The sequence below is a fragment of the Lactuca virosa genome, chromosome 4 (assembly GCF_052849685.1).
Source record: "Lactuca virosa cultivar CGN04683 chromosome 4, Lactuca_virosa_CGN04683_v6, whole genome shotgun sequence".
In the NCBI taxonomy this organism is placed as follows: Eukaryota; Viridiplantae; Streptophyta; class Magnoliopsida; order Asterales; family Asteraceae; genus Lactuca; species Lactuca virosa.
The window spans coordinates 44,348,001-44,420,089 of NC_136429.1; the positions used below are offsets into that span (position 1 = coordinate 44,348,001).

General features: G+C 36.6%; 2 protein-coding genes and 2 long non-coding RNA genes across 7 annotated transcripts; 2 read left to right on the forward strand and 2 right to left on the reverse strand.

Moving 5' to 3' along the window:
• Positions 1-3,467: 3,467 nt before the first annotated feature.
• Positions 3,468-4,781, reverse strand: LOC145103952 (uncharacterized). Of its 2 annotated transcripts, none has more exons than XM_079041232.1 (3): positions 4,278-4,781; positions 3,952-4,107; positions 3,468-3,884 (listed from the first exon to the last, which is right to left on the reverse strand). In XM_079041232.1, the coding sequence occupies exons 1-3, from the start codon at positions 4,317-4,319 to the stop codon at positions 3,660-3,662; spliced, it is 423 nt and encodes a 140-aa protein (XP_078897358.1). In that variant the 5' UTR covers positions 4,320-4,781; the 3' UTR covers positions 3,468-3,659. The 2 variants fall into 2 exon arrangements, with proteins under 2 accessions (XP_078897358.1, XP_078897357.1); XM_079041231.1 differs by having other exon boundaries at positions 4,180-4,294.
• Positions 4,782-7,721: 2,940 nt separating this feature from the next.
• LOC145103953 (uncharacterized) lies at positions 7,722-10,301 on the forward strand. Of its 2 annotated transcripts, none has more exons than XR_013706951.1 (7): positions 7,722-8,224; positions 8,309-8,536; positions 8,873-9,097; positions 9,197-9,325; positions 9,727-9,780; positions 9,918-9,992; positions 10,080-10,301. It is a non-coding gene; the product is annotated as an uncharacterized LOC145103953 (long non-coding RNA). The 2 variants fall into 2 exon arrangements; XR_013706953.1 differs by having other exon boundaries at positions 9,727-9,775.
• A 1,571-nt stretch (positions 10,302-11,872) lies between these two features.
• On the forward strand, positions 11,873-29,618 carry LOC145109706 (uncharacterized). 2 transcript variants are annotated; one of them, XR_013709160.1, is made up of 5 exons: positions 11,873-12,332; positions 12,843-12,883; positions 13,167-13,256; positions 14,021-14,086; positions 29,467-29,618. It is a non-coding gene; the product is annotated as an uncharacterized LOC145109706 (long non-coding RNA). The 2 variants fall into 2 exon arrangements; XR_013709159.1 differs by lacking the exon at positions 29,467-29,618 and adding an exon at positions 14,611-14,759.
• A 4,509-nt stretch (positions 29,619-34,127) lies between these two features.
• IAR1 (ZIP metal ion transporter family) lies at positions 34,128-36,896 on the reverse strand. The gene is made up of 11 exons (XM_079041234.1): positions 36,232-36,896; positions 35,965-36,048; positions 35,824-35,873; positions 35,681-35,732; positions 35,467-35,592; positions 35,160-35,380; positions 34,946-35,080; positions 34,733-34,840; positions 34,553-34,654; positions 34,425-34,469; positions 34,128-34,320 (listed from the first exon to the last, which is right to left on the reverse strand). The coding sequence occupies exons 1-11, from the start codon at positions 36,572-36,574 to the stop codon at positions 34,171-34,173; spliced, it is 1,416 nt and encodes a 471-aa protein (XP_078897360.1). The 5' UTR covers positions 36,575-36,896; the 3' UTR covers positions 34,128-34,170.
• Positions 36,897-72,089: the final 35,193 nt, after the last annotated feature.

Below are 72,089 nucleotides of genomic sequence, written 5' to 3' on the forward strand. Positions count from 1 at the left end.
TGTTGGATTAGTGTCTAAGTCCATAACTATTTTGGTATGTACTTGACCCGATTATGAGCATGGTCCTTTTGGGTTGCCTTCACCATAGCAATATGTAGGATGAATTAAGGAGAGAAATGTTTAATTATGATTTATTAATATATTATGAGAATAATATATTAAACGAGAAATCATATTGTTTAATTAATATTAGTCAAGAATTAATAAAGAATTAATTATGTGGCTAAAAGAGATTAATTAAACTTAGGGGACTGGAATTGTAATTATAGGATAATTGCAATTGGGCTATGGATCACCTTGGAATAATAGGTTGGACGAATTCTATGGGGAAGCCCATTAGAAATCGTCCAAGGCATGTTCCAGAAGGGGTCCATGGGCTGCTTAGGGTTTAAGCAGTTAAATTAGGGTTTCCTTGTTGGATAACCCTAATAGCCTAAGTATATAAGGAACCCTTGGGCACCAAAAACGTGGCTAACACTTGGATTAGGGTTTCCAGCCGTTTTTGGTGCCTCCTCTCTCTTCTCTCCTTCATCCAATTGCTTAGTGGTGTTTATGACTCCATTAGAGGTGCAACACTTGAGGCACTAAGCTTTCTTTAGCCAAGGATTGATTGTTATTGCTATATAACAATCAAATGTAAGATCTAAACCCTAATTTCAGTTATAGTTTATTAGATCTGGGGTTTATGGCTTTGGATTATCAATTGCATGTTCATTAGACAAACTAGATCCAAAGCTATTAGGGTTTGCATGTACACCATAAGATTGATGTATTGCTCAAAACCCATCAGTGGTATCAGAGCCAGGTTTGTTTGTTAGTGAATTTGATGCTTACTTGATCGAAAATTGGCTAAAAAACGATTTTTTTTGAATTTTGGGGCTGGACTCGCCGAGTCCATGACTGAACTCGCCGAGTAAAAAAAATTATTGGTCTACCAAGAGCCATGAACAAATACTCAAAATGATCCTCCTCACATGTTAGGATGCGAATCATGGTCCCCAAGATTATGTTTCTTCAAGTTGTGAAAATAAATTGGAAGCTTTGAAAAAATTTCTTCTCAAGATTGTACATCGAGTTAAAATATCGAACTATATCATTTCCCTTGTAAACTTTGCCATGACTGTTACCCTTTGCTCTCTACAGTATAGTTTGGTAGTTCCCAACACTTTCTAATTCGTTTATTTATGATTAGAGTGTACTTGTGTTGATGAACACCTATGTACGTCATTAAATTTCCTAACTTGAAAAAGCCTAATTTTTTTAATCAGAGTCGCACATAAACCCCAACTAAAATCTTTTTGTTTTAAACAAACATCCTCATCTTGTGATCTTTTGTTGATTTTTTTTTGTTTTCATTTTAAACTCTTATTCACCACATTTTAATCCAAGGATAAGTTAAAGATCCTCTTTGATGTTAAAGGTTTGATATGTCTGATTTTTTAGGCATCAGTGAGGTTGTGTAGGAGCATTAATCAACTCAGGATAATGCAGTATGGCAGGCATACTTAGGAACAACGTTTGAGTTTTGTATTGGTTTGTAAATTCATCCTCTAACCAATATTTTTCACATTCAGTAGGTCATTCACTGTCATACATTTCTTCATAAAAGTCTACTGGTACTCCGTAATTAAATAAATTATTTTCCTAAAAAATAGTAACAACCATCGTTTTATTTTTTTCATCACATGTACCTTCATCATCTTCAACACCATCATCAACATTTTTTTCTAGTAAATCATTTTCTATAGCTTTTAATGAACTATTATATATACGTTGTTTTCTAGAAACTGAAGGACTGATATGCTAACTCACTACATTATTGCTTTCTTCCATTGGAAAGGTTTCCACAGAATCCCTTTCCACTTTTGGGATTTTTTTTCGAATATTTGATCGCTACCGATGCACTACTCTTTATTCTTAAACTTCACCAACCAACATCATATACAAATGTACAACATTATTGATATTACAAATTACAATTTTGAAATGTCTTACATCATTATCATCAACTACATTTATAACATACACATACTCCAGATGTTGGAAAGACAACATAATATTACTCTTATCCATATAATATGTTTTCACTTTAACCAAATTTATTGGTTCGTAATAGTTAATATATGTCGGAACACACACACACACACACACACACACACATATATATATATATATATATATATATATATATATATATATATATATATATATATATATATATATATATATATATATATATATATATAAGTTTGTAACAAATGGCATAGCATATGTGTTTTCTTTATCTATTGTTTGCCAAGACCCTATACAAACAATTTCAAAAAATTCGTTCATATTTCTGAAATGAAAAATGAATTTTATCCTATTTTCTTTCAAACGAAATTGATTTTTTAATAAATTCTACGATTTTATATGAGAAAAAAAAGTCATAATTTATGCACGAATTTTGATTTCTCATTACCTGTTTGTACGCTTTACTAAGTTTGCAGTACGAATATTGAGGCCGCAGTAAAACATCTATCGAACTTGTTCGTCTTTTGCGGAGTCGTTCTTAATTTATGTTTTTGCAGACCGGATATTTATAGAGTGAGTTCGTAGAGTAGCTTATGCGGACCGGAAAACTAAAATGAAAAGTTTGACCCTTTAAATAGATATCACTTCTTAGAAGCCGCTCTTATGGGGGACTTGATGATCATTTTTGGAGATGATTGGTTATTTTTGTTATTATTATTATTATTTTTTTTGGCATTTGAGGTTGTAATTTATTTATTTTTAGAAATTTCTCTTAAAAGTAACCATTCAATAACCAAAATGGATACAAAAAATTAAACTAGCAATCAAAATTATAAACTATATCTTGGGACCAAAATAAAAAAAAGGATGCCCAATGGAGGACATCTTCAACCCTACACTAAAAAACTATTTTTACACTATAATGCTCTAACCCTACGGTATACCTAACATTATATTAAAGTAGTGTAACACTATATACAATGTTGGATTTTAATGCAACACTAAATATAATGCTCCAACCCTATAGTATACCTAACATTATATATAATGTAGTGTAACACTATATACAATGTTGGATTTTAATGCAACACTAAATATAACGTTGATTAAAGAACAATATATCTAAAATATTCTTTTTAGTGTTAAATATAATATAATGGGTTGGAAGATTTTAGTATTTACAATATCTTTTACACTATAATTATAAATTATAGAAGTGTAAAAAAATAATGATTATAGAAGTGTAAAAAAAATAATGTCAAGGGTCGGTCGTCTAAGAAACCAAAATTGTAGTTTGCTCTTTTCTTCATCCTTACCAAACAAAAGAAAGTGTTAATGATGAATTAAATGAATTTGGTATTGATCAATATCCAATTATTACTTTTTGAATTTAAACAAACCGTTTGGTGATCCATCAATCTTATGAAATTAGTGGTCAAAAGTCGGATAACACATGGACAACAAAACAGTAGCTCATATCGTATTATACATACATAAATAGTAAATAGTTTCACCAAAGTACATCATCTAATCCACTATTATCATCACCTTAAACCTAAAAGTTAACTTGTCATAAAACACCATGATGATCAGAATGCATAAAAACCTGCAACTTAAGCATCAATTCCAGATTTTGATCTCCTATTTCAAGACTCAAACCTGTGAACTTGATGAAACTTATTGAAAACAGTCGTATTCATCTTCTGATGCAAATGAGGATAAAGAGCCACAGTCGGCGTTTGCAGCAATGGTGCGATGGTATCTGTGTGGTCGTGATGCCTTTTCCGAACTGTTCTAATGGTGGCCGCCGGTGATTCTGTAACTTCCGGTCTCTTCCGATCAGAAAACCGATCATCCTGCATTCTTTCATCCTATAACACCAGAAGTTATTAGAACAGTTGGCGATTATCAAGATTCAAGAAACTTGAAAAGACTTACATTGATGAGGTGGGAAGAGTGAGGGATAGGACACTGAACCGGTCTATCTTCATGGGAAGGTTCGGATGGGTGTTGAACCGGCCAAAACTCAAACTCCGGTTCCAAATCAAAACCGGAGTCGTCTTTCAATTGAACCACCACCCCTTCTTTCATCTCCTGTAAATCGATAAATATCAAGAAATGTAATGAAATAAACAAACAGATTGGAAAAGAAAAAAAAAGGCTTACAAGATCATCTAAGAACGAAGAACCCATATCAAGAATTGACATTTTATAACAAATCATAAAGTGTGAAATCGAAAGAAGAGGGGAATGGGACTACTTACAAGGTCATCAGTTAAAGAAAAACCCATATAGAGAACTGACATTTTAGATCATCTCATCACACACAGGTCCAAAAGCATGACAAACACTACAAGAAAATGATAATCACAAGACAGAAGTGTTTGTGTGTGAAAAAAGATGAAATAGGGAAGAGGAAACTGGTAAAGTTAACAGTGAAAGAGAAAAAGAGATTCCCTCATCATCATTTTAGTGTACCCTGTAGGCTGCTGACCACTCTTTCTTTCTTTCTTTATTTGGGTCACTTTCACTGTATCGCATACACGCACTGTGTGCGTGTGCGCCATGTAAGAAGACAACAACAGAGAGAGAGAGAGAAAGGGAAAGAGAGAGATAGAGAGGGAGAGAGATCTTCTTTTTTTAAAGCTTTGCTTTAACAAAACAGTGGATTTTAGTTTGAAAACCGACACCAAATTTCTACTTTTTTCCATCCCGAAACTTCACCAAATCAATAAAGTCGAGACAAAATCGTTGTAATCCTTGGCTTTTGCGATTAGGGTTCTTAGATTTCCCGATTACATAAAAATGAAATAGGAGTTCACCTGTGGGAGGACGCGCTGCCCGAGAAAGGGAGAGACAGGCCTGCTGCTGCTGCTGCTGCTTTAACTTTAGGCGATGTTGTGACATTTTTGAGGGCGGAAAAGGTGGACCAAAACCTTGTTAGATTTGGGGATGGATGAAAAGAGTATGATTCAAGGTTGAGATGATGCAATCGGAAGTCGATTGGGAAAAAAGGGGGAAACATGATTTACAACAAATCGTTCCCTTTGATCGATCTCGATTGTATCGCAGACAATTGACTATTCACTGTCAGCTTACGTAATTTTAGCTTGTTTCTGCAGTTTATTGGGTACATCGGCAATTATTTTCATCATCATATTATACTGATTTATCATTTTTATGTTGAAACGATGAAGGGGAAATCCAAAAGAAAAATAAACGCATGAGAAATATGAACATCCATGTTCAAATTTAAAGAGATAGTTGTTAACAAAAATAATTTGAGTATTTTGTGTTTTGGAGAAATCATAATTTTGTTTGAAATGAGTCGCTATGGACACTAAAAAAACAGTAAATTGGGGTGATTTTAACTCTATATTCTTTTTTCATTCCAACCATATGTTAAATCCAATTAAACATATATATAATATCTTATTAATAAAATAATATTATTTTTATTTTTATTTAATAAATAATTCTTATTTTCATTTTATGAAAACTCACTCCATTTCTCTATTTCTTAAAAACCACCTTCATCCATGGTTTCTTGAAAATGTTTCGTTTTTATTCAAATTTATCATAATTTCTAAGTAACATATCTCATGAAAAGTAAATATAATAAAAGGATTTAAGTCTTAAAATGTGACATTTATTGAAAAATTATTAGACGATTCTAATGTTGGAATTAGTTTCTTGTTGAAACTAATAGGATCGAATGTATCCTTATTATGAGGATAAAATTAATGCACAAAACAAATGAATTTTCTTGTTGCGAGATAGAGGTAGAGGAACAAAAGGGTATCAATCCAAAACTTAATGTTTTATGTTAAACAAAACAAACATTATAATCTAGTACAATATACCACTTGAAAAAAAAAATAGAAACTGTTACAATCCTCATGCTTACAAGATGAGAATCACCCCCATCTTATATAACATAAAACATCCAATATTTAAATACAAAAAAATGGGATTTTCTCCTCCTTCTCCTCTTCCTTTATTTGTCTTTTAGTTGTTTTTTATTTTTCTTTTATTTTTTGTTTTTTATTATTTTTTGTTTTTTTTAATAATTTTAATAAATACATATTATTATTATTATTATTATTATTATTATTATTATTAAAAATACATATTTTGTTCGATCGGACTATTTTTGCGTTATTTTTTTCTTTCAGACTAGAATATTTTTGTTCGTTCGGACTATTCATATGTTATTTTTTTATTCAGACTATCAACGTGTTATTTTTTCGTTATGACTTGCTATGAGATATTTTTCCGTTCACGCTATTCATATGTCATTTTTTTATTCGGACTATCCTTGTGTTATTGTTACAGTCATCATGCTTACAAGATGAGAATCACCACATCATAGGCCATTCAGAATACTTAGCACGAGATGGCTCGTGGTATACGTGGACCACGACCACGACCGTGCATACCATCCCGGCCGGTCGTGGTCGATCGTGGTCGTGGTGTTCCCTTGTGTGTTCCACGAAATCAAACGGAAAAGTCTATTGGTTGATGTTTGCAACGGCTAGTTTCTTTTGCAACGGAATTTTTTGTTTTTTTTTCTTTTTTACCTTTCAAACATATTAAACTTCTTCTATAAATACTACACTTATATTAAACATACTCACACAGTTTCTTCTTTCTTTTCTCACAAAATCACACTTCTTTTACATTCTTCCAAAACCAATGGCTCCTAAAATGATGAATTGGTCAGAAAATGAAGAAGAGAACTTAGCACGAGCATGGGTAGCGGCTTTAGAAGACCCAGTAACGCCTCCTAATTTTTGGATAAAGGTTGGAAACATTTTCCATGATTTAATGGGTTGCCAAAATCGTAGTGTTGATAAAATATGTTTGAAGTATCGCGATATGAGAGTTAAATGCCATGAATTCAATGGTATTTATAACTTTGTTATAAACAACGTACACGAAAACGACCCGTTTGCTGTGGCCATGAACCAATATGAAGACACGAAACACACACCGTTTAAACACGTCAAAGCTTGGCGAAAATTAAGAGAGTGCCAAAATTTAGTGAGTAAAAATAAGGTTTAAAAAGTAGTTTTAAGTTGTTTGTGGTTGTATTTTTAAGGTTTTTTATGTTTTTTTATGTTGTTTGTTTTAAATTAATGTAATCTTGTTTCATTGAATAAAAAACTAGTTTAATAAAAAAAAATATTTTATTGTGTTTTTGAATTAAATTTAATTAAAAAAATATGTGTTTTTTGTATTTTAATGTATTTTTGAATTAAATTTAAATAAGTTAGTGATAGGAGAATGTGGTGCTAATGTGACACCCATCAGATATGTGGTATGTGATGGGTATAAATGATGATTTTATAATAACATTAAACATTCAATATTTAAATACAAAAAATGGGGTTTTCTACTCCTCCTCGTCCTCTTCATTTATTTGTCTTTTAGTTGTTTTTTATTTTTCTTTTGTTTTTTATTTTTATTTTATTTTTTGTTTTTTAATAATTATTATATATATATTAAAGTTATGAAAAATAGTAATAATAAACTGTATTAGGAGTTGGCAGAATTGGTCCCTGTTTATTATCTGACAGAAATGGTCTGCTTCTTTTATTGAATTACAGTTTGGTCCCTTAATAATGTAATTAATATATATATATATATATATATATATATATATATATATATATATATATATATATATATAAAAGTTTAGTGGGTTATCGATCCACCACTCCTTTTTAGTTCCAGATCCTTCCACCGCTTTGACCGCTTCAACCTTCTACATACCTTCCACCGCCCATCCACCACTTTGACCACCTTCAACCTTCTACATACCTCATCCTTTTCCTTTCCACCTCCTTCTGTATTTCTATTAGGGCTCCACTCTATCTGCTCGACCTCCGCCATCAGCATGCAACTTTGTCGTCTCCGACTTCATCGATCTGCTGAAAAAATTAATCAATGACGAGATGAAAGATCTAGATAAAGATGATAGAGAAGAAACACGAAGGAAATTGGTGGCGATGACGTTTGTCATAGTCAGAGAAAAACGATGATGGAGGGGAGCTGGTGACGCTGGCGCCAAAGTTGAGTCAACAGGTACCTGCGTTCCACTCATATTCACCTTCGATCAGAAACGTACGGTCGTCTTCCATCATATTCTCCTTCAAAACCGTTTTTCCCACAGATTAGGGTTCGGTTTTGGTTTTAACAAACATCTCAGGTACCGCTACCCCGTTTTCCCTTTTTCAATTTCGATTCGTTTTTTGTGTTTCTTATACTTCTGCCTCCTCAATCTCCCAATCAGTTGTTTACACATTTCATTACACCCACCAAACCTCACCGCCGATGCCCTCCAAACAACCTGCTCTGTCGCCTTCTTGCATAACCCAATTCGAAACAGAGGAGATATTGAAGATGGGTTCCAATCAACCGCCGGCAACTGCTGTACTTCACCCGTATGTTCTTCTCGGGAAGCACATCAATGTCGTGGATCGACAAATCCACTCACGTCTACCTCGCCCGTTAAGCGAAGGTAACACATACAGTTCAAATTATACAATTATGTTGTTAAATAACTTCAATTTCCTTCAAATTAGGGTTTAAAATCGACGAATTTGACTTTTTGTTCCCGTTGTTTCTGTTGCATGTGATGGTTTCAGATAAGATATTGTTACATTTAGTTATTTTTAAATCAAATTTATTCTGTTTTTAACTAGATGTGGTAAATAATTAAAATTTCTGTTTTACATTTTAATTTATTACTTTTTTACCATCCAATATAAAAAGTAAATTGATTACAGGCTATGGTGGTGTTTGTTTGTTCATACAACTGAAAAGAAGTGATAATTCGTTGTTTGCATGTTTACAGAGATTTTTGTGTAGTTCTTTGACCAGTGGTGGTGAACATGCTTCGGTTGGATATGAAGCAGGTTCTATTTACTAATCTTGATTGTCAATTTCTAATTTCCTTAAAATGCTATGTGAAATTTGAAGTAACAAATGGGTTTGACCTATGAGAAACCTTCTTTGATCTACCTTCAATCATGAACAAACTGACTGGGCACACAAAAGATGTCATGGGTTTGATCAACTGGTACTGGCTCTTTAGTCTTTCCTTTAATATCTTTTGATTGAAAGGGGCTATTAGTCATGTGTTGATGTCTTTTTTTCATCTATAATCTCATTTTTCCAGGTTTTGACTTTTCATTGAACGACCAGTACGTCGCATCGTCTTCACTGGATAAAATTGTGAGGGTTTAATGGGCTTTGCATTCGAGTAATATATGGAGTTACTTCTCAGCTTTGTATTCGTTTTCATCCTGTAAGTTCACATCAAATATAACTTTCTCTTGCTTATATTTATGTTCTTATTCCTTTATTTGTAACCAACATAATAAACTTAGGAGATGTTTCTCTTTTTTCCCTGAATGAGTAATGATGTATGTATGGATAAAGTGATGTATACACACCGTAGACTGAATAAAATGTCTGAACGAGACTAAATTTCACAGTATTCACATCAGAGGAGTTAGGAAAAAAAAGCCCAAATAGCCATCTATGAATGAAAATCAGTAATTCTTTTTTCCCTAATAAATACAGGTGAATAATAACTTCGTTTTACTTGGCAATGTTTAAAAATAAGTCTCGGCAATTAATTCATATCCTTCACTGCTTCTTTATTTCTTTAAATTAATTAATTATTTCTTTTTTTTACTGTTTCAGATATTCAATTTTAGCAGGGGAAGATTAATAAGTAAAACAGTTGTGGAAAGTGAGGTTACCACTTTGTATTCAATATTCAATTTTTTTTACTTTTTTATTATTTCAGATATTCAACTTTTTTTACTCTTTGTCGCTCACACTAATGTTAAACTTCTAATTTTGTTTATTGGTTAATTTTACATGTCTCATAGGCTGGTCCAGCCACAATTGCAGACGCCATGATCCGAGGTCTCCCCATCATTCTAAACGATTACATTGCCGACCAGGTAATTTTCTTATTAAAGTTGATTTTAGATTGCAAGGGTAAAAATGTCATTTTTGTCTCAACACCTTAGAAATCTGATATTGTGCAGGAAGTTGGAAATGTACCCTATGTAGTGGAAAATGGATATGAGAAATTTTGAAAGTCACCAAAGGAGATTGCAGAAATTGTTGGTGAATGGTTTGGTCCTAAAGCACATGAACTCAAGACTATGATAGGGCTTGATCTGAATTTAAACTATCACAGATCAGTCACAAACATTGAATATTAAAACACAACATAAATTCAATCTGGGCACATATCTGTTTCTTTCTGAGAATTTTTTTTAAGAAGACTAAAAAAGGATAGAAGAACAAGAGGATAACACGAGCAATGGTACACAAAAATTAGCCGGAAAAAGAAATTTATAGATAAAAGCAGATGAAAAGTCAACATACCCAGTGTGTAAATGAGGCTAATTTTCGGTGTCGTTTTCGTGTTATGCTCTGATTTTTTCTATATTTTCAAATGATTCCTTATTAAATCATTATACTTAAATTCTGAATATATGTTTTTGTTTGTCTGTGTAGCTTTAAGAATCCAACATATGTGTTTTAAAAAGAGAATAGATCTCAGTTTACTTCTATTTTATTTCATTTTTAGGCATCATACTTTTATAGTCAACCAACTATAGCATCCTACTTCCATCACGAACGACTGATAAACGATGACACCATCTTTTACATAATGTCTCCAGTCGGTTTTCTTTGATATTAGCGGCGAATCCGACCCCCGCAAAGCGGGGGTTCCTATCTAGTTTTAATAAATACATATTACTATTATTATTAACATTAAAAATACATATTTTTGTTCGATTGAACTATTTTTGTGTTGTTTTTTTTTTCTTTCAGACTATAATATTTTCGTTCGAACTATTCATATGTTATTTTTTCATTCAGATTATCAATGTGTTATTTTTTGTTACGACTCTCCATGGGTTATTTTTCCATTCAGACTATTCATATGTCATTTTTTCATTCAGACTATCTTTGTGTTATATTTCTCGTTCCAACTACCTTTGAGTTATTTTTTGTTCCAACTACCCTTGCGTTGTTTTTTTCGGTCGGATTATCCTCATGTTATTTTTTTCGTTTGGAATATCGTTGTGTTATTTTTTTCATTCCGACTATCTCTATGTTTTTTTTGTTTCGACTTTCCTTGTGTTATTTTTTCGTTTGGACTACTCTTGTGTTATTTTTTTTTTCATTTAGACTATCCATGTGTTATTTTTTCGTTCAGATTATCTAGTCTTATTATTTTGTTGCGATTTTAATAGCCATTAAATAAAACTCACACAAACATACATATAATTGTTTGTAATTTTTTTCAAAAAAATAACACACTGTTAGTTTGAACGAAATAAATAATACATGGTTAGTCCAAACGAAAAAACTAATACAGAGATAGTCGGACCGAAAAAAATAACACATGAACAAACGGGACAAGAAAAAAACACAGAGATAGTCCGAACAACTATATATAAAAAATGTTTTCTAAATTACATATAGTAAAAACAAAAGACAAAACTGCAAGATTGGTCATGTGGTATTAAAAAAAACTTTGGATGGGGTCCAAAAACATTCTCACTTGCATGGAATATCCAAAATCGAAATATTTTCGTGATTTTGGTCCAAAAAAACTTGAAAAGACGATTATGCCATTTTATTTTCTTTTTTGTATTTTTTATAATTATTTTAATACTATTTTAATTAAAAAATAAAGAAAAAAGAAAAAAATTATCTCCCACCCCACCCACCGTTCTCCCCCATATATATATATATATATATATATATATATATATATATATATATATATATATATATATATATATCACATCACTGGTATAAATCGATTTAATTGCTAAGAATCAATTGAATATTTGTCATCATTTGAGTTGTCTTCTTTCATGAACCAATTTCATGTGAGAATCGATTTATTCCTGAAAATCGATGGTTCATTACAATCGATTGCTTGCTAAGTAAACATAATCAATTGTAATTGATATTGGTTGTTGAAAATCGAATTCTGCTGAAAACGATACTTGCTATGTAGAAAAGAAAACCATCTGAGAAGCATCTTCATCTTCAAGGAATTGGAACTGACAGGGATGGAACCTCAGAAAAAATCGAATCTTATCAAGAACCCCACTGTTGATGTTCGTCTGGTCAGAAAAGAAGAGTTCAGCCCGATGGTCGTCTTACAATCACTTATGGGTTTTTTTATCTTCATCCCGATTGGTCTCTTGGAATTTTGATTGAAATTTGATGGGTTCTAGGTCTTGATTCATGTATAAGAGAGAAACAAGGTATGATTTTCATTTGCGATGCACTTCTAGGTGTTAAAATCCTTTTCAACAACGCATCTTCTTCTTCATCTGAATCTGCAAATGGATCGATTTTAAAATTTTCCCAATAAATTCATTTCAATTTTTTGGCATCAGCTATGTAAGAGCTATAAATGCCCAAATTTTTATCTGAAAATTCTTTGTGTTGATGAATGAGGATTTTTTTATCGATTCTTGTGAGTTTTGAAATGGAAAGTAATGCAGATTAGTCGAATGGAGTTTTCGAATGTATTGTTTTTCATTTGTGTTATTGTTTATGGTTATGAAATGAGTGTTGATGTATTTGTTTTTGTAATTTCTGGTTATCCAATGAAGATGAAGATTGTTATATTTCTTTAGTTTGCATAAGAGATAAAGTGGATGATGGTTTTTTTTTGTTTTTTTATCGAGTTGCAGGTATGTGTATCTAAATGTGAAGTGTTTTTTTTGTTTTTGTTTTTGTTTTTGTTTTTTTTTTTGATATTTGATCAGTGGTTGTGAAGAACATGATTATGTGTAACGCCCCATTTCTGGTATGTAATTTAAATATAGTATTTTCCTTTCTTAAGAGGTACTCGACGAGTCAGTAGCCCGACTCGTCGAGTAGAGACGAGATTTGCACGCGTTTTTAGCGGGCGACTCGACGAGTCCATATTCCGGACTCGGCGAGTCCGCCAGTCTGGATGAAACCCTAAATCCCAGGGATTGTACCCTATTTAAACGTCATTATAGCTTCCCATCCCAGCCTCCAGCACCTTTAGAGCATTTCTCTGTAAACTCTAGTCCCCATTGTTGAGCTTGAGTGTTTTGTGATAGCTTGGGAGTTGTAGAAGAGAAGGAAGGAAAAGAAGATCTATAGAAGAGAAAGGAGATCCAGAATCTAGCTTCCATCTGTTTCATATTCTGGTAATAAAGTTATTACCTTGCTTATTCTTCCATTAAACCCTCTTTTATGCTTGTTTATGTCTCTTTTGGAGCTTTATATGATTCAAACTCGAGATTTGAACTCTCCTTAGGATGGAGACCATAGATCTGGATGTTATTGAGCTCTAGGAATTCAATATAGCTACCTTTATGCAAATATAGCCTTATTCCAAACCCTAAGTGCTTAGTGTTGGGTGATTTTGGTGTCTTAGCCCCATTCTCGTGTGCATGCACGTAAAGTTGGAAACTTTACGTGCAAAACCAGTCCTAGAAGCCCAGATATATGAAATGGATGCATTGAGACCGACTAGAATCGACTGTATAGAAGTGGCATGCAGGAGACTCGGCGAGTCCACGCCGTGACTCGGCGAGTCCAAGGCAATCTTCTTGCCTCAAGAACAGACTCGACGAGTTGTTCATACAACTCGGCGGGTCACAGTCAGGACGTGTTCTTATAATGAAGGAGACTCGACGAGTTGTTCATACAACTCGGCGAGTCGGATGAAGTTAGACTCGATGTTAGTATCGAAGAAGAACTCGTCGAGTCTTTGCCAAACTCGACGAGTAGAAGCGGGTAGAGGATTAGAAAGGATGATAGGGACTCGGCGAGTTGGCGGCCCAACTCGGCGAGTCCGGTCAACTGAAAGTTGACTTTGACCAGGAAGTTGATTTTGACCAGGGGTAAAATAGTCATTTTACCCTGAGATTAGTATCAGTATTTGATTTAGTGTTTATGGGATTTCTAGCCGAGGAGTTCCGGAGCAGCAGTCAGACAGTTTCAGATTTAGCATCTCAACAGCCAGCGTTACGAGGTAAGTTTCCTTCCAGTAGGAACGGGTCTACGGCCACAATGCCGGTCCGTTTAGTTAGCAGTAGTTCCAGACTTCGGTCCGATGCAGTAGTTCAGTGTGCTTGATGTCTTTGTGATTCAAGCATGTTTTGTGTTATGTGTCCCGGACTTCGGTCTGATGCAGTATGCAGTATATGTGTTTATGCTAGTGGTTATGATTATGTTATGCTATGTTCAGTCAGTTCCGGACTTCGGTCCGATGCAGAGGGCAAGGCCCTGGTTAGTTCCGGACTTCGGTCCGATGCAGTTTCCGGACTTCGGTCCGATGCAGAGGGCAAGGCCCTGGTTAGTTCCAGACTTCGGTCCGATGCAGTTTCCGGACTTCGGTCCGATGCAGAGGGCAAGGCCCTAGTTAGTTCCGGACTTCGGTCCGATGCAGTTTCCGGACTTCGGTCCGATGCAGTGGGCAAGGCCCAGTAGTTGCTTTATATGCTATTGTATGGTATGTGGTAGTTTGGGGGAGCTTACTAAGCTTTGTGCTTACAGTTTCAGTTTTTGGTTTCAAATACTTCCGCTGGTAAGGAGAAGAGCTCGGGATGATGGCATGGCACACACCACAGCTTCAGTTTATCCTGGGAGTTTTATTCGGATATTTTTGATATGTTTTGACATCAATGGATTTAATACATTTGCTTTTACATTTTGAGACATGCGATTCGTGGTTTTATTTTATGATGATTGATTTCAGGGTTCTAGTAATGTTCAAAATAAAATTTTTTTGGGTTGTATTTTTGGGATGTTACAAGTTGGTATCAGAGCCTTGGTTTGAGGGATTCAGGCACACCCTCGGGTGTGACTGGACTCAAACTAAGGAAATGGTAAAAAGATTTTCAAAAGAAGAATGTTTTCGAAGGAATTTTTGAAAAAGAAAACTTAAAAAGAAAAGAGTTTTTGAAAAAGAGAAAAAGGGTGTGGTGCATGCGATCAGCCGAGCTCAAGTAAGTACTCCCAAATTACCCATACAAGTTTATGTTATGATTATCAGTTTTAGTTTCAGTAGAACAGTATGCTAGAATAGGACTAAGGATCTAGGAGGATGCCTTATGTGCCTGTTATATGTGTCTCAGCTTTATGAGAATTGTATGCTAGTATTGAGTAGCCCGTAGTAGGATAGCCTGTTTAGGTTATGCCTGATAGTATGAGCTTAGCATTGTATGCTAGTACAGTTTCTTGTTATGAGGATAGAATTGCTTGAGTAGTTTCCTGTGTATGAATGCTGCTTGCTTTGTGCTTTGTGGGACTCTAAGTGATGGGAGTTAGCCATTAGGTGAATACGTCACGTCACATGTGATCAGGGTTGAATAATCTCAGAGTGTTAGATTTGGCCCTATTGCGCAACTCTTGTTTGAGTCTAACCGTTGTAGGGACGAGTCTTTTACTCGAAGGATTATCTGAGCCTCGTCACATGTGATTGTATTCAGGTGATGGCTAAGTGGCATTACAAGGAGGCCTTCAGCAGTTGAGGACTGGGTTGGGTGGAGTCAGAGATTTCCCTAGGGCAAGCCTAGGATGAGAGTAGCAGAGATTAGTAGCAGTAGAAGTGACTTGGTGGAGTGAAGGCAGTTCTTGAGGAGAGTACGGATAGATGTGGAAGGTAGTATGGGCCCGTACTACTGAAAGCAGAGGATCCGTATTTGAACCAAGGAAGGCCGAGATGAGACCAGGGAACTTGTAAGTAGTAGCGATCCCTCGAGATATATCAGTGTTTCTGACGTTTATCATGATGTGATTTCAGAATGGTGGTTTTACGCCCTAGGCCAGCAGTCGGCAGTTCAGGAGCCGGCGAGGGATCAGGATCAGGCTCGGGGGCCGAGCATCTAGATGAGCAGACCAGGGAGTTCCTCTCTTCAGAGGTTACTCGCACCATACTTGAGCAGACTCATATGATCTTCGGTTCGATCAAGGAGGGTATTTTAGAGCTGATGGACGAGAGGTTGAGCACATTCCGTGCTGAGGTGGCGGCCATGATGGGGTCGCGCACACTCACCTTCAGGGAGTTTCGAGCTTGTGGAGCTCCAGACTACCATGGGGCACGGGACCCCATTGCGAGTACCAGGTGGTTGGCGGATGTCGCCAATGCGTTCCGCACCAGCAGATGTCCCGAGGGGGACAAGGTCAGACTAGCATCCTGTCTTCTGAAGGACAGGGCACGAGATTGGTGGGAGGGGATTGAGCATGTTGTCGGAGATGACGCAGCTCTTGATGCGATGACCTGGGCTGATTTTACTACCAGGTTCAGAGCCAATTTTGCACCGGTTATTGAGGTGCAGCAGTTAGCTAGGGAGTTTCAGGATCTTACCCAGACTACAGAGACAGTGACGGAGATTACCGCCAAGTTCAGGGAGAGGGCTCTTCTCGTTCCTCAGTACGAAGCTGATGAGGAAATGAAGAAGGCCCGTTATCATGAGATGTTGCGGAGTGATATCCGCCAGTTTGTGAGCCGGTGCAGCTGTAAAACGCTGGATGATATGATTGCGAGGGCTCGAGAGAGAGGGATAGATTTGGAGATGGAGAAGAAGAGGAAGCCAGAGGCGACATCTGGCACAGGGAGTTCGGGCAAATAGCCCAAGGTATCGGATCATAGATCCAGAGGACAGCAGAGCCACAGTAGGTGTGGAAAGTGTGGGAGATTGCACGATGGGGCATGCAAGCCAGGGATCTCCGGCTGCTACAAGTGCGGTCGGACCGGGCACATGAGTAGGGATTGTACAGCCACCACCACCACCTCAGCAGTTGATCTGATTTGCTTCCATTGCAATCAGAGGGGACATAAAAAGTCCCAGTGTCCGAGTTTGGCAGCAGCAGGGAAGGTGGCGGCACCTGCCCCTGCTACTTTGAGGATCACAGACGGCCGTCAGGGTCGGGGTGAGGCGCCAGTGGCGAAGAGTAGAGCTTTCCAGATGACAGCAGAGGAGGCGCGAGCGACTCCTGATGTGGTGACGGGTATGTATTTTTCCTCTTGTCTCTTATTTGATATTGTTTGTTTCTCATAGTTATATGTTTTCGTATAGGGTCGTTCTTAGTGAACGACATTTCAGCTACAATATTGTTTGATTCGGGGGCCACCCGATCATTTGTTTCACTTGCGCTTAGCAAGAGGTTTAGTAGAGCTCTGGGGGAGCTGGATTGTCCACTCGAGGTTGAGATAGCGGATGACAGGACCGTCAGGGTCGCGAGAGTTCATAGGGGTGTTCGCTGCAGTTATTTGATGAGCAGTTTTCAGTGGGCTTGGTTCCTATTCCCCTGAGAGGGAATAAGGTTATAGTGGTTATGGATTGGCTGAGCCCCAATGGGGCAGTGATTGATTGTGAGCTGCAGTTAGTAAGGGTTCGCACTCCCAGTGGGGGAGAATTAGTGATTCAGGGCGAGAGACCACAACGCGGACTAGTCCTTTGTTCAGCAGCGAGAGCGAGGCGCTACGTTCAGCAAGGTTGTGCGGGGTACATCGCCTGTGTTATAGATGCCCGGGAGAAGGGTAAGGCGACAGTTGATGAAGTACCAGTAGTGCGAGAGTATCCGGACGTATTCCCAGAGGACTTACCTGGGATACCTCCGGAAAGACAGGTTGAGTTTCGGATTGACCTGGTTCCGGGTGCGGCTCCGATAGCCAAAGCACCGTATCGGTTGGCTCCTCCAGAGATGCAGGAGTTGTCTACGCAGCTGCAGGAGCTTCTAGACAAGGGTTTCATCAGGCCGAGTAGTTCACCATGGGGAGCCCCGATCCTGTTCGTGAGGAAGAAGGATGGGTCGCACCGTATGTGCATAGATTACCGGGAGCTGAACAAGGTAACGGTGAAGAACCGTTACCCACTCCCGAGGATAGACGATTTGTTCGACCAGCTTCAGGGAGCATCTTGGTTCTCCAAGATTGATCTTCGGTCAGGATATCACCAGATGCGGGTCATGGATGAGGATGTGCAGAAGACCGCTTTTAGGACCCGCTATGGTCATTATGAGTTTGTGGTGATGTCGTTTGGGATCACCAATGCTCCAGCCGCGTTCATGGATCTCATGAACCGCGTATGTGTTGGATTAATGTCTAAGTCCATAACTATATTTGGTATGTACTTGACCCGACCCGGCATGGTCCATTTGGGTTGCACTTCACCGTCACAATTTATATGGATAGTCTTTTGAGAATAGTATATTTATGATTTATATTAATATATTATAAGTTCTAATATATTAATATGGAATCATATTATTTAATTAGTATTGATCAAGAATTAATTTAGAATTAATTAAGTGATCAAAAAGAACTAATTAAATATGGACTCTTATATATATGGAATGGGCCAAGTTCATTTAGGTTGGGCTAAGCTTTCATGGATGGTCCATGGAGCTTTTAACCCATGAATCCTATGTAAATGAAAGGTCATGGGTATTACGGTTTATATGAATGTAACTCTAATCCTCCATAATATATAAAGGAGTCCTTGGCTCACAAAATTGACATAAGTGTGTGTGAAAATAAGAGTGGGCCGATTTTAGTGTGCATACATATTCTCTCAAGTTCTTCCAAGGTGTTTTGGTGATTTGTGATTCCATTTGAGGCTTCCACACTATTGGGGCTAAGCTCTTAAAGCTTGAAGACATCAAGCTACATCAAAAGGTATGTCATCTAACTAGAACTTTGTAGTATAGGTGCTTCATAATATGCTAGTTAGGATGAAACCTTGGAATAATTAATATTTGCATGTATAATAGAGAAAACATAGATCCAAGGTTTATAGGGTTGCATGTACACCATAGGAGTGTTAGAATGCTCAAAACCCAACAGTGGTATCAAAGCCATGTGTTGTTTTCTGTTATATTGATGAAAATGTTTAATTTTCAAAGTTGGAAAAAAAAGAAAAAAAAAACATGACGTTTGTCAAATTTTAAGATAATTACTTGTTTTTGTGAAAAACTAATTATTTGTAAAATTTGAATCATTTGCTATATGAGTTGAATTATGTCAAATTTAGTAAAAGATAAAATGATATGATTATTTTATTAGTTTTAAAAGTTTGATCTAAAGAGTTTTTTGAAACCTCCATAAGTTATGGATATGAAAAGGTTTTTAAAAAAAATGATTCAAAGTTTTTTATAGAGTTACAAAACTTGGTCTTAATGTTTTAAAGAATTTCATAACTTGTTCTTAAGCTATGGAACATGAAAAGTTTCATCATAAAACAAGTATTTAACTCCATAAGTTATGGAATCCAAAAGTTTTCAAGAGTTACAAAACTTGCCCTCAAGTTTTGGAATTTGGAAAAAGTTTTTTTTATGATAAAAAAAAAGAATTGAATTCTAAAACTCTTGGGTTCATAACTTAAACAATTAATTAAATGGTTTTAATTTTGTATTTAATAATTGGAATTATGATGTTTTATTGAATAATTCAATTAACTCTTATGGACTTTATTAATAGATAATTAAAGTGTTTAATTAAAAGAGAATTAATAATTCCATAATGACATGGTTTAAATTTAATTAAATTAAGAGTATAGTTTAATTAATAGATTAAACCACCAAGTATTTTAAATGTGTAAAATACACCCTTATACTATTATAATATTAAAAGTTTAATATATTATATGTATAAGAGCAAGTCGTCTTACCATTAGTAGGCCTCATTCACGAAGGCGGTCTATAAAGGGGGTATAAGGTTACTGCCTATAAAATGACAGTTTAATGGGTGTCCACTCTCACCCACCGCTTCCTTGACTGGTGGAGGGTCGTTAGCCGAATAGGTAGGACAAGGACTATAATTCTCCCTTCATTAAAAGTATTAATGATAAATACTAAGTAACTAAACTTTTTATAAATTCCCAATCTTAGTTACTTAGGAAAATGTGAATAAGGTGCTAATCCATGAAATTACACTTTGCACTTTGTTTAAGCTGTTAGTGGAGCGTGTGTGGTTAACCGGCACACTAACCTGGACTTAACAAGGTAGGCAAAGGGTAACTTAATGTTTATCATAGTATCGTTGGAGCGTGTGTGGTTAACCGGCACATCGATTGAGGGGTAAATATTAAGGGTACCAAGTATATTTGCATGGTTACTTCACACCTTGTTTTGTGATCCTCGGCATCCCAGTCACAAAACCTGAAGGGCACACTCGAGATTGAAACATTCCATTGAAAAGTTCAATGAATCTCAAAAGAATCTAGGAGTTTCAAAACCAATTAAAACCTAATAATACATTTCGTTTATCTTGGTGGAAATTGGTGAATCGTCATTCACCTACCTTCAAATATTTTATAGCTTGGATTACGGCATCCCTCTTCCAAGTTATAAAATAGTTTGTTGGGTCCTAGCCTTAATATATCATATTGGGTGTTATATTAAGGACTTAAATCAACTTTACGTGAATTTCTCCCATTGTTGATGTCTGGTTTAGACAACAATGATCTTCCCAAACCAAGCTTTCCTAATGAATATGACTTCCCGAGTTTGGCTCATGGAAGTCATACTTCTCTTCCTCCACCTCCTCCAATTATTCTCCCTAACCCACAAGTTCAAGGTCACTCAAGCCCTAATGGCAAGCAAGGTCTATGTGTGATCACATCTTAGAGATGAAGTCACATATTGACAAGCCGGGAGAGTTGGGTGTCAAAGTCTTGAGAAAGTTGGATGTTCAATCACTTTCTAAGTCACATAGTGAGTTCCTTTGGGACTACTATGAAACAGACTATGACATGAACCTTAATGATCATATCTATTTGCTTGGTGCTGCTGAATCAGCAATGATTTGGAACGATAGTAAAGCAAATTTGATTAGAAGATCAACTTCCCAAAAACTTTATGGACAGTGACAATGGTGACACTGGAAATCCAGAAAAAGCATTCTCTTCCCAATGGAAAGGGATTGGCCATAGTCAACCCGGTTGACCAAATGGTAAAGAGAAAGGCTAAGTCTGAGATAGTCCCATTACCAAAGGGTCCATATGTTTATTTTGCCAAAGGAAGGGGCGTTGATTGCAAAGCTGCCAAATTTACCTAAGGATGTTAAAGTCAATAAGTTTGACTCTACATCAGGTAGAGCCCATTATCTAACTCTGTTAAGTTCTATTCTGAGATCCTCATTACATGATGTGACTGGGTCACATGTTGATGTTTTAAGAATCAAAGAATAAAGAGAAATCTTAAAGGAAATATATTATAATTCTGATCGCGAAGGTGGATTTCGATCGCATCAGAATTTTGAGCAGTTGCTTAAGAAGTTATGATATATTGCTAAGGAATAGATAACAACAATTTTCCATGTGGATTGTAAGGATAAGTTTTTCCGCAAAGTTTTAAAATAAAAAAAAATTGTTTATTTTTATTTATTTGAAGTATCCTTACAATGACATTTGTGGAAAATTGTTGCTTATATGATTCCACTGACAGCAATATTGGAAAATGGATTTGATTCTTTCATTTGTGGTAGTGTCTAAATTTACCAAATCAGGAAAGTTCCTCATCACCCAAGTTTCAATTGGACCGAAACTTGGAATCATGCAAGTTGAATAGTATGATGAATGAGATCTTTCAAGCATTGGAAAATCAAGACTAATTACTTGTTCACATGGATGTGTGAGTCAAGTGAAGGACTAAAGGGACCGAGTACACATTCTTGTGCACTGGTCATGTCCACCACAAAGCTCGTTAAGACTATTTGATTTACTAAAGTTTAGTAAATATGCTTATACTTACAAGTTTAAGTATAATTCTGAAACATTGGAAAAGTCTCAATGTATGGCAGAACAAATGGGAAGAATCAAATTAGGCAGAAAGATAAAAGTTTCTCAAATCTGAAAAGATGGGAGAGTACTTTAGTATCATGTTTGTGATCATCTTAATGATTTAGAAATCATATCACAATTAGTCCTCTAAAGGTCATCTTAGTGCATTATTATGACTAAGAAGAGGAGTCATGAATTGTTGAAATGGTTAGATCAGGAAGATGAGTCATACTTCGTTCCAAAACAATTCTTAGAGTCATACTCCAAGATTGTAACTTGAGTGACATATCTTAAAGAAAGGTTTAAAACACTTTTCAAATGTAAGAGTAAAAGTGTCCTACTCTTGTACATTTGAAATTGGTAAGTTGTGATGTTTTGGATAAAACAAAGACCAACTAAGGCCAATTGTGTGAAGTGTTTGTCTTGAAAAAGAATCTGCACTATCTCTTGAATATTTGGCAAGATAGTCTTATATGTCAAGAGGATAGTGGGAGTCTTAAAGATCCTAAAAAGAATTTCAAGAACTAATCAAGAATAAAACCTGAGGTTCTTCACTAGCACACGACTTGAGGTTTATAACCTATCGTGTTGACATATTTTGTGCCCATTCCAGTTAAAGTTGGCTTTGCATAGGAGTTCTGAAAGTTCTCAATTGGTTGCATAACAACTTGGAAGCAATGGCAGGCCCTGTACTGCCAGGTGGCAAGAAGTTAAGATTGCATAAGTTCAGTCCATATGAGTTTGGATTTTTCATTATCCTTGTCTTGTGACTATGGTTTTGACGATTCACATGGATAAGAACACATACACCATAAAATCTAAGGGTCATAAGGTTTCTCTCCGATTCATGAAAATGATGGTGAGGAAACACTTCCAGCAAGTAGATTTGAAGCAGATGGCAAAAGGTCTAAACAATTGAGACTATGATTACGGCATCCCTTTTCATAGTTCTGAAATTGTTTAGACACACATGCATGCTATCTAAGGAAAGGTGTATGATTTTGATAAAGTTTTATCAAAGCATCTCGTATCAGAAATCTGAAATTTGGTAAGAAAGTCAATAAAGTATTGATTTCTAGAAGTCCAGCTGATTTCTGAGTACATCTCAAAGCTAGTGGGAGCATAAGTGTTATGCTAATAATCATCATGTTAGTGGGAGCATGATAATTATTGTTAGTGTTGCAAGTTAGCAATGTTAATTATAGAAAACAAAAGTTTCAATTCGTGAGGCTGCAGGGATTGAAAAAGTTGTTTTGCTATAATTAAGGGAGAGGATATACTTTATTTCAGTTCTAAAGGCTTAGATTGAGACCTTAATCATCTTTAGTCAAGAATATATATATGAATTTCATGTTGGATTGGTTCAACTTAAGGAGATTCTATATATTGCGTTCTCAAAATTCGATTATGATTAAGGCATCCCTCTTCATAGTCAAATTTTGAAAACATGGCAAATAAAAATATTATAGCAAAAGACTGGTCTAGAATCATGTCTTTATGTGAGACATCATGAATCGTGTACCATTTGCTTTGGGTACAGGATCGATTGCATGTGCTATACTATTTGTCATTTCTAAATTTTTCCAAATGCCCAGAGGCATTAAGAAGGGAAAAGGTCTAGAATTGGATATGAGTAAAATGATTAAGCAATTGTCGAGGACAATCTGAGGTTACCAAAGATTGGTTGCTCAGGGACAGTTGGAAGTATAGTGCTAATTTTGGAAGGACCATATTGACATATTCTGAAAAGAGGCATCTCTTATTCAGAAGTGATAGTCAAAATGAGAATATGGAGTTGTCTCCATATGTGGAAGTTATCTGTGTAAGATTAGAAAACTTAATGCAAGAAGCATGTCCAAAGCAATGTACTTTGAATATGAGACTTAGTTTCCATGGAGTTGATCTCCATTGGAATACCTTATAATGACTGTTGACAAGTCTTTGTGACTTTGTACATATTCATTACAGGAGGGTCAGTGCATATAAGTTTAAAATCTAAACAGATTTCGATAAATGATAGGAATTTGAAATTCTCACATTTTTCGATAAGGATTTGGGAGTGTGAAATTAGAATCATTGAAATTATGTTCAATTGATTTATTTCACAAAGTAAGGATCATAGACAAACATAGAGTGCATACTTGGTGTATGGCAAAGCTATTGTTTAAGAAAAACATAGTGTAGATGCTTGGAGCATGGGACAACTAGTGTTTTTAATTCAAGTATAAAGTTGATAAAACCGAAACAATGAATAATGAGTAATCAGTATGGTGATAAATAAAAATGTTTATTTATATTCATAGGGTTTGATACCATATTTGATTCATTTATTCTTGTGTTTCAGTTTGCATGTTTTGACTTCCAGAATAACTAAGTCGCTCTTCCTGAATGATTAAGTTATTCAAACCATCCACAGTCGGTCATATGTTGGAAGTAGATATGAATCAAGATTGTCATGGGTTGGTTTGTAGAGGTGCAAGTTGGTGGACAAAGTGGTGCTACAACACTCATGAGTGGTCATAAGTTCTGAGTATTGGATTCAACCCACGCTCATTTGAATCACTTCATGGATTTAATCACGAGTGATCATGAGACGATAATATCTTATATTCTTAAAACCTAGAGATATGAGTTGTTACTATGAGTTGGTTATACATTGATTGCACGAAAACGCATTTGGTAACTTGATGTTATAAAACGTGCATTTGTGTATGATTCAACAAGTAGTAGAACAAGCCATATGAGTCGAAGTTTATCCATTCCTTTTACCTTCGGGATAAAAGCGATATACGTGGGCCCCTCGATGATTTAGCGATGACACATGTGAGTGCTTGGCCAAGCCAGGAATGATTTGATTTGTTCAATCAGTCAGTCATCATAAATCGAAAGTCGGGAAACAACAAATGGACAGAGAGAATGATTATAATCCATGTCTCAGTCCATATGATATCTAGAATGGAGGAATATATGATCCCTTATCTAATGGACAAGTCATTGACAAGGTCAGAGTTCGACAGCGGCTTTAAGAGCTACGATTGCCAGTTAGGTTTTGAAGTCATACTCAATAATAGTTTTAGACTTATCCAAGTGGGAGACTGTTGGATTAATGTCTAAGTCCATAACTATATTTGGTATGTACTTGACCCGACCCGGCATGGTCCATTTGGGTTGCACTTCACCGACACAATTTATATGGATAGTCTTTTGAGAATAGTATATTTATGATTTATATTAATATATTATAAGTTCTAATATATTAATATGGAATCATATTATTTAATTAGTATTGATCAAGAATTAATTTAGAATTAATTAAGTGATCAAAAAGAACTAATTAAATATGGACTCTTATATATATGGAATGGGCCAAGTTCATTTAGGTTGGGCTAAGCTTTCATGGATGGTCCATGGAGCTTTTAACCCATGGATCCTATGTAAATGAAAGGTCATGGGTATTAGGGTTTACATGAATGTAACCCTAATCCTCCATAATATATAAAGGAGTCCTTGGCTCACAAAATTGACACAAGTGTGTGTGAAAATAAGAATGGGCCGATTTTAGTGTGCATACATATTCTCTCAAGTTCTTCCAAGGTGTTTTGGTGATTTGTGATTCCATTTGAGGCTTCAACACTATTGGGGCTAAGCTCTTAAAGCTTGAAGACTTCAAGCTACATCAAAAGGTATGTCATCTAACTAGAACTTTGTAGTATAGGTGCTTCATAATATGCTAGTTAGGATGAAACCTTGGAATAATTAATATTTGCATGTATATGAGAGAAAACATAGACCCAAGGTTTATAGGGTTGCATGTACACCATAGGAGTGTTAGAATGCTCAAAACCCAACAGTATGCAGGCCGATGCTTGGTCGGTCTGTGATAGTGTTTATTGACGACATCTTGGTTTACTCCAAGACTCAGGAGCAGCACGAGGAGCACCTGAGAGAGGTGCTAGAGACACTGAGGAGGGAGAGACTTTTCGCAAAGTTCTCCAAGTGTGAGTTCTTGTTGCGCGAGGTGCAGTTTCTGGGACACCTCATCAACCAGAAGGGTATATTAGTCGATCCGGCCAATATAGAGGTTGTGATGCAGTGGGAGGTCCCGAAGTCTCCATCTGAGATTCGGAGCTTCCTAGGTTTGGCAGGGTACTATAGGAGATTCATCCAGGATTTCTCCAAGATAGCAGTTCCACTCACCCGACTGACCAAGAAGTCGGTGATGTTTCGTTGGGGGCCTGAGCAGCAGGCAACATTTGAGACCCTCAGACAGAGATTGTGCGAGGCGTCGATTCTTACCCTGCCAGAGGGAGTAATCCTTTATCATCCGGGCAAGGCCAACGTAGTGGCCGACGCCCTGAGCCGCAAGGCGGTAGCTGCCCCGATCAGGGATATTTGTCTGAGGATGACAGTGATTACCCCATAGTTGGAGCAGATTAGAGAGGCACAAGTTGAGGGCCTGAAGGAGGAGAGACAGAAGTGTGAGAGGATTGTTGGCCGAATATCTTCCTTTGACTATGATAGTCGAGGATTTCTTACCCTTCATGGGAGAGTTTGGGTACAGTACTGGGGAGGAGTACGGCAGGTGCTGATGGATGAGGCCCACAAGTCTCGGTTCTCCATCCACCCAGGGGTGACGAAGATGTACAGAGATCTTCGACCCGATTATTGGTGGCCCTGCATGAAGCGGGACGTAGCTTGGTATGTGGAGAGATGCCTGACCTGCAGGAAGGTCAAGGCGGAACATCAGAGGCCCCACGGCAAGATGCAGCCGTTAGACATTCCCGTGTGGAAATGGGAGGATATCACTATGGATTTCATCACTAAGCTTCCCAGGACCGCAAGTGGAGTTGATTCGATTTGGGTCATAGTGGATCGGCTGACCAAGAGAGCGCATTTCATACCGATTCAGGAGAGCATATCGGCCGAAAAGCTAGCCGGTATTTATGTGCGCGAGGTAGTGGCACGACATGGAGTGCCTGTATCAGCAGTATCAGATCGAGACGTCCGGTTTTTGGAAGCGGTTTCATGACGAGATGGGGACTCGTCTTCACTTCAGCACTGCTTTCCACCCTCAGACGGACGGGCAGAGCGAGAGAACGATTCAGACTCTCGAGGACATGCTTCGAGCATGTGTTCTAGATTTTGGTGGCAGTTGGGATACGTATCTTCCATTAGCGGAATTTTCGTATAACAACAGTTACCACGCCAATATTGATCGCCCTCCTTTCGAGATGCTTTACGGGAGTAAGTGTAGGACCCCGATTTATTGGGGCGAGGTCGGTCAGAGGGTCATCGGGAGCACTGAGGTGGTGCTCAAGACCACAGAGTTGATCCAGCAGGTCCGTAGCAGACTGCAGACTGCGCAGAGTCGGCAGAAGAGTTACGCCGATAGGAGGCGTTTGGACTTGGAGTTTCAGGTGGGCAATATGGTCCTCCTGAAAGTGTCACCTTGGAAGGGTGTCATCAGGTTCAGGAAGAGGGGCAAGCAGGGCCCCAGGTTCATTGGTCCCTTTAGGGTTTTGGACCGAGTGGGTCAGGTTGCCTACCGTTTGGATCTTCCAGCAGAGCTTAGCCAGATCCACAACACTTTCCACGTCTCTCAGTTGCGGAAGTGTTTGGTAGATGAGTCAGCAGTGGTACCATTGGAGGATATTCAGGTTGATAGCAGCCTGAATTATATCGAGAGACCAGTTGCGATCTTAGATCGGAAGACGAAGACCTTGAGGAACAAGGTGGTTCAGTTAGTGAAGGTGCAGTGGCAGCACCGGAAGGGTTCAGAGTGGACGTGGGAGACTGAGGAGGAGATGAGGGAGCACTATCCGGAGTTATTTTCAGAATCAGTAGCAGCAGACTTCGAGGACGAAGTCTAAGATAAGTGGGGGGGAATTGTAACGCCCCATTTCTGGTATGTAATTTAAATATAGTATTTTCCTTTCTTAAGAGGTACTCGACGAGTCAGTAGCCCGACTCGTCGAGTAGAGACGGGATTTGCACGCGTTTTTAGCGGGCGACTCGACGAGTCCATATTCCGGACTCGGCGAGTCCGCCAGTTTGGATGAAACCCTAAATCCCAGGGATTGTACCCTATTTAAACGTCATTATAGCCTCCCATCCCAGCCTCCAGCACCTTTAGAGCATTTCTCTGTAAACCCTAGTCCCCATTGTTGAGCTTGAGTGTTTTGTGAAAGCTTGGGAGTTGTAGAAGAGAAGGAAGGAAAAGAAGATCTATAGAAGAGAAAGGAGATCCAGAATCTAGCTTCCATCTGTTTCATATTCTGGTAATAAAGTTATTACCTTGCTTATTCTTCCATTAAACCCTCTTTTATGCTTGTTTATGTCTCTTTTGGAGCTTTATATGATTCAAACTCGAGATTTGAACTCTCCTTAGGATGGAGACCATAGATCTGGATGTTATTGAGCTCTAGGAATTCAATATAGCTACCTTTATGCAAATATAGCCTTGTTCCAAACCCTAAGTGCTTAGTGTTGGGTGATTTTGGTGTCTTAGCCCCATTCTCGTGTGCATGCACGTAAAGTTGGAAACTTTACGTGCAAAACCAGTCCTAGAAGCCCAGATCTATAAAATGGATGCATTGAGACCGACTAGAATCGACTGTATAGAAGTGGCATGCAGGAGACTCGGCGAGTCCACGTCGTGACTCGGCGAGTCCAAGGCAATCTTCTTGCCTCAAGAACAGACTCGGCGAGTTGTTCATACAACTCGGCGGGTCACAGTCAGGACGTGTTCTTATAATGAAGGAGACTCGACGAGTTGTTCATACAACTCGGCGAGTCAGATGAAGTTAGACTCGATGTTAGTATCGAAGAAGAACTCGTCGAGTCTTTGCCAAACTCGACGTGTAGAAGCGGGTAGAGGATTAGAAAGGATGATAGGGACTCGGCGAGTTGGCGGCCCAACTCGGCGAGTCCGGTCAACTGAAAGTTGACTTTGACCAGGAAGTTGACTTTGACCAGGGGTAAAATAGTCATTTTACCCTGAGATTAGTATCAGTATTTGATTTAGTGTTTATGGGATTTGTAGCCGGGGAGTTCCGGAGCAGCAGTCAGATAGTTTCAGATTTAGCATCTCAGCAACTAGCGTTACGAGGTGAGTTTCCTTCCAGTAGGAACGGGTCTACGGCCACAATGCCGGTCCGTTTAGTTAGCAGTAGTTCCGGACTTCGGTCCGATGCAGTAGTTCAGTGTGCTTGATATCTTTGTGATTCAAGCATGTTTTGTGTTATGTGTCCCAGACTTCGGTCTGATGCAGTATGCAGTATATGTGTTTATGCTAGTGGTTATAATTATGTTATGCTATGTTCAGTCAGTTCCGGACTTCGGTCCGATGCAGAGGGCAAGGCCCTGGTTAGTTCCGGACTTCGGTCCGATGCAGTTTCCGGACTTCGGTCCGATGCAGAGGGCAAGGCCCTGGTTAGTTCCGGACTTCGGTCCGATGCAGTTTCCGGACTTCAGTCCGATGCAGAGGGCAAGGCCCTGGTTAGTTCCGGACTTCGGTCTGATGCAGTGGGCAAGGCCCAATAGTTGCTTTATATGCTATTGTATGGTATGTGGTAGTTTGGGGGAGCTCACTAAGCTTTGTGCTTACAGTTTCAGTTTTTGGTTTCAGGTACTTCCGCTAGTAAGGAGAAGAGCTCGGGATGATGGCATGGCACACACCACAGCTTCAGTTTATCCTGGGAGTTTTATTCGGATATTTTTGATATGTTTTGACATCAGTGGATTTAATACATTCGCTTTTACATTTTGAGACATGCGATTCGTGGTTTTATTATATGATGATTGATTTCAGGGTTCTAGTAATGTTCAAAACAAAATTTTTTTGGGTTGTATTTTTGGGATGTTACATTATGGGTTTTTTTTGTTAGTTTGATTTTGGTTTCAATTTGAATGGTCTCTCATCCTCACACATCTGGAACGGAGGAGAGTTTTGCAGGTTGAAGTGCAGAAAATGGATGGAGACAACAATGGAGAGAGAGAGAGAGAGAGAGAGAGAGAGAGAGAGAGAGAGAGAGAGAGAGAGAAAGAGAAAGTCAAAAAGAGAGAGGGGGATGGGTTACGGGTGGGGATGAGTGGGTAGATTATTTTTTACTTTTAAATTGTAAATGTATTAATATAGATTTAAAAAATAGAAAAATAAAATGAAAAAGGTAAAATAGTCTTTTCAAGTTGTCCAGGGATTAAAAATACGGAAAAACCTTGATTTTGGACTTTCTATGCAATGAAAATTTTTTTGGATCCATCCAAAGTTTTTTGAATACCACATGGACCAATATTGTAGTTTTGTTAAACAAAACAACATAAATAAATAAATAATAATAATAATAATAATAATAATAATAATAAAACAACAAAAGACAAACGACAAAAGAAACAAAACTAAAAAACAAGAAAAAGACAAAAATATCAAATCCAAATGGGTTATTTAAGTCAAAGCAGGAGGGGTCTAATGATGAATTTGATTTATGTCAAATCAAGGGTGTAAAAAATATGTTATCTGGAATTGCTTGGTAAATTACTGCAAAAGTCATACGATTTTCCGTTCCTCCACTATTACATTTTGAATTGCATCTCACACTAACTTTATGAGCATCAGATAGTTTAACGTAGCACTACCTTCCTTCCCATTTCTTTGATCACCTTCACCTTCAAATGTGGCTAATCTTAGAATATATTTGGGCATACAATAACCTCTCTCTAATACTACTTGTTAGAATTAATTTATTCTTGAAACTAATAAGATCAAATGTTTGCTTGTTAAAGGTTAAAATTAGTTCTAAAAACAATTGGGCTTTCTTGTTGTGAGATAAAGGAACAAATGGTGTGAAGCCAAAGTTTAATGTTTTATATTAAACAAAACAAATGATATAATCTAATGTACATTATACTACTTGAAAAAAATAGAAAAAGTTACAATATGCATGCTTACATGATGAGAAGAACCACATCTTATATAGCTTAAAACATCTAACATTTAAATAAAAAGGTATTATAAGTAACATACACCATACATAATAAAACAAAGGGCCATATTGGACTAAAATGAAGATATGAGATGACATAAATCATAAACATACTCCCAAACCCCCAAATCTAGAAGAGAGGTATGGTGGAGTAGGAATGATGGATGACTCATCCATCTTTGGAAATAAATATTCTAACCTAGCTATCACTCATCATTATATAACATTTACTGTTTCAATAACTTTGAGTGAAGGATAATGAAGAGTTATATATTCAGGTTGAGAGTCTAGAGCAATATGTGACAAATAGGTAGCAATGTTTTGCTACATGTTATAGTCAATGCTAACCGATCGAAGAGAAAAGGCTTAGTGATGGTAAGTGATATGTTTTTTTAGTGTGATCATTTTGTGGCATGTATGAGGAAGTTAAAAAAATTCTTGTTTGGTGATGGGAGCGGTGCGAGTAGCAAGGGAAGTATGTGCCAAGTACCAATTGGATGTTGTTAATGTGGAGTTGGCGGACTATCAGGTTGGTCGCACGAAGGAAATGCCACAGGATCTTGAGGACCTTGTTGAGGCAGATTATCATGCGCTATTAGATATGGGAGCTATGAATATGGATACTATTCGCTCTCTTTTTCAATCTTTAGTTGGGGTCTAATTGATTGGTGTGAAGATTTGGTTGTGTTCAACTTTTGATCTCTACTTTTTAAACATTTTTTTACTTTGATTTGTGAATGTGATGATTTTGAACAATAATTTCTTGGTATTTGTTTGAGCCTTTTAGTGTACGGTTTTTTTTTGTTGGCCCTTTTTTGCTGCTTAAGGGTTTACCAACATGGGGATAGGCTTTGTTTTTATAAAATCGGGGAAAGACCAAGCCATAATGTAGACAAGCCGTAACCTTTTGCTGTTTGGTCGACCACTCAACACAAATGGAGTGGTGTTTTTTTTTTTTTTTTTTTTTTTTTTTTTTGAATTATATTATTTATTATTTCTTTATAATTAATTTACTTTATTAAACATTTTAAACTATTTTATTTATAAAATATTAAATTTATAATGATACATAATATTTGAATGCTCTTTTTACTTTTATAATTATAACATAATATTTTTTTTTTCATATTTTATATATTTCAAATAAAGATACTAGTACAATATAGTTGTATTTAAAAACTAATGTTTATTAATATTCTTTTATTAAAATATTTCATATTAAAAAAAAATACATGTGTTTAAAAAACGACAAATTAAATGAAGGGTTTTATAAAACATTTTAAATTAATGATGATAAATTAGTTGGAGATTTTAAAAAAACTATTAAAAAATGTTTAAGAAAATATATTTAATTAATAGTTAAAATTAGTAAAAATATTATAAAAAACAATAATTTAAATCGTTATAGATGCTTCTCTAACACACACAAAAAAGAAAAAATAAAAAAATAAAAAAATAAAATAAAATTCGCGTGAAGACCATGCGGAGCAAAAACAATTTACTATTATATCATTTGAGCTATAATATAACACAAATTTCATATCTACTCAATATCCAACCAATTTTATACACCAAGTTACAAGTGTGAATACTATATACAATATAGGGGTGGTTGATAATAAGATACCAATATTTAAGTATGGCAAACAGCAAATTTATATACAATCATCATATTTAACTCGAAACAATTACCAATAATATTTGAGATTAGTATAACTTTGAAGTTATTTTTGATTTGTTTTTTTATAAATAATTTGTAAAAATAAGATACTTTTATTAAATATTCTAAATAAATTAAGAATATATTTAGATAACAAAAGTATAAAATAAGAATTAGAAGGAAAATAAGAAGAAAGTGGTTAATATGTAATGAAATTCTTAAGTTAAGTGAGTTTTGTAAGACTGGAAACAAAAATGAAAATTAACTTATAAATTTTGTTAGAAAATAAAAAACTAGAAATCTTGTAGATAGAAATTTTATGAGACTTGGAAATATTTAACACCATTATCTAAATCACTAAAGTTAACAAATTTTAACAATAATTTATTTCTATAATAAATTAAAATAAATACTACCAATATTTGATTGATTTAAGAGTTAACGACCTAAAAAGGTAATGAACTTTGGTTTTTGTCTGCATTTAAGTAACTATATTTTTTCCGTATTTTGACCAGTAAACTTGTTTGACCTGATCAAAAAGGGTAATATTACTGGTAATTACCGTTGATATATTACTCTATTATGAATATGTCAAACGTGTACAAAAAAAATAGTTACCTAAATGTAGACAAAAACCAAAATTCATTAGAAAAATAACTATCATAGACTATGTGCGTTTTAGAGGTTTGTGTACTTTTATATATTTATTTACGTTGTTAGTATGTTTTTGTGGGTGTCAGACAGTGTTGGCACGCCGTGCTATCATACAATGCAGTCATGTAGTATTGTCATGCTGTTTAGGTCATGTCAGTCGACCTAACATCATCACCCACAGAAACATACTAAGTATTAAGACATCTAAATCGCACACATTCCATAATAGTTTTTTGGGTAACAGACTTTTGATTTTTATCTATATTTAGGTAATCATGTTTTTATTCGTACACGTTTTACCAGTAAATTTTTTTTGACCTGTTCATAATAGGGTAATATTACCTATAATTTCCACTATGTGTACAAGAAAAACATAGCTATCTAAATATGGACAAAAACCAAAATTCGTTACCATCTTAATCTTAGATCTTAACCTTTGATTTAAGGACAAACTTCATTACTTGACTCTTGTATGAATAGTTAACCTTAGTCAACTACTAACAGTTGAACATTAGTCAAAAATCCACGTATTGAATTAAAAACAAAATATTTTGTAGATTAAAACTAATATTATTAGTGTATTATATAATATGTTATAAAGAAAAAAAAACTTAAACAACTATGTATTTTTTGCTTGTTTCAAACCAATGCAAAATTCTTCACCAATTAGTTCTAAATCATAATAATATTTTATATTGTTTTATTTAAAATTACTCTCTTATAGCATCTATGTTTTTTTTTTGCTTTATCTCGAGTATGATGTATTTAACTATATGAACATTTTAATATTTTATTCCAAATTTTGGAATAGAATATTAACTTTGAGACAAACCAAAATGCAACTTTCTTACATGTAATAAACATGTCATCATATTTCCTTTTTGTACAAACCAAAATATTACTTTTTATATGCAACAATTATGGTACTATACACTAAATGTATACTCATATATATAATTTATAATCATACCTTTCAATAAAAAAAATCTGTCAGATCAAGAAAGGGTCTCTAATTTTTATATAAAAAATTGTTGATTCATTCAATAAGAGAAATAAAAAGGGCAACAGACATGCCCATTACTAAAGAAGTCAACTGTATCACACTAGTTTTTATTGAAGAACTTCCATTGTTCATTTCTGCCATCACCCCCACTGCTATATATATAAACCCACCTGCTGTAAATCCCTGTTCATTTTTTTAATTTTATAAAAACATCACTTATTAATAATAATAATAATAATATCAATAAATGCTCATCAAAATTATAGTGTCATTAAAAGAAGTCATACCTCAATCAAAGATGATTGCCCTGGATCTTGTCCCCATAACAATGCCTATTATTTGGTCATTGTTAGAAAGTTTTTATTTTTATTTATCATTTTAATAAAAGATATTCTTTTAATAAAAAAAAACTAACCAATGCAGTTCCTGCTAGTGCCACCAATGCAGAGAGAAAATTAAAGAACAGGGCTTTAAAAACACTAAAACCAGACCTCACCAAGATCCCAAAATCACCAATCTGCAATAATTAATTGTTTTAATGATAATATATAAATTCATTAAATAGATTTAATAAAAAGTTTTTCACTTTTCATACCTCTTGAGGAAGTTCATGTGCAAGAAGAAAAAGTGTTCTTGACCACCCACCTACAGACCCGTATAAAAGAAAAGCACTTCCTAAAGCCATTCCATCTGTGAAATTATGCTGCATTTTATTTTGTTAGCTCAAGGATTAATATTTATTTAAATTTAAAAAAAAAAAAAAACAAATGGTTAAGAAATATGAAGTTAAGAAGTAAGAAGCACATACAACACCATCAGAGAACAGATTAAGATAACCAAACACAAGACTTGATGAATGTGCAGGTTCAGTCCCTGTAATGGAATTTGTATCACTTTTTGGTCCTTTTTCATCAATCTTGTCACCATTAGTACTAATGTTTCTCTGTAAAGTAAATATGAATATAAGATTTAGCAACAATATTTGTATATTTTTATAAAGATCGGTAATTAAAGATAGTTACCTTGCGAAGAAGAGATGATTCATCTTGTGTTTGTGTTTTTAAAGATTCATCAGATGTTGTTTCTGATGTATTTTTGTCATCATCATCATTGACATGTTCCAATGATTCATTCTTCTTATGATGATGACGATGATGATGATGACCCCATGAATTAACTCCTCTTGACCTTTCTTCAACATACCTCACAATCTTTTCCACAAGAAGAAAAACAACAATTCCAACTGCAGTGAAAATGGGAAAATCAAACAAAGGGAATCAAGAACCCTTCAAGATATGATGAAAGTATTTCATACACATCATTACTTACACAAAATGGATAATCCAACTGAGAGATCTTCAATGGAATGGGAATGCGAAGGGGAATGATCATGATCATGATCATGATCATGGGCATCATCCGTATGGTTATCATGTGAATGAGAATGTCCACCACCTGATAAATACATTTAACTATTTAACTATTTAATACTCAAGAATGTATAAAGTTTTAGATTAAATTTCAAATTCATGTTTTACAATACCAAATGCATGTGGCAATTGATGAAGAAAAGCATCACCAAGCATAGCTCCTGCCTGCAAAAGCCAAATGGATAGAGAGATGAACGATTTAGCAATGGAAAACCTAACATGGGTAAGAGAAAGAATGAGAGATGAAGAATCTAACCCCAAATACAGCAAGTGAATCAACAAATGTCTTTGATGGTTTTCCTTGAACTGCAGGAATTCAGAGAAATTGTGGAATGTTTAAGTGAAAAACGATTCGAAATTATAGAAAGAAAAAGAAGTCGATGGTTAAGCAACTCACAGAATATCAATGGCAGTAGAATCAGACAAATAAGAGAAGCCAAGCTCACCAACAGTGAGCACCCCATGGCATGAATCCAAAGCCCTATCAAAGTGGAAGAGCATAAGCTACTTGGGAGTGCCAATAGAGACGAGAATTCAAATTGCACCATAATATATATCATGGGGTTTGACACAAAATGCTCACATTTATCATTAATCTTCAAAATTTTCAGAGAGTGAATAAACAGAGGCAAGGATGAATTAGGTTTTCAAAACGTAACATTACCAACACCAGATAGCTCTGAATCTCCAGCGTGATGATGATCATGGTTATGATCGTGATGGGAAACGTATTCCAACCTAAGATCGTCCTCTTCCGCCAGTTCTTCCGGCAGCTTTTTCCTCCCCAAATCATGATGATGATGATGATCGTCATTCGACTGATGATGATGATGGTGGTCGTCATGCGAGTGGTCACAGTTATGATGATGTTCATGAGATTCATGGACCTCCGGCTCACTAGAGTGCTGACACTGTTGCCCGAAACTCGCTTCAAAATTAAACCCAATCGTCAAAACCAAGACGATAAGTAAACTACAGATCTGCTTTTTAGATTGACGAAGCGCCATTGTTATCGGCTTGTTGAATTGGATTCTGGGAAGGGTTTGTTCTGTTTTTTTGGGGGGGTTTCCAGAATTTAAAGCGTGTTAGGTTTTTTTCGGGAGTTTTCCAGATTAATAGTGTGTTAGGTTTGGGGCATTGGATTTCAAGAAGAACGACGTTTGCAGGTGCCTTCGATGGTGATGAAACAAACAATAATAAAGAAGAGGATTATTATCCCGACGATGATGCCAAACGTTACTGCATCCATAAAATAAGGTCACCGACGGCAGCAACCGAAGGCATGTTTTTAGGAAGACAACCTCCGGCGAGTCGGCTTTCCCCAAAAAGAAAAAAAAAAAAAAAGTCTTGAGTCTTGACTTGGGCTTGTGTAGGGTTGGGCTCGTTTATTAAAAGAGCTTGACCCAACTTCGAAATGGTAATATAATGTAAAAATCTATTTTTAGTTTTATATATTATTAAATTATTATTAAAACAATATAAAGTTTATTTTTTATAAACAAATCTAGGTTTCCGTTCTTTTCAGTTCGTATTAGGGTAAATATGTCTTTTACCCTCTCTGGATCTCGCGTCTCATCGATAAAGAACATGTTATCGTCACTTTAATTGAGTTTCTAAATCTGTCTCTTCTTGAAAAGATTATCCGGAATTTGATGCAATTGGTATGAAAGTATTATGTAGGATTTTGGATAAATAGTATTGATTTGAATATATATCTGATTGACCTATTGGAAGGAAGATCAACACTTAAACCAGCTGATATTTTAGTGGGCTTGGAGAGTGGGGTTTTTATTGTGGGGCAAGCTGCTTTAAAAGCTGTATCAAGCAAAGTGACAAAACATGAGAAAACGTGCATGGAAAATCAACACACGTTTATACCATTTGCATTTGATACTTTCGGTTTCCTTGCGCCAGAAGCTGTGAAGCTACTCAATAGAATCCAATGGGTCATGCATAGTAATGTTATGACTCCAAGATCAATAGATGTTGTTTTTAAAAAAAATTAGTTTTGCCATCCAAAAAGGGGTTGCGACACAGCTTGTTGCTCGTTTACCTGCTACGTTTATGTAAAACTTTCTTCTTTAATTTTTTTTTTTTTGGCGATTTGATATCAATTCTTAATTTTAATGAAATTGACATAATATTTGTAATGTATTTATTTCGAAAAGTGTTATAAAATGAAAATTTGTATAATCAAACTATCAACGATTTAAACATAAATACAAGAACATACTAACAATCACATATTTTATTGACAAAAAACACAAAGTGCATAGCAGGTTTACATGATATGGCTGTATAAATTGTCATGTTTGTGTAAGTGCTATAAATACTAACTATGGATAATTTATGCACCCACTCGGAAATAATCAATTTCAAATGAATTTGTTTAGAAATAAAGATTAAAGTCTCATAACACATGTAAATGCCAATAGTTTTAATTTTGATTTGATCACTAAAGAATATATAATGATTAATGAGCATTCGTGGATAAAAAATTGAACTTTGAATGGATTAAACAATATTTACAACATCATCTTACATAATAAATCGCTTTAGACAAGGTCGCATATCAATGTTTAGAAATGTTCCATGTAGTTTATTATGGAATATGTAACTAAGGAGCATACATGAGATCAATGAAAACGCATTAATATTTATAGAAAGAGTGCCTCTTATCATCATTTCTTGAGATAACGACTGTATGACAAGAAGGGGATGCCATGGCCAATTGCTTGGCATTTTATGAGATTGAAAACCAAAGGAATAAAAAAAGAAATGGGGCGGTTGTTTTCAAGTAAAGTTTTCTAGCTAGTTCTTGTCATCTTCACTGGACCATGGGAGGGACCATCGACTATAGAAAAAATATCAATTTTCAATGAGGTTAAGATCAATTATGCGATAATTTTATATTCTTACGAATAATTAAGAACCAAGAAAAGTGAAAAAAGGAGAATGGAAAGTGTGCGTATATATTAAAAAATTTGTAAAACATCAACCAACCATATCATTTTATCATGAACGTGATTCATGCAGCAAAATTATGGTGTTTACAAATATAATAAATGTTATTATTAATGAGATAGTGTGTCCAAATTTACAAGCTTTGTTTGAAAATGTTGAAAAGATATCATGTTATTTTGGTAATGAAGTATTTGCTAAGACCGAACAATATATCTTTGTAGGAGGCGCGTAATGCTGAGGTATTGGGGGCCTCTTACACGTAAACACCACCCCACACCTCTTTAAGGCTACCCAATATGAGAGGTGGAAGACGCGTGGGAGGCTGACATGTCACCCCCAAGACGCGTGAACACCGCCCCCTAGTCCAGTGCTTTGACTGTGGCGTGGACGCGAAGACGGATGGAGACGCACGATTTGATTGGACAATTCACTTTTTTGACCGTTTGGGTCTATTCGACTGTTTGTGTGTGTGTGTGTGTGTGTGTGTGTGTGTGTGTGTGTGTGTGTGTGTATATATATATATATATATATATATATATAGGGTTAGATTATTTTGTTTTTACTAACTATTGTGTGCCGATATGCACAGATCTGGACCAGCGGATAGAATTAACCAATGGACATGATTTTGAGGATGTATGATATTACAATGGGATAACATGTACCATATAATCACACAAATTTTAGCAAAATGGTATTTTGAACAATTAACTACATTTATAAAAAGAAATTTTTTGGATTTTTAGGGATAATTAATTCTCCTAATTTTAAAAATCTGAATTTTCTTAATTAATTCAATTTTAATTCTAACGTAATTTGTATACATAACCAATTATATTCTGTTAATGGACATGATTTTGAGGGTGTATGATATTACAATGGGATAAGATCTACCATATAATCACACAAATTTTAGCAAAAGGGTATTTTGGACAATTAACTACATTTATAAAAGAAAATTTTTCGGGTTTTTAGGGATAATTAATTCTCCTAATTTTAAAAATCTGAATTTTCTTAATTAATTCAGTTTTAATTCTAACGTAATTTGTATACATAACCAATTATATTCTGTCAGAATATTTTTTTTTGTTAGAATGATGTTCTTTCAGAATTTTATTCTATTAGAATATTATTGAAGAATAACAGCATTATTGAATCCAAGGTTGAAAAATAACAATATTCTAATATATTTCTTATACATCCGAATTTAAATACAAAATTCATACATATTCTTACAGATTAAAAGCCTTATACATTTTAATATAATTATACGTATTCTAAAAGAATATAAATAAAAATGAATAAAATTCTTAAAAAATAACCACATTCTAAAATTCTGAGTATGGTCAAACTTTATTCATTCTTCAAGTTATTCCTATTAGGTCTTCAACGCATTCTTCCAACCATTCCTATCACAAATACAACAAAAACTAATAATTGTTAAAAACATATTACTTGCAATTAACTATCACTTTATATATTCTGGTAGAATACATATAATATGACAGAATACATAGAATACATTCTGGCTAAATACATAGATTTTATTCTGGCAGAATAATAGGCAATCCAAGAGAAATATCTATTACAAAAAAAAGAAAAAGAAAGAAAGAAATATTAAAAGGTAAACAAAGATTCTAAAAGAATCATTAAATATAAATTGTAGTTACCATTTAATTCTGATAGAATATATATGCAATTACCATTTATAACATCATACAATTACCCATTACTATTGTGTAACCAAAATATATTTTAAAATTTTTAACAAAAATTCTTAAAGAAGCATTAAACCTAAAGTGTAATTATCATTTTAAATTCTAACCGAGTGTACTCTAACATAATACACTATACAAAGCATAATGTATTCTTACACAATCTACTATATTGTGTATTTGATTTTCCTAAAAAAATCATTATTCTGTTAGAATACATTGTATAATAGTTTCTTTTCATTAGTATATGTAATGAAACCATGAAAACTTATCATCTATAATCAAGTTGCAGAATAAATTAATAAAATAAATAAAATTACCTAGATGAGTATATTTGTGTGTGAAGGTCCAGGAGCAATTCGAGTATTTCTCACAAGTTGGGATGAAATATCAATGTTTTAATCATCCTCTTTTCTATTTTAGTTATATAAACATTATCACCAACCTGGAAGGTGTTAGAAACACATCAAAGGTATTCTAAGCATGAAAAGATCTTCAAGCATAAGGTATTCATGGCATCATTTAAAAATCTTTTGAATTTGCTATTTTATATTGCATTTCTGTATTACCACTAAAGATGCATCACGTAATAAAAAAAGAATAAGGAATGTATTTCCTAAGAAAAAATATTAACCAACCATTTGTATCAATATTTCTATGTCATTACATCTTTTTTAAACCAAAAATATTGTGATAAAAAATGAAATCCACCCACATCTTTTCTACTAGACATTTCGTCAAACACCTTTAGGGCACACACAAATCATCACGCTTTGTAGAATATTACTAATGAAATGAACAACTAAATGCACTAACATTAAATATATTTAAAAGTAAAGATGCCTTGAACACCATTACCTAATTACATATCAAAATTTCGCAAATGATTACTTCTGATTAGAAGTAGAGAGGATGAGTGTATGATGTTTTAAGAATATGTTTACCTGATCAAATAGAATAGTGACAGAAAATGGTGATGAAGATGATGCTGGTGTAGGAAGATGAATAATAGAGATGTAACGAGCAGGAAGCTTGGTGGTGGCGGGTTAGGGTTCTATAAATAATGAGCAAGATAGGCTTGCAAGAAGATGATGGTGATAGATGAAGTAGATCGAGTGTCGAGAGGATGATTATCTATGTTTACCTCATAATCAGCAGAAGTCGGCTTGAATATGATGGTGGCCAACATCAGAGATATGAAGGAAGATAATTGAAGACGGAGATGGAAGATGAAGAAGTGGTTGTAACGTCGGCTAAAGATGAAATGGTAGAATAGGGTTTTAATAGATAAATAAAAAGTGACCCCTTAAATAAAGGTATAATTTTGGATATTAATTAATACATATGTGTAATATTACTAACATACCCTTATTAATTTAATTAATGATTTCTTTTTTCCTAAATTCTGATTGGAGCATTCATGCACACAATAGTTGTTGGAAACATTTGAACCTAACTCTCTATCTCTCTCTCTCTCTCTCTCTCTCTGTATATATATATATATATATATATATATATATATATATATAAATTAATTATTCAATTACTAGCAAATTTCTTATATATATATATAACATTCATTTTACATTTCAAACACACATATACACACACACACACACTTTCAACACAAACTGTGACATCCCCATTTTCACGGCCATAAAAGACCGATTTTGTTTATGTTTTATAAAAATCAGAGTACTTCTTTTAATAAAAATGTTGCGGAATTTGTTCCCAGTAAAACATGATAAATACGTTATCAAAGCATTTCCGAAGAGATATATTTTTATTCATTTTAAAACATTTGGGATGTCATTGTCAATACAGAAACATAAGCATAAACAGAACTTACATTCATTTACACTAGTGATCTACACCTCTTTAATCTCTTAGTGTAATTTAACTTTGTATCGGCACCTGTGATTCAAATAAGCTTGAGTGGGTCAGGTTGGGAAACCTGGTGAGTACATAAGGTTTTCAACCCACAATAATATAATTATTATGTTTAAACATCAAACAATCAACCCAATTACCCATCCCCATTATCTTCTTTACTCTTAAGGATCTACCATAAGAATTAGTTATTCCTCGTTCATTCATTTCTAATGATCATCCTAAGGAATCGACACGAAATCCATCGTTGCCAGGGTTTACTCAACAGACACTAAGTCGCATAGTCGCCAGGGTTTAGGCACTAAGTCTCATAGTTGCCAGGGTTTATACAACAGGGTACATCTGGTGAACACGCAGTTCAAAACATCTGGTGAACACTTAGTTCAAAACATATGGTGAACACTTAGTTCAAAACATATCGTGAACACTTAGTTCAAAAATACCTAGTGAATACGTAGTTCAAAAACACCTACAAGTTACGAGTCTGCTAGTGTTCCACTGGACTGTCTAGAATAGTCTGTGGTTGTCATCCATACTCTGCTGAATGACGGGGCCAACACATGGGTAAAAGGCTTCACTCATGGTTTACCTCTCACCCTTATCTCTCGGTCTATATCACCCCTTATTTCATCATCCAACTCATATTTCATCTACCCATGTTTTACCCCACATATTTTGTAGATATAAAATACATATACAGTTCAGATCTGAATAAATAGTTTAGATCTGTAAAGAAAATATATATACGGTTCAGATCTGAAGAAAAAGGTCTAGATCTGAAAAGCAAAGTCTAAATCTTTCATCATACTTTCAAAGCATAAAATACATATACAGTCTAGATCTGAAGAAAAGGTCAGATCTGGAAAGACAGAAGCTTAGATCTTTCATCCAGTACAGATCTCAAGTATAAATCATCCATATATCAGGTTTAGATCTGAAAAGTTCAGATCTGCAGTGAGAAAGTCCAGATCTGAAGGAAAAAGTTCAAATCTGTAAGAAAAGGGTTAGATCTGACAAAAATACATATACTATTCAGATATGAAGAAAAGTCTTAGATCTAAAAAGAAAAAGTTTAGATCCGAAGGAAAATCTAGATCTGGAGGAGAAAGTTCAAATTTGGAAGAAAATGTTTAGATCTAAAGGAAAAAGTTCAGATCTAAAAAGAAAGAGGTTCAGATCTTTCATCCAACAAACATCTCAGGTAAAAAGACAACATATAATTATACAATAGCACATAATTTATATAAGATACTTCATATCTATGTGTAAGATGAAAGTGACTATGCACTCACCTGATACGGAGTGATTTGGACAACACCTCGCTTCTAAAAATAATATTCTTTGACGAAACCGGGAAGTTTGCTTGAACCCCGGGCTCCGTGCGGGCAGAGTTTCAAACCAAAAAACTCTTTTTCTTTGAGCCTTCGGGCTCTCCGGGACTCGCTTCTAGCACTTAGGAAGTACTAGGGAATGGAAGAGAGATTTTGGGGGTAATGGGAGAGAAAGGGTATGAAAGGTGTGTGTTTTGGGGGTGATTTACGCCTCTATTTATAGGTTGTCTGGGCCGATTCACGTCGTGAGCCAGCTGGCTACAGTCAGGCACAGCCTGGTGCTGACACGTGGCATCGCACACAGGGTGGAAATCAGCCGATTTTCAAAAATTCGTAACTTTCACATACGAGCTCCGTTTTCGACGTTCTTTATATCCACGTGTAGGTAAAAATAAGATCTACAACTTTCCTTTTGACTCTGTCGGCTAATTCTCGACCGATTTTAAATTTAATAGTATGAGAAGATTATATTGTTAAATGACTACGTAAAATTCATAACTTCTACATACGGACTCCGTTTTCGTCTGTCTTTTTATCTTTGAGTTCCTATTAAGAAGATCTTCAACTCTAATTTAGGTCGCGTAGGCCAAAAACCGCTCGAACTAAAATTCGAGTTTCGGGTCTTGCACTGTTATGCCAAATCTTAGAAAAATCATAACTTCCTCATACGAAGTCAGATTTGGGCGTTCTTTTTATGGACGCTCTCGGTTTAACGTATACTACAACTTTTGTTTAGATTACTAAGGCTAAAAATTCCTCCATCGTATTCACTATTTACGTCTCCCGGTGCCGTGTCGGTTTTGCCGAAAAACTTCGACAGGTCATAACTTCTTCGTTATAACTCGGATTTCGGCGTTCTTTATATGTACGGAACCCCTGTAATATATACTACCACTTGAAAAATATTAATCCTTCTAAATAATATTCCATCAAAAACTCATTTTTGATGCTTATTGTTTCTAAATTGACTAGCCCGGATCTATGGGCGTTACACAGACACACATATTCACCAAGAAATACTCCTTCCTCACATATTTTTATGGATCCAAACCAAAATACTCACCTACCCCAAACACTCCAAATGATCTATTAGCAAATCTTAGCTACATGCAATTGATAACATCTCCAATTCAACAACAACATCTATTCACCAATCTTTCATACCACACACACTACTACCAACAACAACAACTACCACAATTCAATCAACCCCAATTTCAAGCCTTTCAATAACAACCTTCTCCGCAATTTCAACCCCAAACTTTCCAACATCAACAAACTTCACAATCATCTCAAGTTCCATTATCTCAATTTCAACCTATAAACCTCGACAATGACGACGACGACGAACGGGTTGAAGAAAGACAACCAAGTCGTAGAAGACAAAAAAAATCAAAAGATCCAAGGAAAAAGAAAAGTACACAATGGACCGAAGAGGAGGAGTAAACTTTATCTAAAGCTTGGATTTTTATATCACAAGACGGGGATGTCGGCAACATGCAAATGGGTCAAAGATTTTGGAATCGTGTTTTAGACCACTTCCACGCGTTATTAGGAAGGAAAACAAGTCGGACATACGACTCGGTCAATGCAAAAAGGCGTGACCTTCAAGCGTGTCACACCCCCGGCCAAGGCGAAACATGTCGGGAGTGCGACTAAGTTCATGGGTCATAGATAAACTGATTATATAGCACAAGTGCAACGATAAACAAAACAACATTTGTATTCCATCATTAAGTTTGAATACAGTGTTCTTACAGATAATAATAGTACAGTAGTTGTCTTAAACAGGTAGGCAGATAACAAAAACTAGATAGCTAGGTCGTCTGTAATCCACGAGTAATCTTATGTCTGAAAGTTTGTCTAATGATCTCCTGAGAATACATATAAGTTTGAGGGTCAACACAAAGGTTGGTGAGAGTCACAAGTTTTCTGAAATAATAATACTTTTAATATGATCCAAAAAGTATTGCCTTTGTTGTAAGTAAAACCGTATTTGGAAATGTTTGATAAAGATAAAAATCTAAACTGTGGTTTCTAGATAGTGAAATCTAGTTAAAGTTTATAGTGACAAAGTTGTACGGATAACGGATAAACGGACATACGGATATACGGATAAAGTTATCTGCCAAGGTTGTATTTAACAACCGTAGATACGGATAAATGGATGGAAGACAAATATATTTGATAAGCGTAAGTGTAAAAGTGTACGATACTTATTTAAACAGTTGATAAAACTTAGTATAGTGTATACAAACACATGTATGAGCCTAAGATACAAGTTCTATAACTTGTACAAATATATAAACCTATATATTTTTGTGTACATATGAGGTATATTGAAACTACCAAGCTGATAACCGTCTATACAGTCATAGCACATTTATAGCCGGATTGTATATGTTATTTTTATTAGTAGTATTATTTTAACAACATAACATATGTAAATAATGATGTTTTAAAACGCTTTTCTTTACTTAACATATAAGCGTTTAAACAATTATTTCTCAAACTAGTAATGTGTTTACACAAAACAATGATATTTCATGTGTATTTTGTATGATAATATTACTTAGTACACGTACTACCTTGTACAGACGAGGGCCATACATGAAACATCAGAGGGCATGATCATTTTAGCAATTAAGTCGTTCTGAAATCCAACAACCCAAACGGCCCTTCAAACCAGATTTCCCGTACCGTAAGTAGTAGAGTAGTAAATAATATTTGTGTGTGATTTATATTGCATAAAAATGATGATATTGTTTGTATAAACAAAACATTTAGAAAATATATATGATATATATTACAAGTAGTACATGTATCCCCCCCCCCCCGAAAATATGTAAAAGTGGGGCCATAACAGTCACCTTATGGAGTCGTTTTGAAAACCGAGATGTGTTGTCGAGAGGTCGTGATCTTCAGGATTAATTCGATTTTCTAGGAAATTTCGTTATAATTTAATATTTGGAAGTGATTGGGTGTTTGACTAAGTACAATGACTTATTATTTTTCCAAACTTTATTATTTCAAAATTAATTTATATAATAAATTTAAATAAATTTATCTAAAAATTTAATTTATCTTTTTCTAAAATATTTAAATAAGTTTGAAATTTATTTAAATCAAAATATAATTAGTGATTTCTAAAAATTTAATAATCGAATGTTTTATTTAATCTAAAATAGATATATATATATATATATATATATATATATATATATATATATAAATTTTATAAATAAATTTATTAAACTTGGGTTAAATTAAAAGGGCTTTTCCAAAATGGGGGTAGTTTTGTATATTTTAAATAAAGTTTCATGCTCTTGGGTCACTTTGAAAATAATTTGAAAGAGGGAGGGACTAAAGTTGGACGAATTCAAAGTATAGGGTCTGCATCTATTTATTATGTATATGAGTTTGATCAAAACGATTAGTTGTTCCTCTTAGCAGGAGGGGTTGGTTTGTAGATCCTTGATAAAAAAATAGAAGGAAAAGAAAGTTATTAGTATCGGATTATCAAGGCATAAGCGAGAAATAGAAATTATATTTCTAGAGATAGATGGAACACATAGTACATTTGCTAGAAAGAAAGGATTATTGGAGAATTTAACGGTAAGAGAGCCAACATGAGTAATAGGAAGGGACGAACCATCACCAATGACAAGTTCATCAGTACCGTCATAAGGAGCATGCAATGAGAGATTGTTGAGGTCACTGGTTATGTGGTGAGAAGCACCACTATCAAACATCCATGGAGTGTTGCTGTCAGACTGTGTAGATGGCAGTGTAGATGTCATGACATTGGCTTGGGCAGCGTAATATGTGGTTTTTAGTAGTGTAGGCAAGTTGATGTGAGGATACTTGTTTTTGAAAGCATAACAGGAGGTGAGAGAGTGACCTTTGGTGAAACAAAATTGACACTTTCCAAGGAAAGGTCGGGTAGCAGCAGTAGGTGTGGGAAGGAGAGGTTGGGAGTTTGGAAGAGATCGATTGTTCCATGGTTTATTTTGTGGGCGTTTTTGGGCTGCAAAGGCAGTGGTAGGTTGGTGAAGATTAGTGATGGAGGGTGATTGCTGTAGCAAGGTAAGTTCATGGTTAATTAATTTTTCGTGTAGTTCAGTGAAGGAGATGGGGGTATCTCTGGCATGGACAACATCAATGATGGTCTTGTAAGGGGTGGAATCAAGGCCATTAAGAACAGCATCAGTAATATCTTCAGCATCCATCTTTTTGCCAAGCACTTGTTATTCATCAACAATGATCTTGACTGACTGCATGTAGTCAGTGATCGATTGCTCTGGAGTTTTGACAGACAGTTTCAGGCGATGTTGTAGTTGTTTGATATGACCACGGGATGGGTTAGCATAGGTGTTGGATAGAATATTCCAAGCTTCTAGGGAAGATGCAACATTGGAGATAAGGGGGGCGATTGAAGGAGAAAGAGAGCCAACAATTGCGCCAAAAAGAAGTCGATCTTGACGAAACCAGGCAGGGTAAGTGGCGTGAGGGGTAGAGACACCTGCAACAACAGTAGGTTGAGGAGCGAGGGTGCTGCCATCAATGAATTTGTAGAGGTATAGACCATGGAGAAGTGCTTCGATTTGGGTTTTCCAACTCATGTAGTTGGTGGAGGTGGGTTTTAAGGAAGGGGGAAAAGTCACCAGTGTGAGATTTGTGGTTGTGAGAGGGAGAGATTGAGCGACAGACGAGTTGGAGGCAGGTGTGGTGGCCATGAGCGATTGGGAAAAGAAAATAGCTGCAGGAAAAATTTAGGGTTTCCCGCTCTGATACCATATAAAAGTGGATCAATTGATTAATAATTTGTTGTTTGCATTGATTAGAGAAAACGTATATATATACAAGAGCATATCCTATTTTGGTGGATCTATAACAAACTCAGTGAGGACTTATTCTGAGTGACTTAGTGTAGCTATTATCTACAACAATATAAATACAAAGATACAAAGGTATGAATCACGTGTTTATGTTGATACATGAGGCATCACCCTCCTATTCGACGAGTCCATGCGCAGACGACAAAAAAAAAACACGAATCGGTCTTGTGATCATTGAAGGGAATAAAGAGCAACCGGAAAATGTTAAGAGGGTGGAGGGATGAGGGACTTACACAGAAAGAAGGCAACAACACAGGTGGAGGGTGGTGGTGGTTGTGAATCGGTGGTGATGGCAGGTGGCTGATAGCCTCCTATTGTCGGTTTTTCCTTGCTTTTCCAGTGAATTCGAAGGCAGAGGGGAATAAAGGGAGGGTGGAGAAGCCCTTTTGCAAGATTCAACAGGTGGTGGTTGGTGTTTTACGGGCAGAGGAAGGAGGTGGCAGTGGGCGGTGGTTGGCGGTAGTGGGTGGCGATCTTGGTTCCTTCTTTGTTTTTCTTGGCAGAAACATTGAGGGGAAGGATGGAGAGAGGTGTTAGGATGTTGTATGGTGGTAGAGTGGTGGTATAATGGTGGCAAAGTGGTGGTTTGTGGTGTTATACACTAAGAGACATTAGAGAGATTTTGGAAGAGATTGTTAGAGAGATAGAGATCAAGAGTGAGTAAGATATTTATACTAGGAGAGGGTGTCACTTGCTTAGAGAGGGTCATGCTTCCAACTAAGCTTTGTACCTCTTTGTAGAAGTATGGAAGCAAGAGTGTAGAGTGAAGGAGAAGGAAAGAAAAACGTGGGGAGGAGGAAAGAAGACAAAAAAATCAGATTTTATTTGAGCCCCATGGGTCTTGGTGGGTCCCACACGGGTTATACCCCTATTAAATGCCCAAAAACACTCCAAATCGGCTGCATCGGGATCCGAAAGTAGAGAATTTTTTTTTGAAAGTACCGTTAAATAGAGTTTAATTCAAGGATTCCGGAACATCAAACGGATTAATTTTTGGAGTTACAGAACTCCGGGAAATTGCTTTTGAAGTTTCGCGTCAAAACAACTCGCGGTGTTCGTTTTTGCGAGTTTTGTAAATATTTTTGCTAAAAATATTTCGAGTGTGGAATTAAAAAATAGACTATAGTCTGATTCCAAAAACTTTCTCAGAATTCCCGTTGGCAATGTGTAATTGTCTCAACGGATCGATTCGGTTTTACGCGATTAAATAAAAACAGTGTGTTATCATCTGTTTTCTTAAAACTGTCGTATCTTTTGCATACGAACTCCGTTTTGGACGTTCTTTATATTTTCGGAAGCAGTGGAACATGCACTATAATATTTTAATGTTTGCATTGTTCAAAACTGCTTAATGCAAAATTTTAGTTTTTCAGACGCATTAATTAGCGTTGTAGTTTGAGCGTTTTGATTAGGTTGACAGTTTACACATTTGAAAGTCAGGTATCATCTAACATCATATAATAATCGAAATAAACTTATTTAGTTTACTTTAGATGCACTAAAATTGAATGAGTTAAATTACAAACAGATTTACTGTAATTTAGTCGTTCGTAATCTATGCCCTAAATTTCGGGATGTCACATTATAAGGGGTGTGGATACCTTCTCCGTCACAACACGTTTTAAAGTCGTGAGGGCAGCAGATACCATAAGAACTCTACAGTTAAGCGTGCTCGGGCGGGAGTAGTACCGGGATGGGTGACCCCCTGGGAAGTCCTCGTGCCAAGTGGTACAAAGCAGACAATATTGTGATATGTGGATGTTACAAATGGTATCAGAGATGGGGCACGGGTCGATGTGTTCGACGGGGACGTTGAAACCTATAATGGGGGGTGAAGGTGGGTTACACCTGATCCCACATCGGGGGTCACCCCCTGGAAAGTCCTCGTACCGAGTGGCCCAAAGCGGACAATATTGTGATACGTGCCAGAGGGGGATATTACAGAGCGGCTTGCACCAAATTTAACGGGGTATTTGACAATCTTAAAAACATGCACATAAGTGGTAGCAACGATTTCAACATTTTATCAACCGCGTTGTACCAATTCAATATTACCAGCAATGGTAAACCATTTGCCAACCAAAAAGCATAGGAAGTTTGTCGCAATGGTCCAAAATGGGTCCTTAATCTGAATACGACGCATTCGGGATCTACCACCGGCTCCAACAAAAGGCCGAGAACGTCCGAGTCGAACATTGGTGTTAGCCTCGACCTCAAGGATGAGTTCGACGCCACCAAGGGGGAGGGTCCACCGGACGTCCAACTTCGTCGACCACCGGGAAGGGACAAAGCATGAAAGGGGGCATCTTCAAGCGAAAAACCAACCAACGAGGACGTACTAGCGGAGAAAATAGACAAAACTCTAAATCAACCAACGAAAAAAAAATTAGACAAAGCATTGTCCAAATGAAATTCGTGCAAGTCCTTTCTCAAAAACTTGACGATCATCTTATGTTTCTTAAAAAAAATGTTAGACTTGAATAATTCACAATGAGAGGTGCAACAAATGCTTAACAACATTCAAATTATAAACAAGCTGCCCTATCCGGATCTTCCGCCGAATCAACTCCCCCTTTTTAATAAGTTTCAACGCAAATTGAAAGAAAAATATAAGATTATGATTTTTAGTTTTTAATGTAATTATTATTTTTACAGTAACACATTTTTTAATTTTATGTTTTTTTAGGTTTCTAATGTAATTTTTTATTTTCAGATTTAGTAATGTAAATTTTATTAGGTTTCTTAATGAAAATTTTATTTTGTTGTAGAAAATATTATGTTGTTTTAAAAATGATGTATTTAAAATAAAATAAAAATAAAAGTATATAGATGATGTGGAGTGGTGAATATTTTCTAGGGAAGATGTCATTTTAGCTCTACAAACTTTTCTCGTTTGTTTTAAAAAGTATTTTATTTATTATTTATTTTGTTTGTAGTCTAAGGGATTAAACTTGATTTTTGTGGGCTAAAAACGTCATTATTAGGAAAACGAAGGGGTAACCCGATTACTCCTTGAATAGAACAACCACGTCTTGTAACATCCCAAAATTCAAGACCAAAAATTTCATTTTTAATTAAGTTATTATAAAACCAACAGTATAAGAAAACATCCATAATAACATCCTATGTCAAAACCAAAGTGTCAATAATCAAAACATGTTATCATAAAACAATATCAGAGTGTAATTCCAAAGATCTCATTTGCGGAAAACATAGTGTGATGCGCTGCGATCGAGCGGGCTCCTTTCCTTTAAAAACGTAGTACCTGAAACCAAATCTGAAAACCGTAAGCACGAAGCTTAGTGAGTTTCCCCATCATACCACATACCATACAATACACATAATGCCTAGCATATTTGGGTTCTGGCCTCCCCTTCGGTATCTTGCAACCGGTAACTGCCTAGCATAACTGGGTGTTGGCCTCCCCTTCGGTATCTTTCAACCGGTAACTGTCGAGCATAACTGGGTGCTGGCCTCCCCTTCGGTATCTTTCAACCTGTAACCGAGGAGTATTTCACCCCTACCACTACCACATAATAACATAACATGGACATACTGCTCGGCATGCATGGGTACTGTCTACCCCTTCGATATCTTTCAACCAGTATCCGAGGACTATTTCACCCCTTCTACCACTAACACATAATATCATAGCATCCTAGCACATAAAGCATATCAGATAGTGGCATACCAGACAATTATCACAAAGACAATCATCTCAATCATAATCACCTACTGGTGGGCCGGCATTGGTGCCTTAGACCCACCTCTACTGGAAGGTAACTCACCATGCACTGCTGAAGTCCCGCGGACAAAACTCAAGCTGTTGGATGACAGATTCCCGAACCGTCAACATCAAAATAACACCCAATTAATAATTAGGTTCCAATACATAACCATAAGTCCATGCTTGGGGTAAAAGACTACTTTACCCCCATCTTAGTTTGATTCAAGCTCAAGGCCCAATCCAAAGGCCCAAAAGTCAAACTATGAACCAAAGCCCAACATATTGCCCAATTTTCCAAATTGGGCCTAAACCTTTACATGGTCTTACCCTAAGGCCCAACCATTTATTCCAGTCCAAACATTTGGCATTACATTGGTCCAATATCTCATAATCATCAAGGCCCAATTATGGCCCAATTTTCCAAATTGGGCCCAAACCCTCACATGGGCCTTACCCTAAAGCCTATTCAAATGTTCTAGTCCATATACTTGTTCTTGGATAGCCCATCAATGGCCCAATCACCAAAACCTAATAGTAAGGCCCAACTCAAGGCCCAAGCAAAATTAGGGTTTTTACATAAAATGACGATTAAGGTTAAGTGTTTCTTACTTAACCCATTAAGGACTTAATCAATTAAGTCTATTACTCTACTAGATAAATCATACGGTGTGGTCGGGCTTAATACATAATCCCAATCCGGTTGTCCAAAATGCAGGTCCCGACAATCCAAAGCCCATATATCCAAAATTAGGGTTTTCTAAACCCTAATTAGGGTTTCCAACCCAATCACAACCCAATTAGTCCAATGGTTAGATTTTTAGGTTGATTAATGTTTTATTAGGTCAACTAGGGTTTCATTAGGTCAACTAGGGTTAAATAAGTCGGGCACCACCTACTACCACCTCGGGTAGTGGTGGTCAACGGCGGCTCACGGCGACGACCACCACCTCACGGTGGTGGTTATGGTTCTAGTCCAATTATGTCCAAGCATCCCAAAAGAAAACTAAACACAAGCAAAAGCACACCGTCACCCAAAACTGCGGCTGGTGGCCGCAGAAGGCGGCAGCCACCACCTCACGGTGGTGGTTATGAGTTTCTTGATTATCCTGTCACCCATTACAATTATACCATGCAATATCCCAAAATAAATACACACACAATAAGATAAACACACACCCACAACCACCCTTGTGGTGACCGGCGGTGGTACAAGGTGGCAGCAAGATAACGACCACCATGGTGGTTCCCGTGATGTTTCCAGTCAATAGAGAGCATCCACACACGTATTCGGCTAGCAGAAACCACCCGCCTGAACAAGGCCACTGAACGTGCATCCGCACAACCACAAATGGTGGCAGACGGCAACCGGAGCGTTGAAGAAGATTGTCGCTTGCAGGTACAGTGGCGACGGGCGTGGCTGAGCATAGCGAGCGAGGAACGGAAAAGGGTCGGCGGTTGCTCGGAGCTTCAACAGATCAGAGAACGAGAGAGAGTCGGATGGAGGTAGCGGAAGGGTTAACGTGTGGTGGTTCTCTCTCGGCTGTTCACGGCGTCCGACAATGGCGGTGGCAACTCGATGGCGAATAGGTAGACGATCGGTCTCAACAAGGCAAGCGGCGGCTGGAAACGTCTTCAACAATGGTGGCGGCTGAAAGGTCATACCCGACGGCTAAGACAATCTCCTTAGGGTTAGGGTTTGGACGGGGGGTGATGAGTTATATACCCCGAGCCCCTTAAACATTATCCCATAACGACAGAAATGGTCCCCCCTTCTCCTTTTTCTTTCAAAACGAATCCATAATTTACCCTTTTAACCCCAACCATCCAAAATCCCTTCAACTTAAGTCCTTATGTTACCAAATGGCCCCTCCTTTACAAAACCTTTTCAACTTAGGTCCAGAATTTACTCTTTAGCCCCTGCTTCCATAAATCCTTTCAGATTAAGTCCAAATGATTCCAAACACCCCCTGAATTTTGAAAATCTTCACAAAATAAATCCCGAAATTTACACTTTTAACCCCTAACTTCTAAAATTGTGACAGTTAGCTCCTCGAGACCCACACCTTGCTATATTATTATTGATTTTAGGGCTACTATTCATTCATTAATTTGTCTATTTATTTATTTAATAAACGGGGTGTTACACGTCTACTTCCCTCCTGCAAAATCCATCGACGACAACCACTATAGATGAAACTTTTTTTGTTGATGTGTGTTTGTATCAATGGCCTCCCTCTTCTCCTTTTCCTCCATACTTCTCAGCTTCTGCCACCGTCCTCCCTGCCTACCAAAACAACAAAAACTTCCTCAATATCCATTGACCCAAAACATGGCATATCATGTGGTGACCCTAAATCAGGTAAATTAACCCTAAATCATACCTCATCAGAACGCAATGTGCTAGCACTGGTGATAGTAATTTCCTGTTTCTTTCATGTTCCTTTGTCAATGGTTATGACTGAAAGGATACCGTTTGTGTCAATATCAAATTTGACCTCGATTTGAGGAACTCCACATGGAGATGGAAGGATTTCATTTAATCAAAATCTTCCAAGATATTTGTTGTCACATAGAAGTTCTCTTCCCCCTCGAAGAACATTGATTTCCACAATCGTTTGACCGTCAATTGATGTTGAAAAAACTTTTGATTTGGAAGTTGACGTATGTTTGTTTTACTGGAAATCAAACCTTCATATGCACATTGTTGCACCACATGTAACATTCAAATCCTAGAGGTACTTAATTTCGAGAATATTAACCTTTTGGAAGTGGGTCACGACGTGAGGTATGCCCAGTCACGTTGGGAGTTAACTTTGACCCGTTGAATCGCATTTTTGAGTCTCACGACGTGAGCCATTATTGGTCACGACGTAAGAACAATCTGATGACCAAAACCCTAATTTTTCGGGTATTTAATGGAATGAGGCGGCTAGGGTTGCTCATCCTTAGCCTCCCTCACTCTCTAGCCTCCAGAAACTCTAATCACGACCTTCTTAGAGATCCTTAGCCATTTTTGGTGCATTTGTTAGCTTGAAGATGAAGAGAATAAGGGAAAAGAAGTGTTCTAGTGGTGGAGTTGCAAAGAAGCATCATCCTCCTCATCTTTTCTTCATGTTGAACCTTTGTAAGTGCCAAAGGTTCAAAATTTATTTCATTTTATGGCTAGATCTAGGTTTTTGTCCCATTCCTTCATGATTAATTAAGCTTTGAGTGAAGAAGATCCATAAAGTTAGCAACTTTATGGATTCTAAGGGTCCTTGAACATCATATTCTCCAGATCTAGAAGTTGGTGAAGTATTGGAGTCATGCATGAGAGTTTTGTGCTATATTTCTACTTTTGACCTAGAATGGATTGGGGACATGCATGGTGCATGCATGCCCATAAGGTAAACATTTTTATGAACCTTTAGGGTCCCCTTAAGCTTTTAGAAGATTTGGGTTTGAAGGCTTATTGGATTAAGCACTTAAAACCTTGGATTTTGGCTTTAGCCCGTCGTCACGATGTGAGACATAAGGTCTCACAATATGACAATGAAAAAGTTTGTATTTCGCTGAGTTTTTGGGACTCACGACGTGACAGAGTGATGCTCACGTCGTGAGGTCCGTCCAGTGAGAAATCTGTGACTAAGTTGGATGAGTCAGGAAAGAGTTGTGGAATCGGACCGGGTGAACTCTCACGATGTGACCAAGGGCTGGTCACGATGTGAGACTTGATATTAGGGTTTTTGACCGTTGACTTTGAAGGTTGACTCTTTGACCTTGGTCAATTACCCCAGAGAGAGAGAGAGAGAGAGAGAATGCTAAGGGCCCTTAATTATGGATTATTACCTTAATTGCTAATTAGGGTTGTTTTGGATATGTTTAGCATGAGGAGATTTTGTAGCAGCAGATCGAGTGTGAGTTTTATCCAGCTATTGATTGAGGCGAGTCTCTTCACTGTACATGCGGGTCAAAGGCACCAATTCCAGCCCGTTAGATTATGTTTGTAGGATGCTAGCTTTCTTTGTGACTGTTGCATATGTTTGTATGTATGTTGGGTGGGGCACATTATGAATATCAGGCAGGGCCCGATGCTGGGCGGGACCCGATGAATGTCAGGCAGGGCCCAATATATGTATGGTATGTGGTATTTTTGGGAAACTCACTAAGATTTGTGGTTACAGTTTTCATGTTTATGGTTTCAGGTATTTCTGGTTCCAAGGGGAAGAGCTCGATGTGATTGCACCGCATCTGTTTGTATTCCATATTTATGATATGATTTGTACTCTGATAATTATTTTATACATTTTCATACTTTGATAGGTTTTGAAATGATTAACTGGTGGTTTTGATTTGGTTAAAAACAAAAAAAAATTACTTAGTATTTTTTGGATGTTACAAGTTGGTATCAGAGCCTTGGTTTGACGGATTCAGACACACTCTCGGGTGAGTCCCAACTCAAACTGAGGAATTGGTAATTTTCTTAAATAGAAAAATGAATTTCCTAAAAGACTTTATAATAAAAAGGGGTGCGATGCGTGCAATTAGCTGAGCTCAAGTAAGTAATTCTCAAAATACCCATACATGTTTATTTATTTTAGTATGTGTATATGTGTATAACATGCTACATTAGGGCCAAAGATCTGCTCAAAATTGCATGATAGAATGCTAGGAGAGATGCCTTTTTGTGCCTGTTGTATGAGCCTTTAGGACTACATGCTAGTATGGATTTCAGATGATTGGATAGAGTGGCCTGATTAGGTAGTACACTGGTTTAGAACTTGATGCTCGAATGTTGCTTACTTTGAGATTTTAGGAACCTCCGCGAGTATCAATTAACTATCAAGCGAATATGATAGGTTACATGTTACATAAATTAGATAATTTTAGAAGGTTAGGTTTAACTCTATTGCATAGCTCTTGTTTGAGTCCAAACGTTGTAGTGTGAGACCTTGTAGTAAAAGAATTATCTAGTTCCTGTTGCATGTAATTGTATTCGTAAGGTAGTTAGTCGGTATTAGTGGGAGTTTCTTCTGCAGCTGATGACGAAGAGAGGTGTGAAAGGAATCCTAGGAGAATATAGGAAGTATGTTAGTATGTCGAACGCGTAGTTTAGCAGTATTGGCAAGTATTTTATGGTGAGGGAGTAACATAGAGGATTTGGGGCGGTCCTTGAGGAAAGTACGGATATGTGTGAAAGGTAGTATTGGGCCCGTACTACTGAAAGTACGGATAGGTGTGGAAGGTAGTAAGGAACTTGCTAAGTATGGAGAATTCTTCAAGTGTTTTCTGATGGTTGCATTGTATATTTTCAGTATGGTGGTCACTCAAGGTGGTTCAGGTCATGGTGAGGGATCGAGTTTGGGCTGTGGAGCCAGACTCTTGGATGATCAGATGCGAGAGTTCATTTCTTCAGAGATCACTCATGGTATTCTCGAGCAGACTCCTGTGATCTTTGGTACGATCAATGAGGGCATTATGGAGATATTGAATGAGCATCTGGGTGCATTCCGTACTGAGATTGTGGCTATGGTAGGTGCAAGCTAGCTGACCTTTCGAGAGTTTCATGCATGTGGGGATCCTGAGTTCTTCGGGAGGAAGGAACTCATGTTAGCAGGCAATGGTTGGTGAACATCGTTAATGCTTTCCGTACTATCTTCTTCCCCAATGGGTCGAAAGTCAGATTTGCACCCTGTCTCCTAAAGGACAGAGCTCGTGATTGGTGGGAGGAAGTAGACCATGCCTTGGGAGGTGAGGATATTGAGACGATTACATGGGAGGATTTTGTGACGAGATTCAAGGCATAATAGTTAGCTGATATTCATGGAGGTGTCTAAAATCACAAAGTAAGCAACATTCGAGAATCGAGTTATCCAAACCAGAGCATAACCTAATCAGGTCATTCCATCCAATGTTTGAATCCATACTAGCATGTAGTTCTAAAAGCTCAATCAATAGGCATATACATGCATCTCTCGTAGCATACTATCATGCAATCCTGAGCAGATCCTTAGCATAATCTAGCATGTAATTCTCATATACTCATATCAAACATCAAACATAAAACATGTATGGGTATTTTGGGAAATACTTACTTGAGCTCGGCTGATTGTATGCATCACACCCCTTTTCTTTGTAGAAACATTTTTAGAAAAATATTTTCTTTCAAAATTTTTACCAATTCCTCAGTTTGAGTGCACCCGCACCCGAGAGTGTGCCTGAATCCCTCAAACCAAAGCTCTGATACCAACTTGTAACATCCTAAAAATCATAAGTAAAAATTTTTGTTTTTAGGTCAACCAAAATCATATAATACTTATCTCAACCAGAAAAAGTATGTCAATGTGAAAATAATTATCAGAGTATAATCTCAAAATCATAAAGAAAATGCTGGACATGGATAGATGCGCTGCGATCAGGCTGGGCCCTTCTCTTTCGAACTGAAAGTACCTGAAACAAAAACTTAAACGATAAGCACAAAGCTTAGTGAGTTCCAAAAATATCACATACCATACATCATACATACATAGCATACTAAAAACATATACGGGTCTATTTCACCCTTGAGTTCCTTTCGACTCTCTGAGTCCCTTCCGACTCCCTGAGTCCCTTCCAACTCTCTGAGTCCCTTCCGACTCATTCGATATCTTTCAACTGGTACGGGTCTATTGCACCCCTACAGCTAAGCATACAATCACACTAGCAAGAGTCACGAAGATAGCAAGCCCATATATGCATATCAATAAGTGTCACAAGGAACACTACTAACCTACAACATAATCCAGTGGGCCGAGATTGGCACCTTCAACCTACAAGCACAGTGAGGAAACTTACCTCAATCCGAAGATATCCGAATCACACATGCGTTGTTGCTACAGGGATCCTCACACTAAACATATCAAAATCACCCCTAATAAAAAATTAGGGTAATAAACCATAATCAAAGGTCCAACTATATTCTATCATGCTAAAGAGTAAAATACTATTTTACCCTTCCCATACTTGACCTATCAAACCATGACCCAAACCCAAAAGGACCCAAGGACCAAAAATGGCCCAAATGGCCCTCTAGTGAGTACGCCATGCGTACTACAGTATTATGCACCGCGTACTCGACAATCACAGAAAAGGAAAAACGGGACCAAGAAGTTGTACGTGCCGCGTACTCTAATTTACGCAGGGCATAATCATAGGGACCTCAAAAACTCATTTTAAGCACTTAATCCTTTAAGATACAACGTCCAATACTCAGATCTAAGTCTTGGGAAGGTCTTAAGTGATAAATTCGACAACTTTAAGCTTTTTCATGGCTTAATGAAGCCCAAAACCAAACCCTGGCTTCTTATTAACACTTAATGGCCAATAAATCATGTATGGTTGGACCAAAACTATCAAGATTCTATTTTTATGAACAAGGGACCTTAGAAACATCAAGACATGACACCCTTAAGCTCTGGAGTAGCTTTTACCCACAAGAACCAAAACAATGGGACCAAAACATGCCAAAACATAACCCAAAACTAGATCTATATAAAAGAGTCATAAAGTTTGAAGCTATATGCCTCCAGAAGCTTGCAAAGGTGAAGAAAATTCTGGATCTTCAAGCTCCAAGCTAACCAACACTCCTCCAATGAGTTATTCTTCTTCAAAAGGCACCAAAAACACACCAAAATCACTCAGAGGCTCAAGAATCTCTCAAATAGGGGCTAGGATTTCGTAATGAAGCTTTGGGACAGTAGAGGCTGGGTATGGAGAGGTCTCCTAGAAGTTAAGGATCTTAAATAGGGCACAAACCCTAAAAATTAGGGTTTGCACCCTACGTACTCTAGGTACGCCATGCGTATTGGGTGAAGTCCCGCGTTCCATTTAATGATATACGCATTGCGTACTCCTAATGTACGCCCAACGTACAACCAGTTCCTCATTTCTAGCTAAACTTCAAACGGCCATAACTTCTTCGTTCCAACCCCATTTTCGACATTCTTTATATGCACAGAAAGGTATCGAAGAGTTCTACAACTCTGTATTTTTATTTTTGACTAAAAACATCTCGAACTAAAATCCTTAATCTATGCAAGAAGCCCAAAACATTACCTTTCCCATTTTACCCCTCAGCTTCCAACGAACAATCCAAGGTTTAAATCACTTATCCAAAACCGTCAACATCCAATAGAGTCTAAACTCCATTCCCTTGAACCAAGGCCTTTACATGGTTAAATTATGGTCCACAAACCATGAATTAAGAAACGTCCCGAAATAGGATGTTACACAAAGTCTAAATGAAAGTTGTAGTAGTCGTCAATAGCTACGTGTGGGTATAAAGAACGTCGAAAACAAAGCTCGTATGAGAAAGATACAATTTTTAGAAAAATAGAAAATTCGTACACGCGTGCACCAGGAGCAGCGTGCACTACTTCTAGAAGGGCGTTCCGAACCACCACTTTTTCAACATATGGCACGAAACTGGAGGAGAGTCATATAAAGAAGACACGGAGTGCACCTTGTAAATGTGCGGCGCGCCTCCCAAAATGGCTATAAAAAGCAGCGTTTGCTGCTCATTTGCTCTCACACCTAGGTCTCTTTCTCTCTCGAAAATTTTAGTCCCTTTAGTCTGGTTTTCCCTAAATTTTGAGAAGTATTTATCAGGGCTCTGAGTCGTCGGAGAGTCAAACAAATAGAAACGTTTGGGTCAAAATTTTGCCGATGAATTTTCTGAACTTTTGTCGTAAATCTCTGTAAGTTAAGATACACTTATTATGCTTTAGGTGTAACATATATTCATAATCGTTATTATGAACCTATAAATAAGATTTATTAGTGATTCCATGTCATAATTGTTAGGGTTAGGATCTCGGAACTACTTTGAGATCCTCAAGTCTAGGGATCCTCAAAAGCTCAGGATCCTCAAACCTCTGGATCCCAAATATACTCCAGGATCCTAACTGATATTTTTAAATATAATTATAACGGTTATATATTCCATTGTCTTTCTCACATGTACACAAATAACCAGTCAAAGTCATATTCTCAACCAATAGTCGTCACAACTATGTACGTTAATTTGCCAACCCTGGGTATCACCCGAAATGGCCCAATATATCGGGGCTCCAACTTTCCCCTCTTCCTGAAGCGTATTACACCTTTCCAGGGTGATACCTTCAGTAAGACCATGTCCCCGAGCTGGAATTCCAACTCGGATCGAAGCTTGTCGGCATAACTCTTCTGTCGACTTTGAGTTGTCTAAAGTCTCTGCCTAATCTGATGAATGAGCTCTATCATCTTAAGGACTACCTCAGTCCTTCCCATGAATCTATGACCAACCTCTCCCCAACAAAATGGGGTATAACACTTCCTCCCATAGAGAAGCTCGAAAGGCGGCGCACCGACACTAGAGTGATAGTTGTTGTTGAACGAAAACTCAGCTAAGGGAAGGTAGGAGTCCCAAATCCCACCAAAATATATGACACAAACTCTCAACATGTCTTCAAGTGTCTGAATGGTCCGCTCACTCTAACTGTCCGTCTGTAGATGATAAGCAGTGCTAAGATGCAACCTCGTACCCAGTTCCTCATGGAACTTCTTCCAAAAACAAGACGTGAACCGAACATCTCAATCAGATACAATGGAAAGTAGAATACCATGTCGAGCAACGATCTCGCGCACGTATAAATCGGCCAATTTCTTGCCTAAATAGCTCTCTCGAATGGCTAGAAAGTGGGCACTCTTGGTCAGGCGGTCCACTATAACCCATATCACATCGAATCCGTTAGCTGACCGAGGTAACTTGGTGATGAAATCCATACTAATATGTTCCCATTTCCATATGGGAACCTCCAATGGTTTCAACTTGCCATACGACCTCTGGTGCTCGGCCTTGACCATACGACATGTCAAGCACCTCTCAACATACCAGGCTATCTCTCTGTTCATGCAAGGCCACCAGTAACTAAGTCACAAATCCTGATACATTTTGGTGGCTCCAGGTGTATCGAAAATCTGGACGTGTGTGCCTCCTCCATCACAGTCTGCCTGATCCCACTGAAGTATGGTACCCAAACCCGTCCATACCGGGTCAATAATTCGCGGCTGTCAGTAGCAAACCTGTCAATCTCCCTCCTGAGTCTCTCCTGCTTCCAATTTTTCTTCTTGATTCCCTCAGTGTAAGCCTCCCTAATTAAACCCAACAATGGAGAATCAATCGAAATCCTCATACAAAGGCTCCCAATAGCAGAACTAGCCGCCTTGCACCTCAAAGTATCAACCACCACATTGTCTTTCTCGAGATGATACAGAATCTCGCAGCCATAATCCTTGACTACGTCAGGCCACATGCATTGCCTCATATTCAGATTTGGCCGATCCATGAGATATCTCATACTCTTGTGATCCATGTAGATGGTATAACAGACCCCATATAGATAATGCCACCAAATCTTGAGGGCGAACGTCGCTGCTCCCAAATCCAAATCATGAGTCAGATAGCGAACCTCGTGCGACTTCAGCTGCTGAGAAGCATAAGCAATAACCCTCCCTCGATGTATAATAACGGCTCCTAGGCCGGTGATGGATTCATCACAAAATACCATAAAATCCTTAATACCCTCGAGGAGGGTCAACACTAGGGCCTCGCACAACTTTTGTCTCAGTGTCTCGAACGCAGCCTGTTAATCAGGCCCCAGTGGAAATCCACACCCTTCCTCGTTAGACGAGTGAGAGGTACCGTAATCTTGGAAAAGTCCTAAATAAATCTTTGATAATACCATGCTAATCCCAAGAAACTCCTGATCTCCGAGGGAGACTTTGGAACCTCCCACTGCATCACGACCTCAAACTTGGTCGGATCGACCAAAATCCCATTTTGGTCAACAAGGTATCCCAAGAACTGAACCGCTTGTAACCGAAACTCACACTTTGAGAACTTGGCATACAGTCGTTCTTGCCTCAAAAAGCCTAGAAGCTCTCAAAGGTGCTCCTCATGTTGCTCCCTCGTCTTAGAATACACCAAGATATCATCAATGAATACAATAATTGATCGATCGAGCATCAGACTACATACCCGATTCATCAAATCCACAAATGTTGCATGCCCATTGGTGAGCCCGAATGGCATCAGCACAAACTCGTAATGACCATAACGAGTTTGAAATGTTGTCTTCTCTACGTCCTCCTCTCTAACCCTCATCTGATGATACCCTGACCTCAAATCAATCTTAGAGAACCAAGCTGCACCCTACAACTGATCAAAGAGGTCGTTAATGTTGGATTAGATGTCTAAGCCCATAACTATTATTGGTATGTACTTGACCCGAGAGTAGCATGGTCCATTTGGGTTGCATATCATCAGGACAATTTGTTAGGATGGACTTTTGAGAGAAGGTTATTTATGGTTTATTAATATATTATAAGTTATAATATATTAATATGAAATCATATGTTTTAATTAGTATCGATCAAGAATTAATTTGGAATTAATTTAATGATCAAAAGAGACTAATTAAATCTATGGGGACTAATTATGATAATTAGTTATATTTATATGTGTTGGGCTTATGATCCATGTTGGACCAAGTTTATGTATGGATACATAAAGAGTTGGGCCACATGAACCATGGATCATAAAACCCATGGGTATGGATTATGGGTTATACCCATGACCCTTGGAATCCTACATATAAATAGGTTACTCCATAGCCAAAATCACCACTTCTTTTCTTAGAGAAATATGGAGGTGTTTTGGTGCATGGAATTCTCTCTCAAGAGCCACCTTTGTCCTAGGTGTGTTGTGATTCCATTTGAGGCATTTCATACTATTGGCGCTAAGCTCTTAAGGCCAAAACATCAAGACTTCAAGCCACATAAAAGGTATGTTTCCCTAACTAGTATATTATATGGTTTATGTCAAATGCATGCTAGTTATAGGTTTAATGCCTTGGAAACCATTTACATGTATAATAGAGAAAACATAGATCCAAGGTATTTAGGGTTGTATGTGCACCATAGGATGTTGTAGTATACTAAAACCCAACAGTGGTATCAGAGCCATGGGTTGTTTTCTATTATATTTGATGCAAATGTATTTTTTTTCAAGTTGAAGGAAAAAAAAGAAAAAAAAACATGAAGTTTGTCAAATTTTATGATAATTACTTGATTTTATGAAAAACTAATTATTTATAAAATTTGAGTCACTTTACTACAAGAGTTGAATTAGGTCAATTTATTAAAAGATAGAATGATATGATTATTTTATTTGTTTTAAAAGTTTGATCTAAATGGTTTTAAGGAGTTACAAATTTTGTCATAAAATTTTGGAACTCAAAAGTTTTTTTTAAAGTTATGATCTTAAGAGTTTTGAAACTTCCATAAGTTATGGATGTGAAATGTCTCATTTATTAACTCTTTAGGTTATGAATTCCAAGAGTCTTCAAAGGATAATTGTCAAAGTTTCAAGATTTGTATTAGTTTATATGATTATCTAATTTCTTGAAAATTGTTGATGTGAATTATCTTTACTTATGAGTTTAATCTAGATCGTAGAAAAATTATTTGATTATTGTGTTAATTGGAATATTTGATCTTAATGGTTTTTACTCCATAACTTGTCCTCAAGTTATGGAAAGTGAAGAGTTTTTCTTTTTAAAGTGTCATTAAGTCTCATAGGTTATGAAAATAGAAGAGTCACTATTTTTAATGTCATCATTAAATGATTTAATGTCTTCCATAACTTGTCCTCAAGTTATGGAACTTGAATTTTTTTTTTTCATTAAACCTTAATTAAACTCATAAGTTATGAAAAATCCAAGAGTTTTGAAAGGTTTCAAAACTTGTCCTCAAGTTTTGGAATTTGTAAAGTTACCCCCCATGTATACTTTAATTCCAAACTAGACCTTAGAATTTTAAAAGTTTAAAATTCAACCCTTATACTATTATTATAATTTTAATTATATAGATATGTATAAGATAAAGTCGTCTTACCATTAGTAGGCCTCATTCACGAAGCCGGTCTATAAGGGGGGTATAAGGTTACTGCCTATAAAATGGCAGTTTAATGGGTGTCCACTCTCACTCACCGCTTCCTTGACCGGTGGAGGGTCGTTAGCCGAACAGGTAGGACAAGGACTATAATTCTCCCTTCATTATAAGTATAATGATAAATACTAAGTAACTAAACACTTATAAATTCCCAATCTTAGTTACTTAGGAAAATGTGAATAAGGTGCTAATCCATGAAATTACACTTTGCACTTTGTTTAAGCTGTTAGTGGAGCGTGTGTGGTTAACCGGCACACTAACCTGGACTTAACAAGGTAGGCAAAGGGTAACTTAATGTTTTATCATAGTATCGTTGGAGCGTGTGTGGTTAACCGACACATCGATTGAGGGGTAAATATTAAGGGTACCAAGTATATTTGCATGGTTACTTCACACCTTGTTTTGTGATCCTCGGCATCCCAGCCACAAAACCTAAAGGGCACATTCGAGATTGAAACATGCCATTAAAAAGTTCAATGAATCTCAAAAGAATCTAGGAGTTTCAAAACCAATTAAAACCTAATAATACATTTCGTTTATCTTGGTGGAAATTGGTGAATCGTCATTCACCTACCTTCAAATATTTTATAGCTTGGATTACGGCATCCCTCTTCCAAGTTATAAAATAGTTTGTTGGGTCCTAGCCTTAATATATCATATTGGGTGTTATATTAAGGACTTAAATCAACTTTACGTGAATTTCTCCCATTGTTGATGTCTGGTTTAGACAACAATGATCTTCCCAAACCAAGCTTTCCTAATGAATATGACTTCCCGAGTTTGGCTCATGGAAGTCATACTTCTCTTCCTCCACCTCCTCCAATTATTCTCCCTAACCCACAAGTTCAAGGTCACTCAAGCCCTAATGGCAAGCAAGGTCTATGTGTGATCACATCTTAGAGATGAAGTCACATATTGACAAGCCGGGAGAGTTGGGTGTCAAAGTCTTGAGAAAGTTGGATGTTCAATCACTTTTTAAGTCACATAGTGAGTTCCTTTGGGAATACTATGAAACAGACTATGACATGAACCTTAATGATCATATCTATTTGCTTGGTGCTACTGAATCAGCAATGATTTGGAACGATAGTAAAGCAAATTTGATTAGAAGATCAACTTCCAAAAAAATTTATGGACAGTGACAATGGTGACACTGGAAATCCAGAAAAAGCATTCTCTTCCCAATGGAAAGGGATTGGCCATAGTCAACCCGGTTGACCAAATGGTAAAGAGAAAGGCTAAGTCTGAGATAGTCCCATTACCAAAGGGTCCATATGTTTATTTTGCCAAAGGAAGGGGCGTTGATTGCAAAGCTGCCAAATTTACCTAAGGATGTTAAAGTCAATAAGTTTGACTCTACATCAGGTAGAGCCCATTATCTAACTCTGTTAAGTTCTATTCAGAGATCCTCATTACATGATGTGACTGGGTCACATGTTGATGTTTTAAGAATCAAAGAATAGAGAGAAATCTTAAAAGAAGTATATGCTGATTCTGATCGCGAAGGTGGATTTCGATTGCATCAGAATTTTGAGCAGTTGCTTAAGAAGTTATGATATATTTCTAAGGAATAGATAACAACAATTTTCCATGTGGATTGTAAGGATAAGTTTTTCCGCAAAGTTTTAAAATAAAAGAAAATTGTTTAATTTTATTTATTTGAAGTATCCTTACAATGGCATTTGTGGAAAATTGTTGCTTATATGATTCCACTGACAACAATATTTGAAAATGGATTTGATTCTTTCATTTGTGGTAGTGTCTAAATTTACCAAATCAGGAAAGTTCCTCATCACCCAAGTTTCAATTGGACCGAAACTTGGAATCATGCAAGTTGAATTGTATGATGAATGAGAACTTTCAAGCATTGGAAAATCAAGACTAATTACTTGTTCACATGGATGTGTGAGTCAAGTGAAGGACTAAAGGGATCGATTACACATTCTTGTGCACTGGTCATGTCCACCACAAAGCTCGTTAAGACTATTTGATTTACTAAAGTTTAGTAAATATGGTTATACTTACAAGTTTAAGTATAATTCTGAAACATTGGAAAAGTCTCAATGTATGGCAGAACGAATGGGAATAATCAAATTAGGCAGAAAGATAAAAGTTTCTCAAATCTGAAAAGATGGGAGAGTACTTTAGTATCATGTTTGTGATCATCTTAATGATTTAGAAATCATATCACAATTAGTCCTCTAAAGGTCATCTTAGTGCATTCTTATGACTAAGAAGAGGAGTCATGAATTGTTGAAATGGTTAGATCAGGAAGATGAGTCATACTTCGTTCCAAAACAATTCTTAGAGTCATACTCCAAGATTGTAACTTGAGTGACATATCTTAAAGAAAGGTTTAAAACACTTGTCAAATGTAAGAGTAAAAGTGTCCTACTCTTATACATTTGAAATTGGTAAGTTGTGATGTTTTGGATAAAACAAAGACCAACTAAGGCCAATTGTGTGAAGTGTTTGTCTTGATAAAGAATCCGCACTATCTCTTGAATATTTGGCAAGATAGTCTTATATGTCAAAAGGATAGTGGGAGTCTTAAAGATCCTAAAAAGAATTTCAAGAACTAATCAAGAATAAAACATGAGGTTCTTCACTAGCACACGACTTGAGGTTTATAACCTATCGTGTTGACATATTCTGTGCCCATTCCAGTTAAAGTTGGCTTTGCATAGGAGTTCTGAAAGTTCTCAATTGGTTGCATAACAACTTGGAAGCAATGGCAGGCCCTGTACTGCAAGGTGGCAAGAAGTTAAGATTGCATAAGTTCAGTCCATATGAGTTTGGATTTGTCATTATCCTTGTCTTATGACTATGGTTTTGACGATTCACATGGATAAGAGCACATACACCATAAAATCTAAGGGTCATAAGGTTTCTCTCCGATTCATGAAAATGATGGTGAGGAAACACTTCCACCAAGTAGATTTGAAGCAGATGGCAAAAGGTCTAAACAATTGAGACTATGATTACGGCATCCCTTTTCATAGTTCTGAAATTGTTTAAACACACATGCATGCTATCTAAGGAAAGGTGTATGATTTTGATAAAGTTTTATCAAAGCATCTCGTATCAGAAATCTGAACTTTGGTAAGAAAGTCAATAACGTATTGATTTCTAGAAGTCTAGCTGATTTCTGAGTACATGTCAAAGCTACTGGGAGCATAAATGTTATGCTAATAATCATCATGTTAGTGGGAGCATGATAATTATTGTTAGTGTTGCAAGTTAGCAATGTTAATTATAGAAAACAAAAGTTTCAATTCGTGAGGCTGCAGGGATTGAAAAAGTTGTTTTGCTATAATTAAGGGAGAGGATATACTTCATTTCAGTTCTAAAGGCTTAGATTAAGACCTTAATCATCTTTAGTCAAGAATATATATATGAATTTCATGTTGGATTGGTTCAACTTAAGGAAATTCTATATATTGCGTTCTCAAAATTCGATTATGATTACGGCATCCCTCTTCATAGTCAAATTTTGAAAACATGGCAAATAAAAATATTGTAGCAAAAGACTGGTCTAGAATCATGTCTTTATGTGAGACATCATGAATCGTGTACCATTTGATTTGGGTAAAGGATCGATTGCATGTGCTATAATATTTGTCATTTCTAAATTTTTCCAAATGCCCAGAGGCATTAAGAAGGGAAAAGGTCTAGAATTAGATATGACTAAAATGATTAAGCAATTGTCGAGGACAATCTGAGGTTTACCAAAGATTGGTTGCTCAGGGACAGTTGGAAGTATAGTGCTAATTTTGGAAGGACCATATTGACATATTCTGAAAAGAGACATCTCTTATTCAGAAGTGATAGTCAAAATGAGAATATGGAGTTGTCTCCATAGGTGGAAGCTATCTGTGTAAGATTAGAAAACTTAATGCAAGAAGCATGTCCAAAGCAATGTACTTTGAATATGAGACTTAGTTTCCATGAAGTTGATCTCCATTGGAATACCTTATAATGACTGTTGACAAGTCTTTGTGACTTTGTACATATTCATTATAGGAGGGTCAGTGCATATAAGTTTAAAATCTAAACAGATTTCGATAAATGATAGGAATTTGAAATTCTCACATTTTTCGATAAGGATTTGGGAGTGTGAAATTAGAATCATTGAAATTATGTTCAATTGGTTTATTTCACAAAGTAAGGATCATAGACAAACATAGAGTGCATACTTGGTGTATGGCAAAGCTATTGTTTAAGAAAAACATAGTGTACATGCTTGGAGCATGGGACAACTAGTGTTTTTAATTCAAGTATAAAGTTGATAAAACCGAAACAATGAATAATGAGTAATCAGTATGGTGATAAATAAAAGTGTTTATTTATATTCATAGGGTTTGATACCATATTTGATTCATTTATTCTTGTGTTTCACTTTGCATGTTTTGACTTCCAGAATAACTAAGTCGCTCTTCCTGAATGATTAAGTTATTCAAACCATCCACAGTCGGTCATATGTTGGAAGTATATATGAATCAAGACTATCATGGGTTGGTTTGTAGAGGTCCAAGTTGGTGGACAAAGTGGTGCTACAACAATCATGAGTGCTCATAAGTTCTGAGTATTGGATTCAACCCGCGCTCATTTGAATCACTTCATGGATTTTATCACGAGTGATCATGAGACGATAATATCTTATATTCTTCAAACCTAGAGATATGAGTTGTTACTATGAGTTGGTTATACATTGATTGCACGAAAACGCATTTGGTAACTCGATGTTATAAAACGTGCCTTTGTGTATGATTCAACAAGTAGTAGAACAAGCCATATGAGTCGAAGTTTATCCATTCCTTTTACCTTCGGGATAAAAGCGATATCTGTGGGCCCCTCGATGATTTAGCGATGGCACATGTGAGTGCTTGGCCAAGCCAGGACTGATTTGATTTGTTCAATTAGTCAGTCATCATAAATCGAAAATTGGGAAACAACAAATGGACAGAGAGAATGATTATAATCCATGTCTCAGTCCATATGATATCTAGAATGGAGGAATATATGATCCCTTATCTAATGGACGCGTCATTGATTTGTTCAGAGTTCGACAGAGGCTTTAAGAGCTACGATTGCTAGTCGGGTTATGAAGTCGTACTTGCAATAATAGTTTTAGACTTATCCAAGTGGGAGACTGTTGGATTAGATGTCTAAGCCCATAACTATTATTGGTATGTACTTGACCCGAGAGTAGCATGGTCCATTTGGGTTGCATATCATCAGGACAATCTGTTAGGATGGACTTTTGAGAGAAGGTTATTTATGGTTTATTAATATATTATAAGTTATAATATATTAATATGAAATCATATGTTTTAATTAGTATCGATCAAGAATTAATTTGGAATTAATTTAATTATCAAAAGAGACTAATTAAATCTATGGGGACTAATTATGATAATTAGTTATATTTATATGTGTTGGGCTTATGATCCATGTTGGACCAAGTTTATGTATGGATACATAAAGAGTTGGGCCACATGAACCATGGATCATAAAACCCATGGGTATGGATTATGGGTTATACCCATGACCCTTGGAATCCTACATATAAATAGGTTACTCCATAGCCAAAATCACCACTTCTTTTCTTAGAGAAATATGGAGGTGTTTTGGTGCATGGAATTCTCTCTCAAGAGCCACCTTTGTCCTAGGTGTGTTGTGATTCCATTTGAGGCATTTCATACTATTGGTGCTAAGCTCTTAAGGCCAAATACATCAAGACTTCAAGCCACATAAAAGGTATGTTTCCCTAACTAGTATATTATATGGTTTATGTCAAATGCATGCTAGTTATAGGTTTAATGCCTTGGAAACCATTTGCATGTATAATAGAGAAAACATAGATCCAAGGTATTTAGGGTTGTATGTGCACCATAGGATGTTGTAGTATACTAAAACCCAACAGTTAATCCATGGAAGTGGGTAACGGTTCTTTACCGTTAACCTTTTCAAATCCCGGTAATCAATGCACATCCGGTGTGAACCATCCTTCTTCTTAAAGAACAAGATTGGTGCTCCCCACGGTGAACTGCTCGGTCTAATATACTGCTTGACCAACAGCTCCTGAAGCTGTGAGGAAAACTCCTGCATCTCTGGTGGTGCTAATCGGCACGACGCCTTAGCAATTGGAGTCGCACCCAGAACCAAATCAATGTTGAACTCAACCTGCCTCTCCGGAGGCACACCGGGTAACTCCTCCGGGAACACATCAGCAAACTCTCTGAAAATAGGCACATCTAAAACCAAATCCTGCTTCCCAACTCGAGTATCAACCACATACACAAGATACCTCATAAAACCATGTTGAATGTACTTCCGAGCCCTAACAGTGGAACAAAAGGATGACCCAATCCTGGTACCCTCTCCATAAATAACCAGTTCCCCCCCCCCTCACTTAGGGTTTGAACTACAACCTAATGACCCTCGCAGTCGATCATATCCCTGAATCTACTCAGCCAGTCCATCCCTACAATCACACACACACACACACATACACACATCTCCCATGGGAATAGGGATCAGATCAATCGGGTAGGGCACCCCAAAAAAACTCCAAGAAAAAACCCTGAAAAACACTCGATGCAGAAATATCGCGTTCGTTGGCGATAGAAATGCGCAACGAACACTCCAGCTCCCCAAGAGTCATATCAACACCCCTACTAAAAGACAAAGATACAAAGTACCGACTCGCACCCGAGTCGAATAGCACAAGAACAGGAAATGAATCCACTAAGAAGGTACCTAGAAGAAACATAAAGATAAGCATACCATAAAATAACAATCAAAATGATAAACGGAAACATACCAGTAACGACGTCCGACACCGCCCTAGCTTCCTCTACAGTAAGCTGAAAAGCACGACCTCGATCCCTCGGGGGTTCTACCGTACCCTGGCGTCCATATGTAATCCTCCAGGTAGCAGGTTTCGGAGCCTGCGCCGGCCTCGCAGTGAGCAAGGGACAGTTGGC

Bases quoted from the DNA above. Each gene is read 5' to 3' on its own strand.
- LOC145103952 (XM_079041231.1), bottom strand. From the start codon at position 4,236: ATGATTTGTTATAAAATGTCAATTCTTGATATGGGTTCTTCGTTCTTA. The intron at 4,108-4,179 runs GTAAGCCTTTTT...ATCGATTTACAG, and splicing joins CTTCGTTCTTAGATGATCTT to GAGATGAAAGAAGGGGTGGT. The intron at 3,885-3,951 runs GTAAGTCTTTTC...CTGGTGTTATAG, and splicing joins ACTCTTCCCACCTCATCAAT to GATGAAAGAATGCAGGATGA.
- IAR1 (XM_079041234.1), bottom strand. From the start codon at position 36,574: ATGGCGCTTCGTCAATCTAAAAAGCAGATCTGTAGTTTACTTATCGTC. The intron at 35,593-35,680 runs GTATTGTAAAAC...TGTATTTATCAG, and splicing joins TCAATTGCCACATGCATTTG to GTGGTGGACATTCTCATTCA. The intron at 34,841-34,945 runs GTATGTGCTTCT...AATAAAATGCAG, and splicing joins ATCTGTTCTCTGATGGTGTT to CATAATTTCACAGATGGAAT.